The sequence below is a fragment of the Ambystoma mexicanum genome, chromosome 4q, assembly GCF_040938575.1.
Source record: "Ambystoma mexicanum isolate Mex_15411 chromosome 4q, UKY_AmexF1_1, whole genome shotgun sequence".
NCBI lineage: Eukaryota > Metazoa > Chordata > Amphibia > Caudata > Ambystomatidae > Ambystoma > Ambystoma mexicanum.
The window spans coordinates 563,258,688-563,330,776 of record NC_090928.1 but is presented as its reverse complement, the minus strand read 5'-3'; positions in this window follow the sequence as shown (position 1 = coordinate 563,330,776).

The following is a 72,089-nucleotide window of genomic DNA, read 5'->3' as shown; positions in this document are numbered from 1 at the left end:
GGGCCGTGAAATTCGTCAGCATCTCATAGATGCATGCTTCTAGCACTCACGCCTGGTGGCTGATACATGGACACGGGACTCGTGGCACTGTGTGTGTCTGGTACATGCACAATATGGACTGTACGCCTATGATGGCCTAGTACACAAAGATCATTGTCCACACATCTCATTGTTTGATCGTGCATTTTTTATGGCATATGTGATATCATGTTGAACACCCTATCGACCTGCCACCCAAGTGAGCCCAACACACCCCCTCCACCCTCCTACCTCCCCCCCGAACACCAGTGTCCAAAGATGCTCATTGTCAGTGGGCAGTCGCTATTGCAAGCCCCCTCTGCGGGTATCAGGGGCACCCCTGCCTGTGGAGCGCAGGTTCCTCCCAGATCTACGTTGGGGGCTGCCCTGGACGGAACTTGCAACAGATGATGTCTCTGCCTGCTCACGTCCATGCATGTCCCTAAGGGTTTGTGAGAGCTCAGTGAGCACACGGCGCACTGCGGTAAGTTCGGCACATATGTCTTTGGACGTCGCATGCAGTTCCCCCCTCAGGCTCTCGGTGCTTCTCTCCATTTGGACTCTCAGGCTCTCGGTGCTACTCTCCATTTGGACTCTCAGGCTCTCGGTGCTACTCTCCATTTGGACTCTCAGGCTCTCGGTGCTACTCTCCATTTGTGCCCTAAGTGTCTCAGTTGATGTTTCTATGTCTGCCTTAGTGCCCCCACATCCATCGGCATGGTCCTTGAGGAGCGTGGCCAGTTGCTGCTGTTGCACGATTAACTGGTCGAGGGACTGTTGCCGCTGCTGGGCCATGGCCATTTGCGGTGGTGTCACAGAGGGGCTGTTCGCCTCATGTTGCCCTGCCACAGGGCTTGTGGGGGATGGCCAGTCGTCGTCTTGTGGGTGCCCCTGCGTGGTATCCTCATGGTGTACGGGATGGAACAGACAGGGGGATTGGGACAGGTCATGGATGGATCTGACTTCGGCATCCCCGTCTTCTGTGTCGGAGCATGCTGCCATTAATGGGGTGTCACCTATGGTGCTGCTGCCACCAGAGGCAGTACCTTCTGTGGCATCCATTGGGGGGACCTGTGGTGGTGCTGTTGTGGGCATGCTGGCTGCTGGGGTGCCTGTTGATGTTCCCTCCTGTGTGCTGCCACTTGATATGTGCTGCTGCCGTGTCTTGATGCGTGCAGCTGAGGTGGAGGGTCTTTGGCCGTCGGTCTTGGCCCTCTTTGCAGGTGTGCTGGTAGGGGTGTCCTGGAGCTCGTCGTTTGGATCGGACCCTGTGGTGGAGTAAAGGAGGGCGAGCGTTATTAATGGGTCTGTGGGAATTGGAATGGCAATGTATCACATGCATTGGGGTGGTACCTGAGGGTGATTTGGGTCGGGGCCTTGGAGGTGGTTTCATTTGTGTGTGGAGTGAGGGTGCAGTTGTTTGGCAGCCTGCAGTTAGGGTGTGCCTGCTGCACGTGTAGTGGGTGTTTTTGGGGTTTTTACTTATTTATGTATTTATTGTGAGTTTTAAAGTGCGCTATCAGGCCAATGTGTGTGGACGTTCTCCTGGCCATGTGTTGCTGTTGCGCTATGTGGACACATGTGAGTCACATGATTGGACATTGTGGATTTGGCATGGTTTTATTATGTCTGCACTCCTTTCTCCATCCCTCCGACTCCCTCTATGCTCTCCATTCCTATGGTGGAGGCACAGATTTCTTCCCAGGGGGTCAACTTGATGGGTGATTCCGATCCTCCCCCGGTGGCTGTGGCAATGTTGCGGTTGGCAGAAAGTATGCTACGGACGCGTATCCGCAGGTCGTCCCACCGCTTCCTGCATTGCTGTGGGTTGCGGGGTGCGGTCCCCACCGCACTTACCCGCTGTGCCACCAGGGCCCATATGGCCTTCTTGTTCGCAAGTGCCGTCCTGGTCATTTGCGTGGAGAAGACGGCGGCGGCATTCTCCTGGAGGGTCTCTGTAAGCACGGTGAGTTCCTCACGGGAGAAGTGGACCTGCCGCTTGCGGTCGCACGCTTTCTTCGCTACTTTTCCCATTTTTCTTGGTTTCACTAGGGTGGATGACGGGTTGGGATGTGTCTCAGGGTGGTGTTTTTAGTGGTTGTGTGTATTTTGTGGTTTTATAGGTGTACGGGGTGTTGTTTCCCGTTACGGGCCCATGTTTTTACTTCCGTTTCCGTATATTTACGGTTACCGTACTTTCCGGTTGGCGCTCACTGCGGTGTCCGCTATGATGGGTGGCGGTATTGCACCTAGGGCGCCGTACGGCGGCGGTGTGGGCCGTTTTGGGGTCATTTCCGCCATCGCGGACTTTGCACTTCCGCCATGGCGTGGTGCTCGTGCCCGATGGGTCGGAATGGGCCGCACTTTGCTCCATCGTGCAATGGCGGAAACGCTATTTACGCTGTGGCGGTCCGGTCAGTCACTTTCCGCCAGGGTCGTAATGAGGGCCATTGTGTTTATGGAATAAGACAACAATTGGACTACTGTACTGGAATGGTGAAATTCACTATAAACTCACAGGAAGATCCACAAGAATTTCTAATGTACTTACTACAAGTACTGGAAAACAAAAACATACCTATAAATGAAATCTTCCAGATTTCATACATGTGGAAACATACATGCACTCTCTGCAACAATGTGACACAAGAAGAAATCCCCAATGAACGCTTTGTATATATATCAATACCTAATTGTGAAACCATTCCATTTCAGCAGCTTGTACAAAATCCAAACCATGGTAGATTATGTTCTACCTGCAATTCAGATAATCGCTCCACCTTACTAATACAAACACATTGTAAATACGTAATACTAATGCTTCTACGTTACAATTCAGATGGTACCAAAAACAACTGCAAGCTGACTGGATTCACACATGGTCAAATATCACTTGGTAAGAAAACCTTCACAACAATAGGTATAATCTACCACAATTCAGGGCACTACACTGCATATATGAAAAAGAAATGTCGTTGGTTTCAATGTAATGATAATACCATTACTCTAAAGCAGAGATTACCAGCAAATCTTACAAACGCTTATTTAATGTTCTTAAAACCAAAATTTGATAAGTAAACTTGTAGTAAAAAATATAAACTGTTAGAACATTCCAAAAGCTATCTAACTGCCCAAAGATTCTACAACAATTAATCACATAAATGAATACCACTAAATTAGAGCAAAACATAGACAATTAGAATATGCCAATTGGTATCTAACTGTCCCAAAATGAAACAATTAACAATATCCAAACAGATAAATCAATAACACTAAAATATATAAAAAAATAGATAGTTAGAATACGCCAATTGGTATCTAACTGTCCCAAAATTAAACTATATCCAAACAGATAAATCAATACCACTAATATATATAAAAAATAGAAAGTTAGAATACGCCTACTGGTATCTAACTGCTCCAAAATTTCATACTATCCAAACAAATAATACACTCTATGTGGGTGAGCGCCAACCGGAAAGTACGGTGACCGTAAATATACGGAAACGGAAGTAAAAGCATGGTCCCGGAACGGGAAACATCACGCCGTACACCTATAAAACCACAAAATCCACACAACCATTAAAAATACTACCCTGAGACACATCCCAACCCGTCATCCACCCTAGTGAAACCAAGAAAAATGGGAAAAGTAGCGAAGAAAGCGTGCGACCGCAAGCGGCAGGTCCACTTCTCCCGTGAGGAACTCACCGTACTCACAGAGACCCTCCAGGAGAATGCTGCCGTCGTCTTCTCCACGCAAATGACCAGGACGGCACTTGCGAACAAGAAGGCCATATGGGCCCTGGTGGCACAGCGGGTAAGTGCGGTGGGGACCGCACCCCGCAACCCACAGCAATGCAGAAAGCGATGGGACGACCTGCGGATACGCGTCCGTAGCATACTTTCTGCCAACCGCAACATTGCCACAGCCACCGGGGGAGGATCGGAATCACCCATCAAGTTGACCCCCTGGGAAGAAATCTGTGCCTCCACCATAGGAATGGAGAGCATAGAGGGAGTCGGAGGGATGGAGAAAGGAGTGCAGACATCCGAAGAATCAGGTAGGTGGCCCAAATAAAACAATGCCAAAACCACAATGTCCAATCATGTGAAGTACCACGTGCCCACATAGTGCAACAGTAACACATGTCCAGGAGAACGTCCACATACATAGGCCTGATAGCACACTTCAAAACTCACATCAAATACATAAATAATTAAAAATCCTAAAAACACCCTCTACACGTGCAGCAGGCACACCCTAACTGCAGGCTGCCAAACAACTGCACCCTCACTCCACACACAAATGAAACCACCTCCAAGGCCCCGACCCAAATCACCCTCAGGTACCACCCCAATGCATGTGATACATTGCCATTCCAATTCCCACAGACCCATTAATAACGCTCGCCCTCCTTTACTCCACCACAGGGTCCGATCCAAACGACGAGCTCCAGGACACCCCTACCAGCACACCTGCAAAGAGGGCCAAGACCAACGGCCAAAGACCCTCCACCTCAGCTGCACGCATCAAGACACGGCAGCAGCACAAATCAAGTGGCAGCACAGAGGAGGGAACTCCAACAGGCACCCCAGCAGCCAGCATGCCCACACCACCACCACCACAGGTCCCCCCAATGGATGCCACAGTAGGCACTGCTTCTGGTGGCAGCAGCACCATAGGTGACACTGCATTAATGGCAGCATGCTCCGACACAGAAAACAGGGATGTCGAAGTCAGATCCATCCATGACCTGTCCCAATCCCCCTGTCTGTTCCATCCCGTACACCATGAGGATACCACGCAGGGGCACCCACAAGACGACGACTGGCCATCCCCCACAAGCCCTGTGGCAGGGCAACATGAGGCGAACAGCCACTCTGTGACACCACCGCAAATGGCCATGGCCCAGCAGAGGCAACAGTCCCTCGACCAGTTAATCGTGCAACAGCAGCAACTGGCCACGCTCCTCAAGGACCATGCCGATGAATGTGGGGGCACTAAGGCAGACATAGAAACATCAACTGAGACACTTAGGGCAGAAATGGAGAGAAGTACAGAGACACTAAGGGCACAAATGGAGAGTAGCACCGAGTGCCTGAGAGTCCAAATGGAGAGTAGCACCGAGAGCCTGAGAGTACAAATGGAGAGAAGCACCGAGAGCCTGAGGGGGGAACTGCATGCGACGTCCAAAGACGTATGTGCCGAACTTGCCGCAGTGCGCCGTGTGCTCACTGAGCTCTCACAAACCCTTAGGGACATGCATGGACGTGAGCAGGCAGACACGTCATCCGTTGCAAGTTCCGTCCAGGGCAGCCCCCAACGTAGATCTGGGAGGAACCTGCGCTCCACAGGCAGGGGTGCCCCTGATACCCGAAGAGGGGGCTTGCAATAGCGACTGCCCACTGACAATGAGCATCTTTGGACACTGGTGTTCGGGGGGGAGGTAGGAGGGTGGAGGGGGGGTGTTGGGCTCACTTGGGTGGCGGGTCGATAGGGTGTTTAACATGATATCACATATGCCATAAACAATGCACGATCAACCAATGAGATGTGTGGACATTGATCTTTGTGTACGAGGCCATTATAGGCGTACAGTCCATATTGTGCATGTACCAGACACACACAGTGCCACGAGTCCCGTGTCCATGTATCAGCCACCAGGCGTGAGTGCTAGAAGCATGCATCTATGAGATGCTGACGAATGTCACGGCCCTCCTGTGCCTCGCAGACTCCTTGAGGTGCTGCCACATCCCCACCCTCATCATGACCATCTTCAGGTGCTTGCAGGTCTGCGTCAGGGGGCATGGGCACATTTCTACGTACGCACATGTTGTGTAGCATGACACATGCCATCACCATCTTCGCAACCTTCACATGGCGGTACAGGAGTGCCCCGCCAGACCTGCTGAGGCACCGGAAACGAGTCTTCAGTAGGCCGAATGCCTGTTCTATGACTACACGGGTACGTGAGTGGGCATGGTTGTAGTCCTCCTCATGCTGGTCCCGTGGGTTCCGGACTGGTGTGAGGAGCCATCTCTTCAGTGGATATCCGGCATCACCTGTATGTGGACGATAAACGAATTATGTGGAATGCCATTGCTACGTACGCACCCCCACCCCTTCCTGCCAGGTCATTGCCGCATCACATACCCCACATCATCATGCATGAAATGAGACTCACCGAGTAGCCAGGATCTGTTCCCTGCGTGTCGCTCCATGTAGCGTGGTATTGTAGAGTTCCTCAAGACCATAGAATCATGGGTTGATCCAGGGAATCGGGCACAACAATGTGTAATGATCCTGTTGGAGTCACACACCATTTGTACATTCAGAGAATGAAATTGTTTCCGGTTGCGGTACTGGGCCTCCATGGCATGTGGGACGACCAATTCCACATGGGTGCAGTCGATGGCACCAATGCAACCCGGTATGCCGGCAAGTGCATGGAATCCCACTTTTGTGTTGGTAATTTCCTGCTCCGAGCGTGGTAGAGAGATGTAGTCGTCTGCGTGCTGCAGGAGGGCATCGAGCACTTGCAATAGTGTCCGTGAGAACAGTGGCTGTGAAATGCCATGCAACTGTCCGACTGTGTGCTGGTAGGTGCCTGTGGCCAGGAAGTGGAGTACAGACACCACCTTCAGTAGGGGTGGGATGGCGGTTGGGCTATCTATCATGCTGACAAGGTCAGCCTGTGTCATGTCCACAATGGCGGCTATGGTGTCCCGGTCCAAACGGTAGAGGGTGTGGATCTGCTCATCAGTGAGGTTGAACGGATGTGCTCGGAGGCGTGGGATTGCGGGCTGCCTGCGTGGTGGTAGTGGCTGTGCTGGCGGCCCTTGCTGGCCCTGCCTTGCCCTCCTCCTCCTCCTGCGTCTCCTCCGTGCGGCCGGTTGTAGTTGGTGTTCGTCTTCTTCTTGAAGTTGGAGTACTTGCAGTGCTATCAGGTCCCCCAGGGCCAACATAGCTAGTCCTGCCGGTAGCATTTCGGAGTGGGTGTGGTTGTGGGAGGAGACTGGGTGTGCAATTTATGTGTTTTCAGGCTGTATGGCCTCCACCTGTGGTGATTCATTCCACCTGTGCAAGCTGCTCTCCCCTTTGGGCGAGCACGTCCCGCACACAACGCTGCAATTCGACGAATGGCATCTTGCTAGTGCAATCATGTATTTGTACCCGATGGCAGTGTAACATTGGTTGATATGTTCATTCGGCTATGGTCCCATTGTTTCACATACTATCTTTGCAGTCGCGAACAGACTTGTGAAGGGTCAGTGGAACGTAGTACTCGAGTAACGGTGGACCCTCATGCATCACTGTACCGAGGTTCAACGACGGGCGGGGCGTCCCATTTGTGAGTGAAGGCAGTTGCCATTTTCACACACAGCCGCACTAGATGGATTAATTTGTGATTTCAAGCGGCCACAGATGCCTTTTCGACGTGATGTTGCAAATGAGGAATTCGAAGGGCGGCGCTTTCGGTTTTCAGCTAGCGGCGAGGAGATGCCCACAGGTCTGACTGCAAATATAACGTTCTATTGTTCAATGTCCTTGGGACAGGGGCCATGGCGAGGATGCAATGATTGATATGAATAGTTTGGAATGCGCAATGGCGAAGTGGACGATGAGGCCGGACGTTCCCAAATACATGTTACTTCACAACACTGGAATTACGGGCTGGGGCACAGTGGATTTTGCAGGCTGCATAACGCACAGACTCAATGGAAATTTCACATGTTATGTGAGTATGGAAACAGGCGTTTTCATTACGGGATGAGGGAATGATGAATGGATGCATGGACAGATGATTTGATACAGAGTTTGCCATGTACAGGGCTTCTTGGAATCTGTCCGCCTCCCCTGCGCTATGTGATGCAGGGCTGCCATAGTGGGACCATGGTGTATCTGGCCTTGTTGAGCCCTCCCTGTCTCGACGCGCCTTCAGACACTTGTGTCTATGCACGTTACCAATCCCATCTGATGGATTCTGTTTTAACAGACGCATGCACAGGTACACTCATTTGTGATGGTGTTTTCACCTCGATATAGATAGTTATGATTCGCAAGTGGTTTTTGGGTGGTGATGATCCTTTGGAGTGGGCTAGCATGCATATGGCTGTGGATTTGGTGTGATCATTGAAGTGAGTAATTCAAATGTAGTTCTGATGGCCATACTATTCTTTTTCATTTCATTTGGTTGACAGGTATCTCCTCCCCTTTTGCCACTGCCATCTGTATGCCACTCCTGCAGATGGATTTTACTCCCGACACCTGCTGCTTCGTGTTAATCAGTGGAGCAGCATTACGATCTTATGGGACGATCGCCAATGGGCCACATGCCCTTACGCAGTACTAGTGGCTAGGAGCAACATTTCGGCCTTTCAGCTGGACTAGTGCCTCCCTATTGGGACGGCCCTGCGGTTCTAGGCGCTTCCATGTTGCCTTTTCGTACGAGAATGTAGCCCCTGTGTACCATGAAGGAACAGGGCGTCACACAAGAAGTAGCTGGTCATGTATTGCGGATGCAGCCCACAATGGTGAAATGTGTTTTGGAGTTCATGGCCTAATGGCTGTATGGGCTTGGTGAATTTGTTGTGCATTAAATTTCTATTCTGATATGGACCGTGTAGCGTTCTTCTTTGCAAGTGATGTGGCATATTCCTATTTGGGGAGCGATGTATTGTGAAGAGATCTGCATTGGGTTCCAGCTTCGGAGTATAGTTGCGTGGTACTGTGCTGGGCGCGTTTGCCTACGAAGCCCAGTGAGGTCAGGGATAGGGGCTGCCAATATGGCTGTTTTAATGATGTCATGCTCAGGGGCGGGGGATTAGCTTTTGTGTAACAGATGCCGGTCAGCCAGGTGGATTGGTGGAATGATGTGATTTTCGGAATGTTGCTGGTCACAGGTGCCTGTGTTTGCGTGCATTTCTTGGTGGGAGACTGAGGTCATGTCCATTGGGATAGCTTCTGTATTCGTGCCATCTGTGCCCTGCAGCTCCCATTGGCCCCTCTTGAGATTCATTTGTTCGTTGGCAGGCATGGATGACTAGTACATTTCACTGGTTGCATTGTGTGACTTCATTGCACCTACGGGGAGTTGTACAATGTGGCCAGGGAACGGTGTACAGGCACTCAGTGGGGCCGTTTACGGTTGGTTCACGATGCCGTACTTCTCACCATGGCGGAATGGTACTTTCCGCCGTGCTTGATGGCGTTAGGTGCATGTCCGCTAGGGTCAGAATTCGCGTACCGTTGCGCCATGGTGGTAATTACGGTTTGGCATGGCGCGCGCGTACTTGGTGCAGTTAGCGTTGGCGTTCACTACGGTGTCGCTAATGGCATCGTACTTTGCGGTGACGGGTCATAATCGCACCGAGTGCTATTCGATGGCGGTATTGCATTTCCGCCATCGTTTTTCGATTTCCGCCAGGGTCGTAATGAGGCCCATGGTGTTTTCTACTTCTGTCATAGCTAATTCTGCTTCATTTGTTATTAGTGGTTCTCCCAGTGGTTCTTGACTTCCTGTCACAGAATGTTGACTACTGTCAGGAGTGTCCTTATCTAGTTGGGCCTGGAGTTCTTCTTCGTGTTGCTGTTCATTGTGCAACATTGTTTTTTACTGTGTAAAGTTTACATCAGTTATAGTGCTTTAATTTGCTTTGAAAGCGTCTTCATATGAGTCATAGTTATCTAGTGTTTCTTCTTCTTTTCTCCATGGTTTAAATAGTTGTAGCAGGGACATGTAATATAGTTCTTTATGTTGAGGCATCTTTAATGACAATTTGATATGATTAATTAAATTTGATTTGCTGAGTTTTTGTTATGCTCACCTGGTTCCCAGAGGGGTGTCAGGCGGAACTGAACAGCCACGGTCTCCACCAACGTGATGCGTAGTGCAGAGATGGCTGACTGGACTGGCCCACCTAGCTTCATTTGCTTGACCCGTAGAAATAGTCTCCTAAAGGTGGAGAAAGGGAATTAGCCACCCGTGGATTTGAGTAATAGCCCCTCACTGCGTCCCCATTTGTCACCTCTGATATTCCCATTCACACAGCTCACCTTATAGTTTTGAATGATGAGCTCTCCATCCTGCGAGGAACGCAGGGGCGCGTTGATGGCCAGTTACTTCACTGGCTTGAGGATATTGGAAGAGTTCTAAACAAATCTTGGCTCCAAAACTCCTGGCGAAGGACCGTAAGTATATAGTTCTTAAGAGTTCAAAAATGTCTAAATAATCACTCTTGTCCAATTCCTTTGTTTATCTTGCAGCTTAGACCCAAAAGAAGATAGTCCTGTGGCAGCTGAAAGCAGTTAGGTAAGAGTCTGTGCTATCCCACACTGTCCGTTAAATAATGCCAAGTTTTAAATCGCAGCTTTCTCTTTTCTTACAGGTGCGGCCTAAGAAGATTTGGCGTGCTGGTGAATAATACCTCTAGCGGTAAAATCAGGTAAGTATATGGTGGCAAGAGATTGTCCTTGTTTGTTCCTCTCGGCTCACCTTGTTATTTTCTTGTCCCCCTTAGGTGCTGGAATGTGGAAACATAATGATGGAGACAGCGCCGGATCGTAGAGATGCTGCGAGGAACGGTGAGTATGGCGCGGCGCTGCTGCTGGCGATGCAACGTGTTTAAAATAAAGTCTTTTTCTGGTTCAAATGTGCGATGAATCCGGAATCAGGTAAGAAACCCAATAATGTTCTTGTTCTAACCTTTCTTCTTCTTTCCCTTCTTTCTAGGTGCTCTGACTCGAGGCGGGCGTGGCAAGAGGCTGGATGCTGACTGCAGGCACCATGAGCGTTACGCTGCTGGATGCTGAATAACGCAAACCGTGTGCTGCTCTTCGGGCGTGGTTTAAATAGCCTCCAAAGTAGTCCCAGGTAAGTATTCCTCCACAACCACACCTGAGTAACAAAATAGTCCGTAGGTAAAGTAGTCCCTTCCAAGCCTCACATGGGCTTGGATCTCTTGCAGCATGGTCTGCATCAGGTAAGTTTTAACATATGAGCTTGGCGCCTATGGCGCCAGGACTGTTGCCCCATATGAGCCTGGCGCAATAGACTGACTGTACCCATATAGCCCCTAACAGGGGTTGCTGGGCTTTCTCTGGGTAACATGATGCCTGCATCCAGGGTTGATGGACTTGGTCTGGATGCCAGGGGGTAGGCATCATGACAGCTTTACTAAGCTGCCTTCACAATTAGTCACTCTGTATTTACTTTTTTTTTCATCGGGTTTTATATTATTTTTGTATGTGAAGTTTTGGGATATGTGGTATAGACACATGGTTTCCAAAGTATTACTTCTGTTTGGGTAGTATGTGTCCAATAAATTGTTTTTTTTTTAAATGTCTTGGCTGTTGGGATCATGTTTGGCTATTGTTTTTATATCTTTGTATGATTTTAGAACTCTTTTTTTAGATTTAGCAGGAACAAGACTTAGCCATACTATATTTTCAGATTTACCATACAATGCAGTACCAGTTAAACGATCTGCTGCTTCATAGAATCAACATTCTCTATGGGAGAGCATTTTTATGTCCAAGCTGTATAATTTCTGAGACACTGTATTGTCTGATAACAGGTCATTCCAGAGGTCTTAGAGCTCTGTTTTTTCTGCTTTTGTTAAGTATGCTGTAACATATCATGCAACTGCAGTGGAATTGTTTGCAATGTACTGCACATCTATGCTTGCATTCCATAAGTGGGCAATGATTGCATTGTAATCATTGATATATTTTTATTCTTCTGTTCTTTTTATGTGATATGTATTTTTAGGTGATTTACCTTTAACACTATGTCAAACTGAAGACATGAGGTTGTTCACTTGACCTGTATTTGTAACCGGTCTAGGGAAACCAAAGCGGCATTTCGTGTAGTATGTCCCTTTGTTTTTGTATTTGCGACGACAAAATTTGCCACATTTGTGTCTTTGAAATTGTAAAATGTGTACATGAAGATCTCTATTTGTGGCTTCTGATGGAATTTCACAATTGACTTATTTTTCAATATCTGTAAAACTGTGGCATCACTGTCTTGACCAAATTTAGGAGCATCTTTAATCCATAAAAGCATGTGGATATGTGGTGCTCCTCTGGCTTTGTATTCTTTTCTCCCAAAGAAGTGTTGCACTTCTCCAAGGGGAGGAACAGTTATATTACAAATAAAGTGTAGCATAGAAATGAAGCGATGGTGAAAATATCTTGAAACATTAACAGGATCCAGAGAACAAACTTCTCCAGGTGTTAGTATATCCATGTTTGTTTTGTTTTTGTTTGATATGCGTAGGAAATCATGCAAATATTCCCATGCATATTCTGCACAACTTAATGTAACAAACCAAGTGGGTGGGCCAAGGTTTCTGATCATACAACGTACATCTCCATGACATCGAAACCAGTACTCTTTAGTACCACGCATATTTGCTAATAGATTTGTAATATTTGATTGTAAAACCTCATCTCTTTGTTGCACTTTTTGTAATAATTGTGTAGCTGACATATTTTGAAAGTGGGATCCTGATTTTATTGTGTGTACAACTCCGTAACATAAAATTGCTAGCTCACTTTCAAAGAGTAGGTGGAATATGTATTCCACATTTTGTCTAAATCTAGGACCTTCAGACATACATCCGTAATGAGCGGTATTCTGATGCTGATATTTGAATAGGTCTATCATCGTACCTTCCTCCTTTGCTAGTAGGAAAGAGTAGAGGAAAAGCACGTGCTTCTATACTTTTTTCCCATATGCTAATTGGTGATCCTTTTGTTTGACGCATTTGGTACGTTTCTAGTGCATCTTCTATGGTGTCATTAGAGTGCAATGGATGAATTGTATAATGGTCTAAAGTATTTGATATTGTAGCAAGATCTAGGAGCTCAAATTGACTAGCTTCTTGTGTCTCTTGAATTATTTCGGTTGTATCCTTCAAGTTTTCTTCAATATTAATGTCTTTGTAGTATTCATTATTCTCTTTTAGATATTGCAAGGCTTGTCTAACTTTACGTAAATCTACCAGCTGTTGCCATATTTTTTTGTCTTTTTTAGGTACTCCATTTACTAAAATAATTAAAGATTGCTCCATTGGACGTTGTACTCCTAGAGTGTGCACATTTTCTTTTGGATCTAATAGTAAATACACTACTTTTCCATGAATACCTTTCACTAATTCAGAGGGAGGTAATTTTGCTGTTTTTGGTTGAAGGCGTATTATTGCTTGAAATGGGTGCACTGTTTGAATTATGATGCTCTCATATAAATTAAGTTGTTGTAGGGGTTTTGGTAGTTGATATAATTCCAAATGATTTGTGATAGCACGTGAAGGAGTTTGGTTGTCAAGTTTTGTAGTGCAGTAACTGCAAAGTGTTAAGGGGTCAGTTATTTCGTATTTGTTTTCTGCTATAAGGTAGAGAGCTAATTCAAACCATTTAGAATCTTCATTGTCTTCTATTTTGTATCATAGGTCTATAGTTTTTGTGTTACTTTTATTAAAAGTTCTGCGGCAACATACACACACATGGTTTGATACTTCAGCTGATGTACTTTTAAATTTTAGTATTTTTATTTTGTATGTGTGTAGTAAAAGATTGCCATGCATAGAATTGTTGCTAATTTGCTTTAAAGGTATTTCATTCTGTAAGTGGCTTTCACTTCCTAAATATTTTTTCTGGATATAGTCGATTTCTTCAAGTAGGTCTTTTGCTGTACCATGTAGAAGAATGTTATTTAAATTGGATAGTGCTAAAGCAGGACTTTTAGCATAGTACAGTTTATAGACAATATTTCTTATAGTTGAATGATGTGTTGATATCCTTTTGATATCATGAAAGGTGGTTTTGCAAGTAGGTCCTGTAATGCAAGCCAATGAATGTCCTTGTAGTCCTGTGTACTTGCGCACTGGACAAGTATCTACATTTTGCAGTAGTTTAATATTGATTTTGTCTTTGCTTTTCACATATTGATTGAGGAATTGGCGTAAAGACTTTAAATGTTTTTGGGGAATGTTACACATTGACGTGCATGGCCATTTGCATACTAGACGTTCTGATTCAGTTGAATGGAGAGGTAATTCTAAGTTTTCAGGGCATATTTTTGCAAGCAGTATTTCTTGTTCCATTATGGTATTATTAACTTTTTCATAACCTCGACCACTGCTATGTATCGCAATTGTATTTGTTTGCTTTTGTTTGTATGCTTCTTCATTAAAGTATGGTTCTGTGCTCGTAGTGTGACCTCTGCAGATATTTAAGAAGGTCTTTCTGTTGACATTTCGTTTATTGAGAAGTCTTTTTTGTAATTTAGTCATTAGTTTTGTTAGTGGTTTCATTTTGTTTAACACTAAAATAAATAACTTTCTTTTGAGAAGAATTGCACTGTCTATCAACGCTTCTAAGATTAATTTCCTACGATAGGTTTTAAGGGTTGAGCCTGGTTTCTCTCCTGTTTTTATAAGATTTTGAAGGACTCTGTGATGGAACATTTTGGTATGCTTACTTTGCACTATATCAAGATTCATAGAAGCAGTTTTATCTGTAGTGATAGCTGATTTTTTGTTAATTGTTTTCTGGTTCGTTTTACATTTTGATAGAGGAGGCAAAGTTTCTGTACTTGAAACTTCTTTTGTTTCACTAAATGACGGTATTAGCTGTTTTGTTTGAACTTTTTTTTACAAATTGTGCTAGAGATGGATGCTTATGTTGGACACTTCTATTTTCATTTGCTTTACTTCTGCATTGCTTTCTACGGACTTGATTTTTGGTAGGTATTCTTTAGGGTCTGTTGAAAAAAAATAAAGAAGGTATGGGTTGGGGTGGGTGGGGGTGTTCTGCAATGTATGCATGTTGTGTGCTGTGTGCATGAGTGTTTGAGTAAGATGATAATGATGTATATAATGGTGTGTGATTGTGCATTGGGCAACTACAAGTAGTAGGGATGGGTATTCTTGAATTTATGTGCTACTAAACTGGGGTTCAGATGACAGAAAAAGGTAAGCTAGTGGTGTGGAGAAGTACAAATAGTAAATATAATGCTATACAATTAAACCAGTTGTTTGTTCTATAATATCAAAATTCTAGCGGCTGAGTTGAGTCATTTGTGTGTCGAAAATTGGAATTTGTGGGCCATTCTAGCTGTAAATCGCTGTTTAAGAATTGGGGATTTTTGGACAGAATGGTGCAGAATCTCTATTTTTAGGCACAGAAATAGCATGAATTAACATTACAGTGTGTTTGAGTAATAATACAAATATTATGGTGGTATTCAACTTACTTTTTTTCTAAAAGGAGCAGGTTTGTTCGTACTTGTTCTTTTTACTTCAAATTTGGCTGCTTGTTTTCAGGAGAATGGTCTTCACTGCAATTGTAAAAGAAACAAATTAGTCGTTTTGTTTGTATATAACACTGTTTTTAATTTAGACACTGATTTTTTTAATTGACATCCTCAGCGCCTTCCTCAAAACCATCACCTAAGATACGTTGCACCAGTTGAATACATATCATATGTTCTTAATGAATAAACTGTATTATAATGAATAAATGTAGCAAACAAAATATCTTTACTATGCCTTGTGGACTTCATAATGGACCACTGAATACCACTATTCCTGTAACTAAGCTCTTGCAAATAACAGTGCCTCAATGTCATGGGCTGCTTGCGCTATATACATATAAGCAAATAAATAAATAAATAAATACATAAATAAATAAATAAATAAATACATGTTTATGTTATTGTACAAGTATTGTTCTTTGAGATTTGAATATAGTGTGTGCATGCAATTTTGTTTGACTATATGCACTCTATATATTTTATTTAAAATATGTTAGTTCAACATGCTTTGAATATGTATGTGTAAAAAGAAATTAAATAGTATAAAGGTTTGTAAGTGACAGTTGATTTTAGGAGATGGCAAAAAAGACAGTTCATTTGATAGATTATACAAGCTAAAAGTCAGTTAATCTGTTTATATGAAACTAGAAGAATTGCACATGTACTTTAAAGAAAATATGCATACCTGTAGTTTGTGTTCATGCATATGGATATGCATGGAGCTGCAAGTAGAAATCTTGGAGACTTGTACAGTATTTCTTGTAGAAGGTGCTTTCCAATGAAATGACACTTGTACTCAGAGAGATTAACAGTACATTTGCAGTACTGATCTATGATGATGCAGTTAGATGTAGAGGTTGTGTATGTGATTGGTGGATGGTCATGTGACTTCTTAGCTACATCCAATGAGGGAATGGCACAGAGAGTGCAGTGGAAATGGTAGAAGGGCTGTCCATGTTACGATATGTCCACGGACATGGCGGTAGTCCGCGGACATCGGGTGTTGCATCTGGGGATCTTGAGTTGGGGAGCCATGCAAATGAGAATGAGCAGAGCAAGGGATTGGTCAGGAAAGTTTAGTGGGTCTGTTGTGCCAGGAGAGAGTTTCTCAGATACACTTTTTGCTGAGAGAAGAACTGATAGCTATAGCTGTGTGTTTCAGAAAACAGATTGTTTGGATTTTGGGAGACTCGGGGATACAATGGTTGAAGGTGCATGCAGAAAGCTGTGGAGTAGCTGTAAATCTTGGATTCCCACATGTGGAAGTACACTGGCATGGAGTACGTGGAATGAAGTGGTTGGACTTGCTACCTCTCTGTGCTACTTTGGAGACAGAGTAACATCCAGATATAATTATAATTCCTTGTGGAGGGAACAGTTTAGGACATGTGTCTGGAATTTCTTTACAATTTGGAATGAAAGAAGGACTTGGGAAGGTCATGGACATGTTTCCAAATTCTCAAGTAATTTTTTCACGGATTGCGCAGAGACAAATGTGGCTTCGTTCTTCTTCATTTGGTCCACAAATGGAGAAAGCAAGGCACAATATCAATAAGGCTGTTTGTGCCTTTCTAAGAGATTTTGGCATGTCCTCTTTTCACAATGAAAATATTATGTTTCGTAGTACATGCATTTTTCGCAGAGATGGAGTCCATCTTACTTATGCTGGCAATCAGATTTTTCTGAGAAATGTACAAAATGCATTGCAACCTTTTTTAGAATTACAGCATCCATTTTGTAGTAGGTGTTGAACATTTCAAATGTTTTAAACACAAACACCTCCAAAAGGCTCTTTTCAGAGACACCACTTCCTCCCAGATAAAACTGCAATGGTTATGATAGTGCAGCACCCCAAAATTTTAGATGTCCGCGGACTGTCCGCGGACTTCTAAGAAATACACAGGGCCCTGCTTCATTTATTTTCACTTCTATTTTTTAACTGTGAAAGGCGGCTCTGAAAAGAGCCTTTTCTTTTAATTTTGTTGTTTTATATTTCTTTTGGTTTTTATACAAGACACACTAGGAGAGGAGGGGAAAGGAGGGTAAGGGGGGGACACCAACCACAGGGATAAGAAAGGGCGAGCTGAGTGAGGAAGATGTAGAGTGGGTTTTATTTGGGTAGTGAGCAGATCTTCTCGTGCTCTGAGACGATAGTCTCAAAAGCACTTCGAAGTCTCTCCCCCCTGCAGAGTACTGCATCGCAGTACATACACACAACTGTGACCCTCGAAAGTTAAGGGTCATCAGCATTGTATGTGGCCTGTGAGGCAGCTTGAGGAATACGCTGTCCCACAGGAGTGTTCCTTGTGGTGACAGGATCAGAAACGGAGGATGAAGTAGAGGAAGTCAACCTGCTACACTCCTCGCAAGGTATAACCTTGCGAACGGCCCCAGTGTGGACTGACTTTAGGTGTCGCTTCATGGTAGTGGTCCCAAAGCTGTACAAACCAGGTCTCCCGTGACTGAGTACCATTTTGTACTCGATGCAGGTGACTTGGTTCGCACACGCCTTAAGACCATTCCCACAAATGGTAAATAACCGCCACACCCAAGAATCAGGCCGAGTGCGGGTAGTAGGGAATTCAACTACCTCATCCACGTCATCCTCTTCTTCCTCCTCTGCATCCTCACTCCTGTTCCCCTCTTCAGGCCCTTGGTGATGTGGTGGTGGTGGAGGGGGTAGGGGTGGTGCAGAGGCAGATGCAGCACCAGGTGGCAGCAGTGGAGCCATGGATGCCATCAGGTTCTCGATGGAAATCTGCAGTTGGCAGTAAAATTCACTGTGCTCTGTAGTATAGCCAGAAACACAATGAGAATAAGCTCTAGGGCGTAGGGCCTCATTACAACCTGGCAGCTTCGAATCGCTGTGATTCCGTGATGGCGGTAATAAAGTTTCCGTGTCCGCAAGGTTGCGGAAAGACCCTCCGATTACGTGCTGTCGGTCGCATGCACCACACGGACGCAGAAACGTTGTTACCGCCATCACGGAAAAAGCCACGGAAATGGACATAGCGCTGCCACAAGTAGCGCAAAACCCGTGTCCGCCTCCGTTGCCATGGAACCGGAACCGGAAATACCATGATCGCCAAAAACCGGAAACAGAGAGGCGGCCATCATATAAAGCACAATCCAATGCCATCCAGAGTCAGCACAAGCACAATCCATACTGTGAGAAGGCAAAAGGGACCACCAGCATGTCTGCCAGGATTCCAGCGCAGAGGCAGCGCAAACAGCGCTTCAGTGAGGCGGAGCTAACTGTGCTCATGGAGCACATAGTGGAGCATGCAGAGATGCTGTTCAGTGCCGATCATCGGCGTGCCACACAGCAGCGGAGGAAGGAAGTGTGGGCAGAAGCAGCACGCAAGTGCACCGCTGTGGGCGTGACAGTGAGGAGCGTCAAGGACTGCCACAAGTGGTGGGACGACCTCAGGCTGAGGGTTCGTAACCTCATCTCCACACACCGCCAATGCAGCAGTGGGACAGGTGGAGGATCCCCTTCCCCACTGAGGCTGCAAGCATGGGATGAGCGTTGCAGCAGTGTCCTCCACCTTGAGGGCATTCATGGGATCGGGGAGGCTGAGGCAGGAGTGAGCCCACCTGCAGATGCTGGTAAGTGGTCAAACATGAATGCCATATGAGAATATGTTGATGGCATTACAGTGCCAAAGGACCCATTAAACCCCCCCCAGGCAGTGCCTGATTGGCCCAAAGGACCCATTAATAACCTCCCCCCCAGGCAGTGCATGACTGGCCCAAAGGACCCGTTAATAACCCCCCCAGGCAGTGAATGACTGGCCCAAAGGACCCATTAATAACCCCCCCCGGGCAGTGCATGACTGGCCCAAAGGACCCATTAATAACCCCCCCCCAGACAGTGCATGACTGGCCCAAAGGCCCCATCAAGATCCGTATGGCACCCAATATCACAGCAATGCATACCCCCAGCAATCAGATGCATGTAACGAACACTATACAATGACCAACCTGTATGATGCATGTGATGCACCCATCAGTCACCACCACACTAATTGCATGTCCTCTGTATCCCCACAGCCGTATCCAGTGACAGTGACACTGCACAACAGGCCAGGCAATCAGCACCGGCACGTGCCCAAGCCACCGCCCCCACATAAGAGGATGCTGCCAGCAGCTCGGCATCTCATCCCCCACTACCAACTGCAACAGATGTGCCGGCCACCACCACCGACATCCCCACCGTCTCCACGCTGCCTGAGGCAAGACAGGTGCCACGGAAACCCATCAAGCCCACCCAAACCAACACAGAAGGCAGCTGCACTGCAGAGGAGGCGGCCTGTAGTGACAAAAGTGCCCCGGTAGAGCACTCTGATACTGGGCCACAGGGGGAGACGCCCACATTTGATGACCTGGGTTCCTTCCATCAGCTGGAGTTTAGCCCCACTTCACTCAGAAGTCCCATGTGGTCACCCACCCCATCCATGGCAGAGCTGAATTCCTGCATGCAGCGGACAGAGGAGCAGTAGGCAACCCTTACCCAGCTGGTGGAGAGGCAGCTTGAAGAATCTAGGCTGCAGAGGGAGTGCAATGGGACGTCTGTGTGTCGCCTCTCAAGGTCTATTAGACGCTTTGCAAGCACAATAGTCACCCTGGCATGCCACGTGCGGGAGGGTAACGACAACACCTCCAGGCTCATTGAGGCCATGTTGATTGGGCAACAGGCAAATCTTGCACGGATGCCATCCATACCGGATTCTGTGCCATCAAATACCACCACCCCATCAAGCTCCACTGCTGCCAGTCCAAGGAGGCGCTCAAGTCGGCGGAAGTGATGATATGTGAGTGTGGATGATATGTGTGTGGGGCACTGCAGGACACACGTGGACTTGAAGGGTGTGAGGGGTGGGTACGTTTGGGTGGTGGGGGAGGTGGGGGAGGATGTTTTGGGTGTTTGAACATTGGGGCCTGGGTGGGGGTGGGTACGTTTGGGTGGTGGGTGGGCTCGGGTGTACAGCTTCCCTAACCATTTCACCTCCTTCCCTGTTGTGAATTCATCAATATATCATCACTTGAAAGCAAAACATACATGTGTGGACATCTATCATTTCATTTGCAGTACAAAAAATAATTAATTGTCATCACTCTATGCATTGCTGTGAATGTGCTGTGTCTCAAAAGTAAATGCGAATCAGCTCATCCCAAGCTCTTTGGCCATCAAGTGCACCCCCAGGGGGAGGTGGTGCCATCCCATCCCCATCCCCATCCCCATCTCCATCCCCATTCCCATCCCCATCTCTATCCCCATCTTCTTCATCTGCGTTTGGGGGCATTGGGATGTTCCTGCGCAGGCACAGATTGTGCAGCATGGCACATACGAGCGTGATTTTACCCGTCTTCACTGCGCTGTACAGCAGTGATCCCCCAGATCTGCTCAGACATCGGAAACGGGCCTTCAGCAGTCCGAATGTCCTCTCAATCATTCCACGTGTGCGGACATGTGCCCTATTGTATGCCTCTTCATGCCTGTTCCTTGGTCTCCGTACAGGTGTCATCATCCATGGCGTGAGTGCATATCCAGCATCACCTACATGGGATGAAGATGGGGGGACATGTCAGTGTTTGTGGTATCATGTCTTAATCTCATGCTGTGCTATCTTGTATCATTGTTCATTCATGCATATGTGCCATGCAGTGGTTTGAAGTGTTCATTGGGCATCACAGTGGATGTCCCCAACTGGATATTGGCCTACATATTTATGTGCATGTGCACTGTGCCCTGCGGGTGACATTGGATTGTGAGTATGTCATAGTGCAGTGATGTGCACACATGGCAGAGTGACTCCACTGTACTGAAGTAGTCAATGCACGACGTCTCATTTACAGGCATCTCGTGCATTGGGAGGGCAGTGTTCCATTTGTGGGTGGGTGTCTGCAGTGGCACAAGGTGTATGGGACAGTGACAGGATGGCCTGTGGCAGGGTGTGTACAGGCACACTGTGGTGACCTGTCATGGATTCCTTTGTGATGTTTGGTATCCGCTGTCTATTTGGTAGATGGGAGGGGGGTGATGCATGTGCGGTCCAGCAGCACACTCACATTGCTCATTGGCCTGGACACATACATAACGCTTGAACAGGGTCAGAGCATTGTCAGCTGTACTCACCCAATAGCCATGTGCTTTGTCCGGCATAGCGTTCCATGTACCGTGGCAACGTGGAATTCCGCAGTACCATTGAGTCATGGGGTGAGCCTGGGAAACGTGCGCAGCAGTGTGTAATCAGTAGCGTGGCATCACATACCATCTGTACATTCAGTGAGTGATACTGTTTCCTATTGCGGAACACCATCTCAATTGCATGTGGTACTGTCAGCTCAATGTGGGTGCAGTCAAGTGCACCTATGCAATTTGGCATGCCTGCTATGGCATGGAAGGACAACTTTGTGGCAATGACCTCGGGAGGGTACGGGGTAGGACTATGTGTTCCGACACATGGCGCAAAAGGGCATCCAGTACCTGTACCAGGATTTTCGAGAAACAGGGGTGTGATATGCCGTGCAGCTCACCGACCGTGTGTTGATAGGTACCAGTGCCAAGGAAATGCAGCACAGACAGAACCTTCAGGAGGCGGGGATGGCAGTGAGGGTGTCTATGTGGCTGTTGATGTCGTCCGTAATCATGGCAGTGATGTACAGGATTGTTGGGCGGTCCAGCCGGTATAGTGTGTGGATCTGTCCTGGGGTAAGGTTCGAGGGTGAGGCCCTGATGCATGGTATTGCAGGCTGCCTGCGGGGTAGTGGCGGCTGCACAATGGGGTCTGCCATAGGTGCAGGGTTGGCTGGTTGGCGCCTGCGCCTCCTCCGCCTCCACCTCCTCCTCTGCACCATTACTGCCATCATGTGCAGTGCTGTCTGTTGGTTGAGTAGGCCCAGTCCAAGTGCTACTAGAGCTGCTGCCTGCATGGTTCTGTGTTGTGTTGGGCTGGGTGTGGCCCTTTTGTGGGCTCCCAGTGTGCTGTTGGGTCCAGCTGGGCTGATGTGGTGCACCTGTGCCCTGATTCTGTTCAGCAGGCACTGTTTAACGTCATGTTTGTGGTGGCGGCGGTACCGCCACCGTGATCACGGTTTTAACGCCATTTTTCTGGCGGTGTTTCCATGTCCGCGCTAGTTGTGATGCTCGCGGTGTTTCGTGTTGCCGGTAACGTAGGGGTTTCTGTGCAGGTGGACTTTACGGGACCCTTAACTCCGTGGTGGCGGTTTGAGGAGGTGCTATTTCCGGGGCCACGGGTCATGATTGGGCAGACGTGGAAACGGTGCCGGTATGGTTTTACCGCAGGCGTTAACTCCAGACCGGTGTACTTGTAATGAGGCCCGTAGTCTTTAATAAGGGTGCCATCTTTGATGTCGTGGGTGTTAGTCTTAGCAGTGCACGTTGGTTGCGCGAGTTATGGTTTCTTAGCTTACCATAACTGGCGAATTTCAGGGGTTTTTCGGTTTTACTTGGAACCATAGCGTCCCTTTAACAAAGTTTTTTTTTCTCTGAATATATATATATGTATACATATATAGTTAAACTTTCTTTATTGGCATTTTAAACCCAACACAAATGTTCAAGGTACAAACATCCTTGAAATGTCACCTCCCCCTTGCCTCCCACCCCTCATTACCATCAAGATAGCATAGATCATTAGATTGATGCATGTATCAATAATTGGTACATAATAATCAGGGCATTAGTCTGCGCATTTTCTGTACACAATGGGAAACCTGGCTAATATTCCACTGTGTACTGTACTAACCCCTTCCTATTAGGATAACTCAGGATGGGCCACCTTGAGGTTAAGACAGCAGAGAGCGTTCTGCCCATTCCATTCCACAGTTGTTAATGGGAAGTGGGTTGGTTCTAGATCACAACATGTGTGGGGAGGGGAAAGGAGGGTATTCCACATTCTTAGACATATAATTATAATCTGTAATGGGGCCCCAATAATCCAGTTGTCTGATATGGTTTGGAAGGGACAGTGCATACTGGGTTTCTCTTTTTTCACACATGGTCATGCTATTTAGCCATTCTGGAAAACAGGGAGCGCTACGTCTCCCCCATGCCGTGGCTATTAAGGATCTTGCAACCACTGATGACATTCCGATCAATTGTTTCTCAGCTTGAGATCCATCTTCTACCAGGACCAGTTACCACAGTTCTGGGGAGTAATACATGTGGGTACATAGCATCTGGGTAACAGCCACCTCTATGTTACTCCAGAAAGAGTGTATCTGAGGGCAACTCCAGAAGACGTGGAGAAAATCAGCTGAGTCGTCACTGCATCTATTACAGTTGGGGGATTTGTTCGGGTAAAATCTGTGCAGATGTACTGGGGAATAATACACTTGGTTCAAACATGTAAAATATATCAGTCGAAAACAATTATTCAAGAATAGCTCACTGGTTTGTGTGCAGATAATTTTCGATTGTTCAATTGTCATTATCTTCCCCAGTGCCATTTCCCACTTAAATTTGTAATTACATATATGGATATTTCTGTGTGACCGAATGATTTTATATATGGAGGATACCAGCTTCTTAGTGGTTGGTGGAGCTGTGACATACTGTAATATTGGAGGAGTTACAAGTGCATTTGGGAAGTTAGACCATTTGGACCAGAGCACTTCGCGGAACCTGAAGTACAGCAGCATGGTTTTTGCTGTCCACTCTCCTTTCTCTTGTAGGGACTCCCATGTAATGAACCTCCCACTTGGAATAACATCCCCCAGTGTGTGGATCCCCAGTTTTTCGAAATGGTGTTGAAATATTTCCTCTTGCGTAAGTAGCATTCCCATAACCTGGTATACAGCAAACAATGGGGAGTACCATTCCCCTAGTCTGACCAAATGCCCTAATTGATGCCATGCTCTGCACGTATTGCCCTGCTTGTATCTCTGATTTCAACTGCTTCTCCAAGGAGCACCATAGTAGCCCCCTTATGTTATTTGGGTGTGAGGTCACTTTATTGAGGAGGGTGTGTGGAAGTTCAGGCTAGAGGGACCACCACCAGACCGATTACTGTAGCTGCACTGCAAGGAAGTAGGTATATAGATCTGGGTATTCGAGGCCCCCCTGCTCATATGGTAGAATTAACATATCGTACAATCTCCTGGCTTGTCCACGCACCCAGACCAGTTGGACCATCAAGCTCCTAAATCAGGACCAAAAGCCAGACAGGGCCAGGTCGGCACATTGTTTTAAAATATATAGATGTTTCAGGAGTATCAGCATTTTGCCAGTGAAATTCGGGCTGCTTGGGAAACGGGCACAGGGATCCACACATCCACCTTGTGTTCCAGCTTCTCAAGCATTATCACATTGTTTTCCCTTTACAGTGCTGCTAGGGATGATGACACAAGGATACCCAAAATACGTTGAATGCCCTGTGGGCACCATCTGAAGGCTTCGCCTATGTCAAGGCGGTCAACACTAGCAGTCAACGGAAGAACCTCCAATTTAGCCCAGTTTATTTTTAAACCAGAGAGGTCTCCGAATTTGGAGATCTTCTCCACAAGTGATTGTATGTTTTGTTTGGGGTTTTTAACATATAGCAGCATACCGTCTGCATAAAGGGAGATATGGAGAGGTGGGAATGGATTTTTTCCCCATCTGTGTGCATGGTATTCTCATAAGGCGCAGGCAGGGGCTCGACATCTGAAGCAAATAGGATAGGGAGTAGGGGGCAGCCCTATCAGGTATCCTGCATTAGAGGTATATAGTCGAACAGCATTGGATGGGTGTATACTTTCGCCCTAGGTGCAGTATACAGCAGGCGTATCCACTGTAGGTAAGGAGTATCTATACATGACCGTCAAAGGACCTCCAATGGGAACGGCCATTGCACCGAGTCGAAGGCCTTCTCAGCATCCAATGCGGCCACATTTATTGGGGTCTCCCGGTTCAAATTATGCATTAGTGTAATCAGTCTTCTCAGATTATTCTGGGTTGAACGTTTAATGATAATGCCGGCCTGGTCAGGGAGGACCAGGTCAGGCATGAGGGGAAGGAGCCTGTCAGCCCAAATCTTGGCCAGGACTTATTGTCTGTGTTGACTAAAGACAGTGATTTATTTGAGGAAAATGTACATGTCTTTGTTGTGTTTTAACAGCACCGTTACAAGGGCAGTCCCAGTGGATTCAGGAAGCATGCCAGAAGTCACAGCCACTTCATACATGTCACTTAGGTGTGGGATTAGGAGATCAGCATAAGCTTTGTAAAGTTTGACTGTGATACCGTCTAGGCCTGGTGCCTTATCATTAGGGAGGGAAAGGATCACTCTGAGGAACTCCTCATCAAAGTGGGATCATTGAGGGGCATAACATGAGCAGGATCCAACCATCCTTGGGCTACCCTATCCATATATTGTGCTATGGAGTCGTGGCCCACAGTAGTCTGGGTGGTGTACAGCGTTTCGTAGAAGTCACAGAACACAATGTTAATTTTTCCACAGTTTTTGGTGTTGACACCCTCCGAGTTCTCTATTTCATCTATGGTGTCTAGTTGTCGTTAGTGTTTAGCCCAGGCCAGTGTATGACTTGGTCAGTCCCCCTCACCGTATGCTGCAGCTGCAATGGGATCTCCCAGATACTGTTCCTCTCTGGCAGTCAGAATACACATTTCCTCCCTATTTCTGCCGCAATTGCTCCTGGACCTCTGAGGAGTCCAGGAGGCCTTGTTGCAATTCACATTTTTTGATTTCTTGTTCTAGGGTAGACATGGACCCACATATGGACTTCAAGACTCCACCCTCCTTAGCCATGCAGCATCCCCTTATGTATACATTGAAGGTTTCCCATACAACCCTGGGATCGGGTGCTGAGCCCGCATTCATTTGAAAGAAGGTTTGATTGTCTTGTCCTATTTCTTCCCGAAAAACCACATCTTCCAGAGCATGGGCTCTAAAGTGCAAACGCATCTGTCTAGGGGGCCGGCTCAGGCCCAGGATGTGTACCGGTACTCTGGAGTGATCAGATAGGGTTCTGGGAATAATCTGGGCTCTTGAAATATCCTGAGCTACGTCTGAGGATACCATGACATAATCTATTCCAGAGGAGCTACCCTGTAACACAAAGTAATAGGAGTATTCACTTGACGTGGGATGTACGAGATGCCAGGAGTCGTGGAGGTCATGATATTAAGCTATGGCAGCCCATTTCTGGGCTGCTCTTGGGAGGGTGAGTTGGGTGGAGGATCTTTCTAAATCTAGAGAAAGAGCGACATTAATGTGCCCTGCCCACACAGTCTTTTATTTCGGGAAGGTGGATGGAACAGCGCTGGAAGAAGTCTGGGCAGTCATTATGCGGACCATAGGTATTCATAATAAGAACTCGCCACCCCGTGATTTCCCCTGCTAGTAGGAGGTTTCACCCTTCATCATCCCCAATTTGGTTGCAGAGTTTAAACTCTAAGGAGTGGTGGATGAAGGTGGCCACCCCGGGGGAGTGTGTAGAGAAGGAGGAACAGTACCTATGTACACCCCACTCAACAAAATTGGGAAGCCTGCTGTCTCGTGCCAGGTGCATTTCTTGCAGACACAGAATATTTACATTGTGATTCCTTGCATAATTTGTGATCAAGCACACTTTGTTACAATTGGTAAACCCACGTATGTTCCAAATTAACAGTGTGATGTTTGCGTTCGATCCTCTTATCATCTTTAGAGGTGCCAATATTGTGACTTATGAATATTTCCAAGAAAAACTCATACAGTATCCATGGAACCCATTGGCCCTCATTACGACCCTGGCGGAAATCGTGGTGCAATATGCACCATGGAGCACAGCGGAAAGCTGCCGATAGCGCCATGGGGGTTGGCGGATTTACCGCCCCATTCCGACCTTGGCGGGGCGGTAAATCCCCATTCCCCATTTTACCCTTCCCCATTCCCATTTTTGCCCCATAGGGTATAATGGGAGTGGGGAAGGCGTTAATTACGCCACCGTAAAATACGGTGGCGTAATTAACAACAAGGTCCCGTAGCGCCATGGATTTCTCCGCCCGGAAAAACCAGGCGGAAAACGCTCCATGGCGCTACTGGAACTCGTAGTAGGGCGGACGGGTCCGCCGCGAATACCGCTGGCGTAGACCCACTCCGCCAGGGTCGTAATGAGGGCCCTTGACATTTATCTGAGGGGAAGAGGAGCTCCTGTACCCTACAGTAATATATAATACTTGACCATACCACTACTTCACATGACATGACCCCGTAAACCCATATAACATTTCGATACAACTTGTCTTGAACAATGCCTCTGAAACGCACCCCCACCCATGTCAGAAACAAAAACATACTGGCCTCTCAATCCCCTTCCTGACCATAGTCATCTCCAACACATACCCTGAATAATACCTGCTGGATGCTGGGTTAACTCTAAGTGATGGAAGGCTTAATACCACATTTGTTGCTTTGTTACTGCAGGTTGTTGTGGTGCATATGTTAGGGTCTCCCACTATAGGCGATCTTATAGGCATCAAGGGTTAGGTTACCATTTCAATTTGATCATATCCGGAAGGTTGCAGGGAGGATATTAAGGTGATCAACAGGGAGAACCCTTCTGGTCTGGAATGTCCATAGCAAATTGTTCTGCGGCCTCTGGGGATATAAAAAAGGAGACCCTGCCATTGTGTACTACTCTGCTCTTGGCTAGGAATAACATTGAGTAGCGAACCTCCTTTCTACTTATGATATTTTAACTGACTGAAATGTTTTTCTTTAATCTTGGTCTTGAGGACTGAAGTAGGGGAAGAGGCAAATGATCGCTGACCCTCATTGTAGATCCTTCTATTCTCGAGCAGAATGTCTCTGCCTCGATAACTGAACATCCGAGCTACGATGGCCATTTCCAGAGCCTGAGGGAGTAGGGGGTTAGATTCTAGAGATCAATGTGCGTGCTCCCCCATAAACAAGCTTATGACCGTGGGGTTCTCCAGGATTTCCATAATCAGTTTCTCAACAAATGACTCCATGTTGTCAACAGGCGTAGACTCAGGTACTCCTGTTACCCGAATGTTATTCTTTCTAGATTTTCCATCGAGGTCATCATTTTTTGCCACCACCTTCTTGATTGTTTGCTGGAGAATGGCAACCTCATGTTGCAGAACCACCACTTTATCTTCCCCATTTCCGATCCTCTGTTCCGCCTTGGTCATGCGGCCACAGAGCTTGACAATCTGGACTGCTGACATGCCCACTTTGCATGTTAAAGTGTCTATTTTGGCCACAAGGTTGTCAGTGCTGTTCTTACGGGCTTGTAATGTCTGGTTCAGCGCCGAGACTTCTACTTGAGATGGGCCCGGCATTGTTGCAGGCGGGGACGATTCTGGTCTGGCTTGGCGAACTGATCTACTTTAGCTTGTGTTTTGGAGTTACCCATATCATCGTGGCAGTCGATAATGGCTCTTGTGGTGCCTAGATGTTGCTTTTCATCCTGTGGCTATTTCTCGTTATGACTGGCAGCTCACCAGCATCCGTCAGTCCACACTTATCAACAGGAGGGTGGTCACTATAATATTGGGGGTTTTGGGAGAGGTTGCTTCAGTGTCCCCCTCGCCCCATCCACAGATGATTGTGGAGGTGTCCCGCTGTCCCACCTTTGTTAGAGCATTTCAGGGGAGAAGAGCCCGCTAATATGGCACAATGTGTATAGGTCTGCTGCAGAAGGGCCCAGCTCCTGCAGCATGGCAGAGGGCTCCTCCGCCGTCTGATTTTGAGGGGGGGTGTAGCTGTGTTCACAACACTGTTGGGAAATAATGGAAGAGGGAGGTCGCAATCCACCCTGGGGAAGATGACAGATGTCGTGGGGGGCCTGTACCTCCCTCTCACTGTACTCACAGTCTGGTCAGATGGTGGTCCGCTGTTTCATTCAGGCTGGGGCATCTTGCAGGGTCCCGATGTAGATGGAGGTCCAGGGCCAATGCGGTAGAGCACCCTTGGGAGGGTACAGTGCACGAGGCGGCTCAAGATGGACTAGATCAGAGCAGCGGTGCTGGGTTTTCACACAGGTTCCGAGAGGGGCAGGATCTGTGACTATTCCGGCACCCACGGGTGTCAAGGCCAATCGGGTGTTGTGCGCTTAAACCCTGATGGGGTTAGGCACAGGAAAGTTGTTTGGGTGCTCATCCCACACAGTCGGATACACTGGCTTTAGGGTTCTCAGTGCCATGTGCCTCTCAGTCCCGGAGCTGGATCTCGCCGGGGACAATTCCTCCCGTCTTCAAAGTTTGTTCAGGAGTTGCCGCCGCCTTCTGGGACCTGAAACTCGGTTTCTGTGTCATGGGGATCCATGAAAAGCATGATGAATGTGAAGGATGTTGCAGCCTTCATCTGAGCCTTCTCATGCAGCAGCCATTTTCCAGCTGCGCAAAATCATCCCCTCAAGATGTAATATATTTAAAACTGGCTGTTTTGCAATTCCTTAAAAAAAAAGCCATAAAATGTGTTCGACCAGTGGATGGTTTGGGGTGGCAGTTTGCTCATATTCATGGTGCGGGTGGGGGCATGTCTGCCCCCATAGTGAAAATCTAAAGTTGGCACCCATGAACCCAAAGTTTAATATCCTAATGACTGCTGTCAGCACAATAGAAGCATTTATTTGTGATTAAGCAGGTTGACGAGCATATAACAAGTTTATGAATATATCCTGCTATAAAACATAAAGGAAGGGGTACAAAAATCACAGGGTGTTTGTGTGGTAGTCTGACAAAAAAATAAACACATTTTAAAGAAATCTAGTGAACGTAATCTAAGGGCATGTTTCAGTTTGGAAACGTCTTTTTGTTTTTTTCTAGACAAGTGTAAGATACACATTTGGAGAACCATAGTGTGCCCTGCATGTAGGTAGCCTGCTTTTAACAGTGATGGCCACCACCCCCGTGATATTCATTGCCTATTGATTTCCATGGTGTCTGTTTCAAATCAGAAGGAAGAATTCAGTCCAGTCAAAAAGGGCCTGCAAACGCGCAAATGAAGGCTGAGCGCAGGAGCACCTTTAAGTCTCCTGGAAAGAGTTCTTTGTCAGAGGGGGCAGGCCACCAATTAGGTGGGCAAAGCAGCCTATGGGAACAATTGTCCCCATATGCCCTACCTAGGGACGCCTATGGTGGCATAGCCTGTAAGACAATATACACTGCAGTCCAACTGGCCTTTGATCCAGAACAACTATGTCATCCGCATAGCAGGTGCTGTCACATGCCAGTCACATAACACAGCGAGTAAAGCACTCGCTTTGATATCCGTGCAGAGCCTGCCAATGCAGGTTTGAATCCCGGCAGTGCCAAAATCAGCCTTTCATCCTTTCGAGATTGATAAATGAGCACCACATACTGTGGGTAATAATAATCAGCGTTCAGATGCCTGAGGGTACGTAGCACTATATAAATGCAAATAATAATAATAATAATAATTATTATTATTATTATTATTATTATTATTATTATTATAGACTTGCCATGGGACACAGTTGTTACCTAATTTCGGAGGGAAGTTATTTTTTTCGCAATTAGAAGTGGACCTTCTGCACCTGCACTCTCGACTTCCAAGTCTCTCTTCACTTGGCCTTCCCGGGCACTCGCTTAACCCTCTGGCACTTCCCCCTACCCCTGTACCTCTATTACTGCACTTGGATGATACAAATGTCACAATGACTTGTAGGACTGTTCTGTTTTGTCATCCCTATGATCTTCTTGTCTTGTTGCTCCTTGAAACACATTGGGCCTCATTCCGAGATTGGAGGTAGTCATGGCGCTATTTGCGCCATGACTGCCTCCAATAACGGGTCTGGCACTGGTAAGGTTCAATGGGGACTTACCGGTGTAGGCCGACCTTTGCGGGACCGGTAAATCCCCATTGAAAAAGCCATTCCCAATTTCCATTTGAGCCCCCATAGGGCTCAATGGGAATGGGGAAGGCGCTAATAATGGTACCGCAAATTGCGGTACCGTTATTAGCTCTGAAGTCCCTTAACGGGTCCCATCCATAACGCTTGGTCAGACCAGGCGTTAAAGGAGGGACCCGCTAAGGGAACTTGTAGTAGGGTGGTAATGGATTACCGGCACCAATCTCCTTACCGGTGCCCAGTATCCCTTACCGCCCTACTCGTAATGAGGCCCATTGTGTAAAGGCGAATTATAAAAACCTAATAAATCAAATATAATATATAAAGTATTATTTAGCATGTTATGTAACTCTGCAGTAAACAAATTAATAAGATAGGGGGCCAAAACACAGCCATGCTTGAGTCCCTTGATAGTAAATGTGGGATTTGATAGTGTGCCCTTGTTGTCCAGTTTAACTTGAACAGATGTCTCTTTGTACATCTGCACTATTAGGCTCAGCAGACCTTGTGGTATGCCCCAAAGATGTAATTTCTTCCAAAGAAGGGAGCAATTCACAGCGCCAAACAGAGCTGTAAAGTCTATAAACGCCATGTTTAATGACTGACCCATACTTGCTAATGTGGCCCCCATTAACTGCGGGAGCTTAAGAATGTTATTTTCCATATGCGGGTTTAAAGCTCAGTTGGCACTTGCACAGCAGTTGCTTCTGTTCTGCCCAAGCTCTAAGATCTTCTAATAATACGTTTTCAAATATTTTCCCAGGGATATTCAACATCGCCAGAAAATGATAATTTGCTTTCTCTGTACAGGTGACTAAATATGCCTTTTTCCAATATCTAGGTATCTGAATGTTACTAACTACGTTTTTAAATAAAGCCTGTACTAATGTAGCCCAACGTTCTGGGTGGGACTTAAGTAGCTATTTGCTAACCCATCAGGGTCAGGGGCGGGGAAGGTTTGGAGCCCTTGATGATATTTATAAAAAGGATGAATTGGGCTTAATGCTACAGTCTGCACGATCGTAGTACCAAAAAACATTTTGAAATTATATTGGATGCACGTTACTTCAGCTATTGGATTAATGTCATGTTTGTTACTATTCACCATGAAATTGTTATAAAGAGCTCAGAATCTTTTCATGCCATTAGCTCATAAGATGCTGTTCATTAGATTCCAGTGCACAGTATTTCCCGAACACCTATGTCTATGTACCCAGCTACTGTAGGACTTTTTTTACAATCTGTATTTGTCTGTATTTGCTTAGAGGGGACATTTTCGCTTATTTCTTTAAATATCTGACGGACTTTCTCACTGCTCTTTTTTGGTTAGTAATCGCTGCACCATATATAATTGTGTTCTTTTGGTTGTCGATAGCAGTCTTGAAAATAGACATGCTGCCATGCTCCTTCACTATACTAGAATCGAACATAGTTATTTTTCCCAACCTTTTCCATGCCAACCTAAACAAAATCCAACTACTAAGACACTCAGGTACCCCTTTAAAGACACACATCGGTTTTTTTACCCTCATATGTTAATAGCAACATTGGCCAGAGGTCATATCTATAGCATGTCTTGTCTTGTAACTAAGGGACCATCTTCGACAATCTAGTATTAACCCTTGCATTAAATTCATGGGATTCTAGAGGCTCTGAACATAGCATTCACAATGATATTGAAATGTCCTTTGCAACCTAGCACAGAAAGGAATCCGAATGTGCAGTTTTCCAGAGTGTTTTTTTAAAAAATGTTAATTTTTTAAACATTTTATTGGTTTGCATACAAACCTTTAAAATAAGACCATTCATTAGTCCTCATTACATCTCTTTACATCTCTTATAGTGCACCACATTAGTCCATTAAACTCTCTCAAATTATCGCCAAAAAGTTTGTCAGCGGCAGTATCAATTTCAGGTCTATTCCGTTGAACATGTGTTGCCACCACTCATCTGCGTTGAGCGATAAATGACACTCGCTCCAGATACCCAGGAGTCGGGTTCTCTCTGTACGTAAGTTTGTGCAGAATAGCACCAAATGCTTTAGAGTTTCCGGTTCCTGAGCACAGCACCGACACATAGTGTTCAAGTTCGCGTTAGCTGACCATGCTCTCAGGTGTTCTTTAGTTTTAAACATGTTAAGCCAAAAGCACATGAACAACCTCCTTGCGTTTGGATCTGGCAATAATTCAATATATTTTTGCAAACTGTTGAATGCCCGAGCCTCCGGTGGCACTTCGCTCAGTAGCTTCGAGGCCCCTCTTTCGGAGCATGTCGACTCCCTGTCTAGGCGCCACAATTTTAGTTTTGCTGCGTCTGGATTTCCCTGTAGCAGCTCTGGTTTGATGTCATACTCTGACATTAAGCTTTCACATCGTTTCAACCACATTGCCAAAACACCTGGGGCTGACGAGCCAGCATTGTGAAAAATGGCAAATTGCGGAATTTGTTCGCAAGTTTTTGTTTTCCGGTATAAGGATCGCAAACTCCAACATACTCGTGCGTGAATAGAGATTAGTGATAGTTCATACCTGATTGAAGCCGTCGAAGTGCCTTTCGCTATACCCAGAACTTTTGTCCCAAAGGTGTTCTCAAGCGTTGACCACAACACCCATGAACAGCCCAAAGCATTTTCTGCCCCATACGTTAGGGCAGGTATTACTTTTTGTTGATAAAATCGTAGGACTGCTTTAAGGGAAAACCTTCCGAATCTTTTCTTTAGCACAGGGCTTGATTTGCCAGTTTTTTGCATTTGCGTGTTGTCGCTATTGTCCATGGATCGTTGTTAAGACTAGAGCTAATGATCATTCCAAGGTGCTTTATGCTAGATGAGTTCAGGAGTTTTTCTTGTCCCATAAACCAGGATTGGCTCTTTGTCATTCTTCTCTGACCACTTTTAAGATTTTTCAGCACCATGATTTCACATTTCTTTGTGTTAATGAGTAAATGGTTTTCGACCACATATTGCTGTACTGCGTAGATTTTTCTTTGCAGGCCAATTGGGGTAAAATCCAGTAGTATGAGGTTGTCTGCATACAAGAGCCAACTCAGATTGGATCCATGCATCTTTGGCGGGAAGGATCTTACGGCCTCGATAGAATTGCCGATGTCAGATATAAACAAACTGAATATGGCCGCTGCCAGGGGAGAACCCTGTTTGACTCCCTTAAATGTTTCGATCGGTGGTGACGAAGTGCCAGTTTGGTCTAATCTTACTCTGACAGAGGTGCTGGTATGTAGATCTTTTATTGCAGCCAAGAGGTCATCAGGACAACCCCATGTACTCAGTTTTTTCCATAACAGTTCTCGATCTATTGTGCCGAAAGCATAAGAGAAGTCAATGAAGGCAAGGTATACAACTATTTGTGATCTAATTGCCTCCATTTTCAGTACATGCAGCAGCAATAAATTCAGCGAACATCCAACGTGTTTTACAAAGCCGGTCTGTCTGATGTCGACATGATTTGATCGTGTAGCCCACTTGACTAACTTGACTTGTAGCATAGTTGCGTAGATCTTTCCCAAGACGTCGAGTAAGGCGATTGGTCAGTAGTTTTTTGGGCAAGTTCTGTCTCCCTTTTTATACACCGGCACAATCACGGTCGATTTCCATGAGTTTGGCGTCTGACCTTGATTGTTTACTCTCTGAAAAAGGGTCACACAAAGGTCGGCCCATAACTCCGGATGTTGCTTGAGCGTAAAGTTTGTCAGGCCATCTGGCCCCAGTGCACGTGTGTTGTTAGCTTCATTAATTATACTTAAAATGCCGTCTTTGCGAAATGTTAAGGCCCATTTAGTTTTAATTGGAACAGGCAATTCAGTTGTTTTTGAGTTCTTTTGTATAGGTCGTTAACGTGGGCAATCCACACTGGTTCTGGAACCATAGATGCTTGAAGAGCGGCCTGGGGAGCTTGTGTGTCATTGATGATGTTCCAAAAGTCTCTAGTGGTCTTAATTTGGAGACTTTCTAACATACGCTCCGAGTCTCTTTGCAACATTGTGCGTTTATGTGTTTTGATCCAATTTTTATAATGCTGTTTGGCGGCTTTCCTCACTGCTACACAGGAGGCCTTGTCGGCTGTCTGAGCTTGTCGAATAGTGCTCCTCATCAGTTGTTTCTGTTTCAGTATGTCTAGATCAAAACAATGGAGGCGTTTTATGTTCAAGTGTTTTAGGCCACTGTTGTTTGTTTTGAAGTTGACCAGTAGGCATGCATAATCAAGCATGGTTCCTCCCATGCAGTATTGGTTGGATATCTGAGCATCCTCTTCCTCAGCTAACCTTAGCCTCACTCTATTTGATTCTACTTTAATCTTTTGCGGTCATTTGGACCCAACGTTTTGCGCAGAATTTGTGAATTCCATGATTAGCATGTCGTGGTCGCTCCTTTCTTTTGGAGTCACTTTCAATGTTATCACTCATTTGTGAAAATCTGCTGAGACAAATATATAGTCGATTATGGAGCCATGGCTCCTGCTGTTCCATGTCAGGGCCGGCGGTATGTCACCTTGAGTGTGGCCATTCAGCATTTGCATGTTTCTTGCACACAGTTCTTTCGTCCATTTCGACGATACATGTTTTGCCAAAGATATCCTCGCGTGGAAGTGGTCAATGTTCAGGTCCCCGCAGAGTATTATGTTGGAGCCCTTTTGGTCCACAAGTAGGAGGTCTATAATGGTAGAGTTTGCTTCGATAAACTTGTCCTTTCCCGCTCTTCTGTGATTCCAGTATACATTAATGATTGTCATTTGATCAGTTACTGAAGACAGACAATCAGTTCTGATAATTGTTGATTCTTGGATAAACAGAGAGTGGTTTACAGAGTTAGAAATGTTGAAGCCAGATGCACTCCTTACCAATGTTATAAGTCCAGCCATAGGGCGCCCCTTTTCAGGTCGTTTGGCAGGGTTTACAGCAATCTGAAAGCCCATTACAGTCGGGATGTTACTTAGCCAAGTCTCCTGTAAACAGGCAATGAACAAGTCACCCAACCACTCACTGTTAAACAGATTACTGAAGCCTCGCGTGTTCCAGGGGCCTAATGAACATTGCTGAGGGGCAAACTCCTTCTGGCGTTATTGTGGTTGATTACTATTCAGTGTTGCTGTCAGCCATTGCCAGTTTTGTGCTACTTCATGGGGAGGCTACTTGGGTGAGGGTTGACCGTTAAGTCGTCAGATTTCACATGACCTTGTATAGTTATGCTGATCTGCTTACTCGCGTCGCTTTCTTCTGAGCATTGACCTTTGGCAAACGAGACATGTTTCTTTCCATTGGACGAAGGATTTTTGTTTATTGCTTTTGTTTTTAAAGAGCCGTCGCTTGAGGTCTTACAAGATAATGTGGGGCGTCCAATAGGACGATTCAAGGCTACTGCAGGCGATCCCATTGGTAAGTTGTGAGTGATCGAAGCACATTCTGAAAAGTGTAATTGCGCGTCTTGATCATTTGTTGATGCTACCGGCAGGCCATCTTGCATCTTGTAGACATCAAAGCCTAAGGAGAAGAGGGACACGTTTGCATCTAAAATAGAAGAGGCTATTAGGGGAGAGGTCATGTGAAGCACCACTTTGTATTTTCGGCACTCTTCTGGAAATTCAACGATGTGCAAGTCGTCAGAGCTGATCGCGCGTATTCCCGGTACATGGTGTAATAATGTTATGATGTTCCTGCGATTTAAGATCAGGTTGTCGGAGGACTGTAATCGCTCGACCAGTAATCTGACCAAGGGCTGATTAAATGAGCTCCTGGTTGGAGTACTCCTTTTCGGTATGTAGTTTCCTTTCTAAATTCTTGTTGGATAGTCCTTATTTTGTCTCGCTGGCTGCTTTGAGTGCTGAGGTACAGCCCTTTCCTCACATCCTTGAGCTTGGCTCTCTCTCAGGTCTCTGTCTCCTTGATCAAGGTCCATGCATTTTTGCGTTTGATGAATTCTATTTAACTCTTGTCATTTCACCTGCATTGTCAAGAAAATAGGACTCTTTGGCTGCGCCGTCGCGGTCGGCAGAACTCCCTCCTTAGCGTTTCCATGGCTGGGCTGTGCAAGGGAAGACTCAAAAGCCGCCTTAATTGGTGCGACAGTTTCTCGTGTGTGCACATCGTTCCCAATGAGAACAAGTCTTCCCGCCGTGGGTGCTCTTTCAGATTGAGTGTCTGTTTGCCTCTCAATACCAATTTGGGGTTTTTCACGGGACGAGGTGGTGGACTCAATGTCCTCGTGTTCAGTGTCATCGTAAATTGACATGCTTAGCAGTTCAGTTGAAATTTCCTGCTCCGTACTCTCCTTGTCGGCTAAGTTGTCTCCACACTCAGTGACATGCGGAATTACGGAGATTTGATTTTGAGTAGGCCTAGACAGTTGTTTTTTTGTTTTCCATGGCTAGCACGTGTACCACCTTGATGTTGCGAAGGAATTTGCGGGCTCCCTTCTGTTTGTTGCCTTTCTTTGCAGGTAAGTTTTTAGATTTTTTACGTTGGGGTGCGGTCGGTTGTTTACCAACACCCATGCGTAAGGGTGTTTCCGCCTCCTTATTAAAGATAGAGAATAGAGTTGGAACTGTTTGAGATGGAATTGAGCCCAAACAAGTTTAAGCCCTCGGTCTGGGATTGCGTGGTAGATGTCGATTCAGCTTGGAAATCCATTAATGCTAAGTTTGCAGAGCTTTTTGCTTGTTCAAATGCAGTATGAAATGATACATCAGCAATTTCGATAATTGGGATTGCATGTAGGCTTGAAGCTTCCGTACTCAGTGGTATGCTTAGGCTCCTAGTTGACAAGCTGTTTGTCTTATTGTTACTGGCTGATAAGTTTGAGGGTTCCGTGGTTGGTGTCTGAAAATATGACCTCTCATTGGGAGGTTTAGGGGTCGACTGTGGTGAGTTAGACTTTGTTGTTAACAGGCAACCAGATAGATTTGAGGTGTCACCACTGTTGCCCGTTCCATGCATTTCTTCATCTGTCGCCGATCGTGTACAGGCGTTAGGTCCATTCCAATTTGAGAGTGATCTTTTTCGGTCCCATTTAAATAACGCAAGAGCTTCCTTTGCAACTTCAGCAAATCATTTTTTGTCGACCACGTCGTTGCTCCTTTGTTTGTTTATAAACTTATATAGTTCATCTAATTTTGATGTGCCATCAAGCTGCTTCTTGTTTGTGTGACCACATATTTGTTCTAAATTCACTACTTTAGAGTTGAGTAAAGCCACAACAGTAGTCAAGTCTCGGGTAGCCTTGTGTAGATGTTCATACAGCTTTATGAATGGGGCAAGAGAGATAGTTAGTGCAGATAGCAACAGTTCTTGCAAGCCCGTAGACGACATTGCAATGTTTGCTGTGGAGCTGTGAGCCGATGCTTTGAGGCGATGGGACACTCTGTCAATACTGGCTCTATTCCTTCTAATTTTTGGGAATGGACGTTCAATAAAGGAAGAGTCAGTGGTCTCTTCATAATCCGAGTCAGTGTCAGAATTATCACTGCTCAACAACTGTGGCATGTTTGTGTTCGAGATGCTAAAGGTTGGTAGGCACTTTGTTTTAGTGCTTAGCCTTTTCTGGGACAAAGGTGGTAAGCCAGTTAAGTCAGGAGGGAGCACAGTCTGGTCACCTGTTTCAGACATTTTTGCGTGTTTGCAAGGAATTTTCAGCGCTGACTCTTCGCAGGGGTTAGCTATTCTCGTGTTTTTGCGTTTCAATGAGATTTTCTCCCCTTCAATGTTGGTTTCTGATAATATATCAGATTCGTTTGTTTTCTGTGCTTTATTCAGTGTGATTAGCTTATAAAGCATGTTGTTTACAAGAGCCAAAGAGTCTTGATGCGCATTTAGAATGTTAATTGATTCCGACGTCACAGAGCTGACTTGCAAGCCTGTGTGAGGGTCGCTAGACATGTCCGCAACCCGGCCGCCGAATGTCTCTTCAACTGAGTTTGTGTTTGGATTTGGTGTGTTGCAACTTCGAGAGCCTCCAGCGTCTGACTGTGGGTTGTGAGAGGGGATTATGGGCGGGCCATATACCGGCGAACTAGCTCTCAGAGGATGCGAAGCACTGGAGCCCGTATCGATTGTTCAATGCTCGGCTGAACTAGACTGGCACATTCCGCACGGCGGCTCCCCTCGTCGGGTGGAACACACGGACGAGACCTCCAGAGTTTGTGTCGCCAACTCTGAATCGAGCCCCGCCACAAACCGTGAATGCTCGCTTCAACCAACCACAGAGTCACAGCACGCCAGAGGTAACGTTGTGTGGCTTTCTGTACAGTCCGAAGTAGTGCCAGTGTCAGATGCTTCTAGTGCATCATGTACCTCGTGTGCTCTCAATGCTCTTGGTGCTTCAGGTTCAGAGTTTCGTTGCTCTGATTGCTCTGGTGAGTTACCTAAGTGTGAGGTTTGCAATGAGCCTTGCCGCACCCGTGTGTTGGAAGTTAGCTTTTCACAGGACTGGCGTGTTTTTCTGGTGCGGCAATGGCAATGGTGACAGACATTTTCGTGTGAGAAAGCGTGTCAGTGTCTACTGATGAGTAGTAGTTACTTACTTTAGTCTGCCGACTCCGTTGGAGCAATGCTCTGCGGGTCGAAACAGAGTCCTCGCGTTTTTTCTGGGCTCGAGTTTTCGGTGAAGACATCACAGGCAACATACTTAGTTGAGGACTGTCAGACATGGAGTCTGCACCTCGCAACTCGCCAAACAGCTAAACAGCAAAGTCCTCAGCCCTTTGTTCCTCAGGGTTTAGCGCCGCAAGGGTGACAGAGGCGGCCTTTTGTACCAGCTGACCCAGTTGGTAGTTGGTGGTTAAAGGTACAGGCACACGCACCTCCTTCACAGCAGAGTTCCAGGTAGAATCCAGGTAGAATCACTCGCCACAGCTAAACAGCAAAGTCCTCAGCCCTTTGTTCCTCAGTGCTTTGATACACGATATTGCATCAAACCCGCAATACCTAAAGCCGACACAAGTTTCGACCCATTGGGGTCGTTATCCGGGCTAATTAGTCACACTTGAACTAAAAACAATTCAATACAGTTCTGTCTGCGAAACAAGAGACTGAAGAGCCTTCTTAGGTATTGTGAAATGTCCCAGCATCGCTGCAGTTCTTTTGTGTACACATCCACGCACAAGTACGGTAGCTTTGTGTGTGTTCAAATAACTTGTACGTTCGCCGTTTCCGGAAAAGGGAAATAAATGCATCAATGCACGAGCACTGTTCATACACTCGCAAAACCAGACTGTTATTATAGGTTGTTGTTCTTCAATGTAAACAAACAGCATATTTCCTCATTGGATTGTACTGTGCTGCCAAAGGAAATCTAACTTGTATTTTTAAAGTGGAGTATTTGACCTTCAGGCCCAAGGAATGTGCCCCTTTGCCACTGGTGCTCCTGTGCTGATCTCACTAAAATGTGCGGTAGACTCCTCTGTGCAGTGTGGGAGTAGAACACTCGCTGTGGTATTTAAACACCCTCAATATTTTGAATGTAAAATACATAATGCAATGGGCTATTTAAGAAAGTCTGAATGTACACAGTTATGTATCCTTGCAAATCTGATTGTTTGCAACATCCAGTCACATTTGCATTAAAATGTATGCCAAATGGAATTATGAAAGCCTGGAAAGTATGCAGAGTGCCAGGAAAGCACTGTACATTTCTGAATATCAATTGCCCCAGTGTTCTGTATGAGTATGCATCAGTATGGATGAGCAGGGGTAGGAACATGCAAGGCATATTTCCATTTCCATAATCCTCTGCAGGCCAAGCAAATTATATTGCAATGTTTCCCTCCACTTATGAGATAATGGTAGCACTGTTAACATGGGAGAGGCTGAGCATGAACTATGCCTACCCAAAATCTTTACAGCACCAGTAATGTGTTTTTAAGGTTACCCTTGCATAGTCAGGTAATTTAAATAGGGCTAGATGAGAATATCAACACCAGTAATTATAATGTAGCTTTCCTAACAGAGAAAGCAAACCATAGCTATTTACTGTGGTTTTATATTGTAGGAATACTTCAGAAGACAACCTACATGAGACCAGACCCCTCCGTGGAGGCCCTGATTCCCCACAAACAATCTCTACAAAGTATATGGCTGCTTTTAATTCAGTAAGAATGAAAACGTTCCCTTTATGGGATACTTTTTCACAACATGAATTGAATCTCCATAATCCAAAGTTCATCACTCAAGGCCTGCTTTCGTTATTCAGAGTCATAAAGTCTTATTTACCACTCTCTTGGGGTACTTCATTCTTGATGCACTTCACCTGTCCTGGATGTATTTTTCACAGTCTGCTCCTTGTTATGCCCTGAATAATTTGCTGTTTTTCTAGGGCTCTGTCACCCTATGTGGAGCCCTATATACTGGCTGCTTTCAGTGTGGGTGTTTAGTTGCTAGGTTAAAAGGTACATGTTATACTTGACATATCTTAAATCAGATCACCTCTCACTCTGAGGTGTGTTCTTTGTTATAGCCTTTCTAACTTGTACATCTCAATAAAAAGTGTTTTTAGAAAAAAGAGAAGGTGAAAACTGACGGTGTGTGTTGATAATGCTCTTCTGAACAGCACCCAATGACAAGTGGGGTGCACACACATGCACTCAGCCTAAAAGGAGCATCACCCATGAGTATCTTGATTAGGAGGAGTAGGACTAGGACTAATGAGGTTACCTGGTAAGTAACCTTAGCATTATTGCCCTGCCTCTCTTCTCCATCCCAGTATTTACTTTTGAGGAATACAAAATAGAGCAATGACAGGGCATATAAAAATAATTTACAACACCCCATCTCCAACTTTATTAACAACTGACACCCACTTTCCTCAGTGCATACTAGAACCCATAACACAAGTACCAAAGGCACAGGTTGCCTGACTGGCCAGATTCAGTGGATAATGTCCAATGAATGCATTCCGGTCAGCCCATATGGCTACCCTGCAAATACCCTGCAGGAAGACTCCCTTTGCACCCACCTAGGATGACAACATGCCCCAGGTTGACCTCCCGTGAATCTTGTCCATTAGTAGAACCCCTGTCGCCTCATAAGCCATGCAGTTGACCGTCTTAATTCAGCAACTAATGGAAACCATTCAAGCCTTCCTGCTTGCCCCTGTGTCCCCAAATGTGACAAACAAGTTGTCCACTTTCTGACAATATGTAAAAGAACACTGCCCTCCAAACACCCACTCTAAGCCATCATCCCACCTACTCGAGACAGGAAGGGTTTGAATGGAAGGGAAAAGTACAATATCCTGTGACCTGTGGAATTTATAGACCACTTTAGAGAGAAATCCATTATCAAAGTGAAGTGGCACAGCCCCCGGTACAACTTTATTTTAAGAAAGGCTCCTTGCCTAAAATAGTGCCAATCTCACCAACATGTGACAAGTCACGATAGCAACCAAAAGGACTGTCTTCTGAGTCAAAAATGTCAGGTCAATCTCCTCTAGCAGAACAAAATGAGGCCCCTTGAGAAACCTCACCTCTACTGTGGGACATCCATAGGCACAGACCTCCCTAATCTACTGGTCTAGATATTCAAATACCTCAGTAACAGGATTCCCACCAGACACTCCTTTTCAGAGGGTAGAGGATCCCTGAATGCCTTCACAGCAATCCACTATGCCTTCAAAGAAGAAACGGTGAGTGCCGTCTTGCATCCGTCTGGCAGAAATTACAGCACTGCCAGAATGCCAGGTGACAGTGTCTGAATTTCATTCTTCAAATGCCCATTCTAATACTTCAGGTTGACCAGTCTCGTGATGTGTGTCAGCCACTTTTGTTGTAGGTTTAAATGCTGCCATCCTCTCATCTCAAATCACAAATAGACCAATGAACCGTGGAAGCCACAACACCTTCATCGGACACCTGAGCGGTTATGGGTTTCTTGGCAAAATCCACACCAGAGCCACTAAAAGGAGAAACCACAATCTCTTGGGCCAATAGGGCACCGCCAAAATGAACTTTGATCTAATGTCCTTGGGATTGCTCAATACTCAAGGAATCAATGGAATGAGGGGCCACTTTCAGAAAATCTTGTCCTCACATGCTCTCTTGTTCAGGATCCTGGACCAAAACAAGGGGCGCTGGTCATTTTCCAGAGTAGCAAAGAGATCAACACATTTATTTTATTAATTTATGACAACATTTATTAGAAAAAATATATCATGAAACATAAAGGTTAAGCCCTTCCTCAAACGGAATTTGAAGAATAAGAATAAATGTCAAACGAAAGAAACTTCCATAATTTCGGAGCTAGTAATTGAAATAAAAGGTGGTCAGAGTGTGCACAAGGGGTCCGGGGAATGGAAAGAAGAAAGTGAGATGTAAAACGACTATCCTTTTCAGGATGATACAACGAAACCAAGGAACACAAATTCCAAGGCCCCAACTGTGAATGTACTTAAAAACAAAATAAAGAACATTTAATTAAAATGTAGGTTTAATGTGAAGCCAGTGCAATTAAATACAACATGTAGAATCGTTAATGAATATTAAAGTCCAAAAAGTAACCTAACCATAGAATGAAGGACAGAACAAAAAAGATAAAGATCATAACATGAAGGCCCTTGTATTAGGAACAACAGTAGTTAAGCCAAGAGATGACAATAGTTTGTAGAATTAGTTTGGTAGAACCTAAAGTTAGAAGAGGGCATGATGTTAAAGAAGTGGAATCAACAAGACTGAACTATAGTAGAGATGTAAAGTAAATCAGTAATGAAAAATACATTCTAAATTGCGAGAAGAAAGCTCTAGTGATAAGTTAAGTGTAGGAAATAAAATCGAAAGAGGTGAATTCATTGAGGATGATGCAGGAAAGAAAAGAAGTTGCATTTTATTGGGGTTGTGGCATAAAAAATAAGAAGACATCCATGGATTGTCTGCCCGAAGGTAAGCAGATAGCCATTGATGAATAGTGTCTTAAAAAAAGGAAAAGAATGAAACCAAAAAAAAAAACTGCATCTTTTACCAATCTTCCAAAATATTTCTGGATGAAGAAACATTTGCCGGTTAGAGAAAAACATCCATCTGAGTCCATCTGCTGCTGCAGTGTCCAATCCTGATATGCAGAACCTTCATTGATTCCAGGTGTAATGCTTCCCATTCCCAAAAGATCTTGGCCAAGTCCACCACAGATCGAAACCAAGTTCTACCTTGCCAGTTTATCTAGGCTTCTGCAGTTGCATTGACTAGCAGGTATTGTCCCTGCACTTATCCAAAAATACCACTATACCCCTGGCAATTGCTGCCGCTCCTTCTAATTGCAGGAATGCCTCCTTCCTTGCCATGTCCACTTTGTCAGATGAATGAACACCCTCAGGGTTGCTCCGCACCATGATCCACTTACATCTGGTGTAAGAATGATCTGCATCAGCAAGATACATCTCATCAGTTTGCCTAAACCTGGATACCATTAAAAGGTGATCCTCAGCACCAGAGTCAGTTGAAATCGGACCTTGACTGACTATGAAGCTTGAAACCAATTCAGATGAAGGTGAGATACTAGAGCCATTATGTGTGATTGTGCCCAAGGCATCACAAATACACAGGAATCTATATGCCATGCCTAGAGTAGCTTCTAGGCTGAGGTCATCTCCATCCTGCCCAGCCTCCACAACACTTCAAGAAGTTGGATCTCCTAATCCATCGGGAGCAATACCCTTCCCAGGTCTGTCCAAAACTAGGCCACAATGAATGTTAGACCCTGAGATGGCAAAAGTTGAGACTTCCGCGGGTTGATTTAACAAGGAGAGTCAAGTGAGATGTGGAGGATGAATGCGGTTCTCCAGATGAATCTTTGAGGATGCGTTCTCCAGCCTATCAACCAAGTAAGGAAAAGCCTGAACCTGCAAGCGGGTGAAGAGAATTTAAAGTGCATTCTCACTCCGAACCATAAGAACTACTGATGTGATCCCCATTCGGGATATGTAATTATGCATCCTGAAAGTATATGGAGGCCAAGAAGTCTGCTTTTCTCACAAAAGGGACATTTTTCTGCAACATCTCTATTTTGAAAGGAAGTTTGGTCACATATTGGTTGAGATTCCTTAAATCAATAACTAACCTTTAGGAACCATAAGATATTCAAATAGAACCCCTGCCCTCACATGTCTTGAGCACTTTCCTGACGGCCCTCTTGTCAACAACTCCTACACCTCCTTCTGCAGTGTAATATCTTGGGCCTTCCGTTTCCTCAAGAGGTATTGATGTACACAGAGTCTGGGAGGTGTAACCAGGAATTCTAACATGTATCTATCCACTCTACACAATTAGCCATTTATAATATGACCAGTGTTCCCACTCATGGAAAACATATTTTAGTAAACACCCCCACAGACCTCTGCTGACTATCAGGACTTCTGCACTTCATGCAGACAACGGAATTTGGAATAATCAAGCATTTCCCTCACATTTTGCCTGTGCTTTTGTTGAACTGAAGACAGGTCAGTTTTGTGAAAACAGTCTGCTGAGATTGATGGGATGCCCTTACCTTATGCCGTAATTTATCCATATGTTGTTCGCTTTAAAGTCCTTATGCACCTTGTCATCCAACAAGTCCCAAAACAGCCTGGCTCCCTTAACAAGCAAGTTCAAGGCTGTCACTTTCTGGGACCTTTTACAGTGGCAATCCTGGAGTTGCAGATGATGCCTTGCAGAATCCACTGCCCCAATAGCCGTATCAGCAGCTCGATATCCATCACGTCCAGGTCCAACAAGAGTCTGATCTGAAGGCGCACTTCATCGATGATTATAGCACAATAAATCTCATTCATGATTGCCTCATACTGATTAAAATCCCCTATGACAGCGTGGGCAGCATAGGATGCTTACTTATTCTCCCTAAGAGCCAAATGCACCCCAGCATAGAATTTTATAAATGCAGCTTCTGTCTTTCAAATCACTTGATCATGTACAGCCACTTCCTTGCCCACCATTGATGATATAACCTCAAGGCTGGATAATATTAGATCAACCTCCACAGCTTGCAGCAAAGGTGCTTCCTTCCCACTCAAAGAGTATAGTTTGGACATGAAGTGGGGAAGAGAGATCCACCGAGGGTCCCTCCACTCTGATAAAACTCTGTTCTTCAAATCAGGCATCAGAGGCAACACCAGTTTGGAGAACGTCTTGCACTACTGAAATTTTGGGTCCATCAATGTCCCAGACACTTTTTAAGAAGGGAAACCCCTGACATTGGTCACCTGCTGGAGCACCCTTTGCCAGTGTCTCCATATCCAGATACTTCTCCTTGGGAATAACATTCTCTTCTGAGGAACCAGAACAATTGTAGGATAACGACCCAGATGAAGAAGATGAATGAAATGAGAAAGGGGAAATCAACCATATTCTGGTTTTTCTTTGGGTTCCTTTTAGCTTCGTTCAGAGCCTTGATAACCATCTTGTTCACCCTTTTCTGAGAGACAGAAAACCTTCTCCAATGTGTCTTCTACTTCCTTCCTGAGGAGAAAGGGGGATCTCAGAGGAACCACACATTTAGCAGAAGCTGGTTACATATGCTTGCACTTACAGGAGGGCTTCCTCCCGGAATAGGTCATGTCTGAAACCCCAGTCTCCCAGCCAAAGAAAAACTGGATTTAGCAGCAGAATGCCACAGACTGTTCCCCAAACTGTTCTACCATAAACTAGTTGCTCTTCAGTATCCTTTATAACTCAGTGGACCCACAATTGTGAAGCCACGCCAGCAAAACATCCACGACCTGACCCAATCAAAGACCTGGGCAACCCGAGTTCAACAAGCACTGCACCGGAACTCCATAAGAGAGGCATGCTTCCAGGCAAAGAAACCACCCACTGGTCTCTCTGACATATCAAATCTATCATCCTGCATGTTACAACGCAGAGTGGGGAACCATGTTATGCTTAAAAATAGTGTCCAAACTTTTGTATGGCATTGGTACATACTCTCCTAGTATGTTGGATTACTTACCTGTATTGGTGGGACAAATATGGAAGAAGACATGAGATTACCGAAATCCCTCCCAATTGATGCAATTAGATATGAACTGGGGATTGTGTCATTAAGAGTGAGAGCACAGTGGAGACTGTTATAGAAATTTCATAAAATTGTATGCCCACCTGGGAAATCTCTGTATACTAATTTTAACACTATGGGGGTCATTACGAGTATGGTGGTAGGGGGTTAATGGCACCAGTAAGGATGCCGGTGCCGTTAACCCGCTACCACCGCATTCCAAGGTCCCTTAGTGGGTCCCACTACTGGCCGGCTGGTTTTACCAGCCGCCCTTAGTGGGACCCGTTAAGGGACCAGGGAGCTAATAACGAGCCCGCAATGTGTGGGCCCGTTATTAGCTCCTCCCCCATTCCCATTGAGCCCTATGGGGGCTCGATTGGGAATGGGGAATGGTTTTCGAAATGGGGATTTACCGAGTCCGCAAGGGTCGGAATGTCCCGGTAAGTCCCCATTCCAACACCACAGACACCATGACTACCTCCAAACTCGTAATGACCCCCTATATACCTAGAAAGGGCCTAGTGTATGGATTAATGCAATTGAGGAGTTGTGTAATAATATATTGGACATTTTGGAAATCTCCCTTTCTGAATTGGTTTCTGCTCCAGTTCATGCATAAGTATACCTCGTTATACCACCTACGGGTCGAACACAAAAAAAGGGAATATTGGCACTGTACCTTAACATTTATCCAGACAGAATATCCCAATCTATTTTTCTCAGTTTCTGTTGGAATCTGAATTTGTATAAAGAGATTTTGGTTAGGTATGGGCTATTAGTGCACGATCAAATAACCTGCAATTTTTGTAAAACTTTGAGAAGTAGAGAGACACTTAGAAACTGGCCGATTGAATGTGATGACTTAACAGATATAATAACTAAGTATTTAAAAAAAATAAACAATCCTGCTTTTTATCGAGTGACAAAGCCAATCTACTGTGGACTACTTGTCTGGTGGTGCGGACAGCCTCTACTATGGTAGCAGTGGTGGGATTCATCAAAGCTCTGAATTTGAAAGAGTTTGCTACTAAAGGGCAATAGGGCAAGTGGGTATTTGTTCTTCATCATTGTTATTAATGTGATCATTGGCTGCAATTATTGAAGAAATAAGCATGGTTTTATTAATTCATAAATTGGTGAGTTTATTTTTAAATCGTCGAGATGATTTGTCGCAATTTTGTTTGGTGTTTTTTAGAGTACTTTAGAGTATTTTAGAGCATTGAAATTGGATTGTATAATGATTTGCATTGTTTTATTATTGTATTTTATTAAAGGTTGAATTTTTTTCTACTAAATAATGAAGAATAAAATAAAAAATAAATTAAAAAATGATGCAAAAAAAAACACTCCACATAGGACTCCAGCCTCTGTCCTCCCAGAGAAGTGTCCCCTCCATCTCTACACACATTGGCTGCAATTATTGAAGAAATAAGCATGGTTTTATTAATTCATAGATTGGTGAGTTGATTTTTAAATCTTTTAGTTAATTTGTCGTGATGTTGTTTGATGTTTTTAGAGTACTCTAGAGTATTTTAGAGTATTAAAATTGGATTGTATAATCATTTGCATTGTTTTATTATTGTATTTTATTAAAGGTTGAATTATTTTCTACTAAATAATAAAGAATAAAATAAAAAAATAAATTAAAAAATTATGCAAAAAACCACTCCACATAGGACTCCAGCCTCTGTCCTCCCAGAGAAGTGTCCCCTCCATCTCTACACACATTATGGGCAGGAGCACCATATGGAGTCAGTCTGAGCGGAAGTCATCACAGCCCACTTGGCCTGCAGAACAAAACACAGGACACATCAGCAGAAGGCCATTAAGTAATGGACCCTGGGTAGCCCAGACAGCCAGCCTAGCATCCTCACAGTAGCTCACATGCTCCAGGGTGCAGGGTGATTCATTATCCCGGCAATATGAGCGCTGATTGCACTGCTTAGTGCCTGCAATCTTCAAAGGCTGGATGGTGCATTTTATTTCTCAACCAAATTCCCTCGCCTTGCGGGGATCCCAGCAGCACTGCCTTACATGCTGTCCCCTTGCCCAGGTGCAGGGTAGATAATCACAACGTCCCCAACTTTGCTCCTGAAAGCCCAGCAGCGAGTGGTCGTATGTCCCTGTCTAGAGGATAGAACATGTTATATATGAGTTATGGGTGAAGGGAGTTGCTATACCTCCTGGCGGGAGAGGGAGGAACACTAACAGGGTAATTCATAGAATTTCGCAGAAAAGTGTCGCAAGCGGCTGGCGCAGAGTGTCCGCGCGCGATTGTCTGCGCCAGGCGCGTGCGCTAAAACCGATTTCCGCGCACAGCGTATTCATGGATTTTATGCTCCCAAACCAGCCGTGGCGCAGAGTATCGCAGCGACCCTGCAGCAGCGCCAGTAACGCCCCCAAGAACGCCCTCGCGCAAGGAAAAGCCATCAAAATAGCTAAATCATCGCAAAGGGCTGCGCTAACCCTGGACCAGTTTACAGGGCTGCCAAACAAGGAACGCAAAGCGGGTAACGTTTATATCAGGGGTACGTGGGAAGTTTTACACGCGATTAGCCAGGGTACGTGTATTACAGGTGTACGTGGGAAGTTTTACACACGATTGGCCAGGGTACGTGTATTACAGGGGTACGCGTGAAGTTTTACACGCGATTAGCCAGGGTACGTGTATTACAGGGGTACGCGGGAATTATCACACGCCATTTGGCTGGGTACGTGTATTACAGGGGTACGCGGGAAGTTTCACACGCGATTAGCCAGGGTACGTGTATTACAGGGCTACGCGAGAATTATCACACGCGATTTGGCTGGGTACGTGTATTACAGGGGTGCGCGGGAATTATCACACGCGATTTGGCCGGGTACGTGTATTACAGGGGTGCGCGGGAATTATCACACGCGATTTGGCTGGGTACGTGTATTACAGGGGTGCGCGGGAAGTTACACAAGCGATTAGGCTGGGTGGGTCCTCACAGGTGTTCCCTGTACACCCTCCACGGCCCCTGCAGGCAGCCCACAAAACAGGGGACTACCCTGCACACCTGCTCATGTCCCCCAGCACCCCCACCCCCCAGCACTGTGGGCCACCCTCCACCAGGCCCCCACTCATGTCCCCTTGCACCCCCACCCCCCAGCAGTCATGGGCCACCCTCCACCAGGCCCCCACTCATGTCCCCTATCACCCCCACCCCCCAGCCACCAGGGGCAGCCTCCACCAGGCCCCCACTCATGTCCCCTATCACCCCCACCCCCCAGCAGTGCAGGGGCAGCCTCCACCAGGCCCCCACTCATGTCCCCTTGCACCCCCAGCAGTCATGGGGCACCCTCCACCAGGCCCCCACTCATGTCCCTATCACCCCCACCCCCCAGCCACCAGGGGCAGCCTCCACCAGGCACCCACTCATGTCCCCTATCACCCCCACACCCCAGCCACCAGGGGCAGCCTCCACCAGGCACCCACTCATGTCCCCTATCACCCCCACCCCCCAGCAGTGCAGGGGCAGCCTCCACCAGGCCCCCACTCATGTCCCCTTGCACCCCCACCCCCCAGCAGTCATTGGGCACCCTCCACCAGGCCCCCACTCATGTCCCCTATCACCCCCACCCCCCAGCCACCAGGGGCAGCCTCCACCAGGCACCCACTCATGTCCCCTATCACCCCCACCCCCCAGCAGTGCAGGGGCAGCCTCCACCAGGCCCCCACTCATGTATCCCACCCCCACCCCCCCCAGCACTGAGGGGCACCCTCCACCAGGCCCCCACTCATGTCTCCCACCACCCCCACCGCCCAGCAGTGCAGGGGCAGCCACCACCAGGCCCCCACTCATGTCCCCTATCACCCCCACCCCCCAGCCACCAGGGGCAGCCTCCACCAGGCCCCCACTCATGTCTCCCACCACCCCCACCCCCCAGCAGTGCAGAGGCAGCCTCCAACAGGCCCCCACTCATGTCTCCCACCACCCCCACCCCCCAGCAGTGCAGGGGCAGCCTCCACCAGGCCCCCACTCATGTCAACCACCACCCCCACCGCCCAGCAGTGCAGGGGCAGCCACCACCAGGCCCCCACTCATGTCCCCTATCACCCCCACCCCCCAGCACTGTGGGGCAGCCTCCACCAGGCCCCCACTCATGTCTCCCACCACCCCCACCCCCCAGCAGTGCAGGGGCAGCCTCCACCAGGCCCCCACTCATGTCTACAACCCACCCCACCCCCCAGCACTGTGGGGCACCCTCCACCAGGCCCCCACTCATGTCTCCCACCACCCCCACCGCCCAGCAGTGCAGGGGCAGCCTCCACCAGGCCCCCACTCATGTCTACCACCACCCTCACCCCCAGCAGTGCAGGGGCAGCCTCCACCAGGCCCCCACTCATGTCCCCTATCACCCCCACCCCCCAGCCACCAGGGGCAGGCTCCACCAGGCCCCCACTCATGTCCAACTCATGTATCCCACCACCCCCAAACCCCAGCCACCAGGGGCAGCCTCCACCAGGCCCCCACTCATGTCCCCTATCACCCCCACCCCCCAGCAGTGCAGGGGCAGCCTCCACCAGGCCCCCACTCATGTCTACCACCACCCCCACCCCCAGCAGTGCAGGGGCAGCCTCCACCAGGCCCCCACTCATGTCCCCTATCACCCCCAACCCCCAGCCACCAGGGGCAGCCTCCACCAGGCCCCCACTCATGTCCAACTCATGTCTCCCACCACCCCCACCCCCCAGCCACCAGGGGCAGCCTCCACCAGGCCCCCACTCATGTCTCCCACCACCCCACCCCCCAGTAGTGCAGGGGCAGCCTCCACCAGGCCCCCACTCATGTCTCCCACCACCCCCACCCCCCAGCCACCATGGGCAGCCTCCACCAGGCCCCCACCCATGTCTACCACCACCACCACCCCCCAGCAGTGCAGGGGCAGCCTCCACCAAGCCCCCACTCATGTCCCCTATCACCCCTACCCCCCAGCCACCAGGGGAAGCCTCCAACAGGCCCACACTCATGGCTCCCACCACCCCCACCCCCCAGCAGTGCAGGGGCAGCCTCCACCAGGCCCCCACTCATGTCTACCACCACTCCCACCCCCCAGCAGTGCAGGGGCAGCCTCCACTAGGCCCCCACTCATGGCCCCTATCACCCCCACCCCCCAGCCACCAGGGGCAGCCTCCACCAGGCCCCCACTCATGTCCAACTCATGTCTCCCACCACCCCCACCCCCCAGCCACCAGGGGCAGCCTCCACCAGGCCCCCACTCATGTCCCCTATCACCCCCACCCCCCAGCAGTGCAGGGGCAGCCTCCACCAGGCCCCCACTCATTTCTCCCACCACCCCCACCCCCCAGCAGTGCAGGGGCACCCTCCACCAGGCCCCCACCATGTCTCCCACCCACCCCACCCCCCAGCACTGTGGGGCACCCTCCACCAGGCCCCCACCCATGTCTACCACCACCCCCACCCCCCAGCAGTGCAGGGGCAGCCTCCACCAGGCCCCCACTCATGTCTCCCACCACCCCCACCCCGCAGCCACCATGCCACCACCAGGCCCCCACTCATGTCCCCTATCACCCCCACCCCCCAGCCACCAGGGGCAGCCTCCACCAGGCCCCCACTCATGTCCCCTATCACCCCCACCCCAGAGCAGTGCAGGGGCAGCCTCCACCAGGCCCCCACTCATGTCTCCCACCACCCCCACCCCCCAGCAGTGCAGGGGCAGCCTCCACCAGGCCCCCACTCATGTCTACCACCACCCCCACCCCCCAGCAGTGCAGGGGCAGCCTCCACCAGGCCCCCACTCATGTCCCCTATCACCCCCACCCCCCAGCCAACAGGGACAGCCTCCACCAGGCCCCCACTCATGTCCAACTCATGTCTCCCACCACCCCCACCCCCCAGCCACCAGGGGCAGCCTCCACCAGTCCCCCACTCATGTCTCCCACCACCCCCACCCCCAGCAGTGCAGGGGCAGCCTCCACCAGGCCCCCACTCATGTCTCCCACCACCCCCACCCCCCAGCCACCATTGGCAGCCTCCACCAGGCCCCCACCCATGTCTACCACCACCACCACCCCCCAGCAGTGCAGGGGCAGCCTCCACCAGGCCCCCACTCATGTCCCCTATCACCCCCACCCACCAGCCACCAGGGGCAGCCTCCACCAGGCCCCCACTCATGTCTCCCACCACCCCCACCCCCCAGCAGTGCAGGGGCAGCCTCCACCAGGCCCCCACTCATGTCTACCACCACCCCCACCCCCCAGCAGTGCAGGGGCAGCCTCCACCAGGCCCCCACTCATGTCCCCTATCACCCCCACCCCCCAGCCACCAGGGGCAGCCTCCACCAGGCCCCCGCTCATGTCCAACTCATGTCTCCCACCACCCCCACCCCCCAGCCACCAGGGGCAGCCTCCACCAGGCCCCCACTCATGTCTCCCACCACCCCCACCCCCCAGCAGTGCAGGGAAAGCCTCCACCAGGCCCCCACTCATGTCTCCCACCACCCCCATCCCCCAGCCACCAGGGGCAGCCTCCACCAGGACCCCACTCATGTCCCCTACCACCCCCACCCCCCAGCAGTGCAGGGGCAGCCTCCACAAGGCCCCCACTCATGTCCCCTATCACCCCACCCCCCAGCAGTGCAGGGGCAGCCTCCACCAGGCCCCCACTCATGTCTCCCACCACCCCCACTCCCCAGCAGTGCAGGGGCACCCTCCACCAGGCCCCCACTCATGTCTCCCACCCACCACACCCCCCAGCCACCAGGGGCAGCCTCCACCAGGCCCCCACTCATATCCAACTCATGTCTCCCACCACCCCCACCCCCCAGCCACCAGGGGCAGCCTCCACCAGACCCCCACTCATGTCTCCCACCACCCCCACCGCCCAGCAGTGCAGGGGAAGCCTCCACCAGGCCCCCACCCATGTCTACCACCACCCCGACCCCCCAGCAGTGCAGGGGCAGCCTCCACCAGGCCCCCACTCATGTCCAACTCATGTCTCCCACCACCCCCACCCCCCAGCCACCATGGGCAGCCTCCACCAGGCTCCCACCCATGTCTACCACCACCGCCACCCCCCAGCACTGAGGGGCACCCTCCACCAGGCCCCCACTCATGTCCCCTATCACCCCCACCCCCCAGCAGTGCAGGGGCAGCCTCCACCAGGCCCCCACTCATGTCTACCTCCACCCCCACCCCCCAGCAGTGCAGGGGCACCCTCCACCAGGCCCCCACTCATGTCTCCCACCCACCCCACCCCCCAGCCACCAGGGGCAGCCTCCACCAGGCCCCCACTCATGTCCAACTCATGTCTCCCACCACCCCCACCCCCCAGCCACCAGGGGCAGCCTCCACCAGACCCCCACTCATGTCTCCCACCACTCCCACCCCCCAGCAGTGCAGGGGAAGCCTCCACCAGGCCCCCACTCATGTCCCCTATCACCCCCACCCCCCACCCATCAGGGGCAGCCTCCACCAGGCCCCCACTCATGTCCCCTATCACCCCCACCCCCCAGCCACCAGGGGCAGCCTCCACAAGGCACCCACTCATGCCCCCTATCACCCACACCCCCCAGCAGTGCAGGGGCAGCCTCCACCAGGCCCCCACTCATGTCTCCCACCACCCCCACCCCCCAGCCACCATGGGCAGCCTCCACCAGGCTCCCACCCATGTCTACCACCACCCCCACCCCCCAGCAGTGCAGGGGCAGCCTCCACCAGGCCCCCACTCATGTCTCCCACCCCCCACCCCCCCAGCACTGAGGGGCACCCTCCACCAGGCCCCCACCCATGTCTCCCACCACCCCCACCGCCCAGCAGTGCAGGGGCAGCCACCACCAGGCCCCCACTCATGTCCCCTATCACCCCCACCCCCCAGCAGTGCAGGGGCAGCCTCCACCAGGCCCCCACTCATGTCTCCCACCACCCCCACCCCCCAGCCACCATGGGCAGCCTCCACCAGGCCCCCACTCATGTCTCCCACCACCCCCACCCCCCAGCCGTGCAGGGGCAGCCTCCACCAGGCACCCACTCATGTCCCCTATCACCCCCACCCCCCAGCCACCAGGGGCAGCCTCCACCAGGCCCCCACTCATGTCTACCACCACCCCCAACCCCGAGCCACCAGGGGCAGCCTCCACCAGGCCCCCACTCATGTCCCCTATCACCCCCACCCCCCAGCAGTGCAGGGGCAGCCTCCACCAGGCCCCCACTCATGTCTACCACCACCCCCACCCCCCAGCAGGCAGGGGCAGCCTCCACCAGGCCCCCACTCATGTCCCCTATCACCCCTGCCCCCCAGCCACCATGGGCATCCCCCACCAGGCCCCCACTCATGTCCCCTATAACCCCCACCCCCCAGCAGTGCATGGGCAGCCTCCACCAGGCCCCCACTCATGTCTCCCACCACCCCACCCCCCCAGCCACCAGGGACAGCCTCCACCAGGCCCCCACTCATGTCCAACTCATGTCTCCCACCACCCCCACCCCCCAGCCACCAGGGGCAGCCTCCACCAGTCCCCCACTCATGTCTCCCACCACCCCCACCCCCCAGCAGTGCAGGGGCAGCCTCCACCAGGCCCCCACTCATGTCTCCCACCACCCCCACCCCCCAGCCACCATTGGCAGCCTCCACCAGGCCCCCACCCATGTCTACCACCACCACCACCCCCCAGCAGTGCAGGGGCAGCCTCCACCAGGCCCCCACTCATGTCCCCTATCACCCCCACCCACCAGCCACCAGGGGCAGCCTCCACCAGGCCCCCACTCATGTCTCCCACCACCCCCACCCCCCAGCAGTGCAGGGGCAGCCTCCACCAGGCCCCCACTCATGTCTACCACCACCCCCACCCCCCAGCAGTGCAGGGGCAGCCTCCACCAGGCCCCCACTCATGTCCCCTATCACCGCCACCCCCCATCCACCAGGGGCAGCCTCCACCAGGCCCCCGCTCATGTCCAACTCATGTCTCCCACCACCCCCACTCCCCAGCCACCAGGGGCAGCCTCCACCAGGCCCCCACTCATGTCTCCCACCACCCCCACCCCCCAGCAGTGCAGGGAAAGCCTCCACCAGGCCCCCACTCATGTCTCCCACCACCCCCACCCCCCAGCCACCAGGGGCAGCCTCCACCAGGCCCCCACTCATTTCCCCTACCACCCCCACCCCCCAGCAGTGCAGGGGCAGCCTCCACAAGGCCCCCACTCATGTCCCCTATCACCCCACCCCCCAGCAGTGCAGGGGCAGCCTCCACCAGGCCCCCACTCATGTCTCCCACCACCCCCACCCCCCAGCAGTGCAGGGGCACCCTCCACCAGGCCCCCACTTATGTCTCTCACCCACCCCACCCCCCAGCCACCAGGGGCAGCCTCCACCAGGCCCCCACTCATGTCCAACTCATGTCTCCCACCACCCCCACCCCCCAGCCACCAGGGGCAGCCTCCACCAGACCCCCACTCATGTCTCTCACCACCCCCACCCCCCAGCAGTGCAGGGGAAGCCTCCACCAGGCCCCCACTCATGTCTCCCACCACCCCCACCCCCCAGCCACCATGGGCAGCCTCCACCAGACCCCCACCCATGTCTACCACCACCCCGACCCCCCAGCAGTGCAGGGGCAGCCTCCACCAGGCCCCCACTCATGTCCAACTCATGTCTCCCACCACCCCCACCCCCCAGCCACCATGGGCAGCCTCCACCAGGCTCCCACCCATGTCTACCACCACCCCCACCCCCCAGCACTGCAGGGGCAGCCTCCACCAGGCCCCCACTCAGGTCTCCCACACCCCACCCCCCCAGCACTGAGGGGCACCCTCCACCAGGCCCCCACTCATGTCCCCTATCACCCCCACCCCCCAGCAGTGCAGGGGCAGCCTCCACCAGGCCCCCACTCATGTCTACCTCCACCCCCAACCCCCAGCAGTGCAGGGGCACCCTCCACCAGGCCCCCACTCATGTCTCCCACCCACCCCACCCCCCCAGCCACCAGGGGCAGCCTCCACCAGGCCCCCACTCATGTCCAACTCATGTCTCCCACCACCCCCACCCCCCAGCCACCAGGGGCAGCCTCCACCAGACCCCCACTCATGTCTCCCACCACTCCCCCCCCAGCAGTGCAGGGGAAGCCTCCACCAGGCCCCCACTCATGTCCCCTATCACCCCCACCCCCCAGCCATCAGGGGCAGCCTCCACCAGGCCCCCACTCATGTCCCCTATCACCCCCACCCCCCAGCCACCAGGGGCAGCCTCCACCAGGCACCCACTCATGCCCCCTATCACCCCCACCCCCCAGCAGTGCAGGGGCAGCCTCCACCAGGCCCCCACTCATGTCTCCCACCACCCCCACCCCCCAGCCACCATGGGCAGCCTCCACCAGGCTCCCACCCATGTCTACCACCACCCCCACCCCCCAGCAGTGCAGGGGCAGCCTCCACCAGGCCCCCACTCATGTCTCCCACCCCCCACCCCCCCAGCACTGAGGGGCACCCTCCACCAGGCCCCCACTCATGTCTCCCACCACCCCCACCGCCCAGCAGTGCAGGGGCAGCCGCCACCAGGCCCCCACTCATGTCCCCTATCACCCCCACCCCCCAGCAGTGCAGGGGCAGCCTCCACCAGGCCCCCACTCATGTCTCCCACCACCCCCACCCCCCAGCCACCATGGGCAGCCTCCACCAGGCCCCCACTCATGTCTCCCACCACCCCCACCCCCCAGCCGTGCAGGGGCAGCCTCCACCAGGCCCCCACTCATGTCCCCTATCACCCCCACCCCCCAGCCACCAGGGGCAGCCTCCACCAGGCCCCCACTCATGTCTACCACCACCCCCAACCCCCAGCCACCAGGGGCAGCCTCCACCAGGCCCCCACTCATGTCCCCTATTACCCCCACCCCCCAGCAGTGCAGGGGCAGCCTCCACCAGGCCCCCACTCATGTCTACCACCACCCCCACCCCCAGCAGGCAGGGGCAGCCTCCACCAGGCCCCCACTCATGTCCCCTATCACCCCTACCCCCCAGCCACCATGGGCATCCCCCACCAGGCCCCCACTCATGTCCCCTATCACCCCCACCCCCCAGCAGTGCATGGGCAGCCTCCACCAGGCCCCCACTCATGTCTCCCACCACCCCCACCCCCCAGCAGTGCAGGGGCAGCCTCCACCAGGCCCCCACTCATGTCTACCACCACCCCCACCCCCCAGCAGTGCAGGGGCAGCCTCCACCAGGCCCCCACTCATGTCCCCTATCACCCCCACCCCCCAGCCACCAGGGGCAGCCTCCACCAGGCCCCCACTCATGTCCAACTCATGTCTCCCACCACTCCCACCCCCAGCCACCAGGGGCAGCCTCCACCAGGCCCCCACTCATGTCCCCTATCACCCCCCCCGGCAGTGCAGGGGCAGCCTCCACCAGGCCCCCACCCATGTCTACCACCACCCCCACCCCCCAGCAGTGCAGGGGCAGCCTCCACCAGGCCCCCACTCATGTCCCCTTGCACCCCCACCCCCCAGCAGTCATGCGGCACCCTCCACTAGGCCCCCACTCATGTCTCCCACCACCCCCACCCCCCAGCAGTGCAGGGGCAGCCTCCACCAGGCCCCCACTCATGTCCCCTATCACCCCCACCCCCCAGCCACCAGGGGCAGCCTCCACCAGGCCCCCACTCATGTCCCCTATCACCCCCACCGCCCAGCAGTGCAGGGGCAGCCACCTCCAGGCCCCCACTCATGTCCCCTATCACCCCCACTCCCCAGCCACCAGGGGCAGCCTCCACCAGGCCCCCACTCATGTCCCCTATCACCCCCACCCCCCAGCAGTGCAGGGGCAGCCTCCACCAGGCCCCCACTCATGTCTCCCACCACCCCCACCCCCCAGCACTGCAGGGGCAGCCTCCACCAGGCCCCCACTCATGTCTACCACCACGCCCCAGCAGTGCAGGGGCAGCCTCCACCAGGCCCCCACTCATGTCCCCTATCACCCCCACCCCCCCAGCCACCAGGGGCAGCCTCCACCAGGCCCCCACTCATGTCCAACTCATGTCTCCCACCACCCCCACCCCCCAGCCACCAGGGGCAGCCTCCACCAGGCCCCCACTCATGTCCCCTATCACCCCCACCCCCCAACAGTGCAGGGGCAGCCTCCACCAGGCCCCCACTCATGTCTACCACCACCCCCACCCCCCAGCAGTGCAGGGGCAGCCTCCACCAGGCCCCCACTCATGTCCCCTATCACCCCCACCCCCCAGCCACCAGGGGCAGCCTCCACCAGGCCCCCACTCATGTCCAACTCATGTCTCCCACCACTCCCACCCCCAGCCACCAGGGGCAGCCTCCACCAGGCCCCCACTCATGTCCCCTATCACCCCCCCCCGGCAGTGCAGGGGCAGCCTCCACCAGGCCCCCACCCATGTCTACCACCACCCCCACCCCCCAGCAGTGCAGGGGCAGCCTCCACCAGGCCCCCACTCATGTCCCCTTGCACCCCCACCCCCCAGCAGTCATGCGGCACCCTCCACTAGGCCCCCACTCATGTCTCCCACCACCCCCACCCCCCAGCAGTGCAGGGGCAGCCTCCACCAGGCCCCCACTCATGTCCCCTATCACCCCCACCCCCCAGCCACCAGGGGCAGCCTCCACCAGGCCCCCACTCATGTCCCCTATCACCGCCACCCCCCATCCACCAGGGGCAGCCTCCACCAGGCCCCCGCTCATGTCCAACTCATGTCTCCCACCACCCCCACTCCCCAGCCACCAGGGGCAGCCTCCACCAGGCCCCCACTCATGTCTCCCACCACCCCCAACCCCCAGCAGTGCAGGGAAAGCCTCCACCAGGCCCCCACTCATGTCTCCCACCACCCCCACCCCCCAGCCACCAGGGGCAGCCTCCACCAGGCCCCCACTCATTTCCCCTACCACCCCCACCCCCCAGCAGTGCAGGGGCAGCCTCCACAAGGCCCCCACTCATGTCCCCTATCACCCCAGCAGTGCAGGGGCAGCCTCCACCAGGCCCCCACTCATGTCTCCCACCACCCCCACCCCCCAGCAGTGCAGGGGCACCCTCCACCAGGCCCCCACTCATGTCTCTCACCCACCCCACCCCCCAGCCACCAGGGGCAGCCTCCACCAGGCCCCCACTCATGTCCAACTCATGTCTCCCACCACCCCCACCCCCCAGCCACCAGGGGCAGCCTCCACCAGACCCCCACTCATGTCTCCCGCCACCCCCACCCCCCAGCAGTGCAGGGGAAGCCTCCACCAGGCCCCCACTCATGTCTCCCACCACCCCCACCCCCCAGCCACCATGGGCAGCCTCCACCAGACCCCCACCCATGTCTACCACCACCCCGACCCCCCAGCAGTGCAGGGGCAGCCTCCACCAGGCCCCCACTCATGTCCAACTCATGTCTCCCACCACCCCCACCCCCCAGCCACCATGGGCAGCCTCCACCAGGCTCCCACCCATGTCTACCACCACCCCCAACCCCCAGCACTGCAGGGGCAGCCTCCACCAGGCCCACACTCAGGTCTCCCACCCCCCACCCCCCCAGCACTGAGGGGCACCCTCCACCAGGCCCCCACTCATGTCCCCTATCACCCCCACCCCCCAGCAGTGCAGGGGCAGCCTCCACCAGGCCCCCACTCATGTCTACCTCCACCCCCAACCCCCAGCAGTGCAGGGGCACCCTCCACCAGGCCCCCACTCATGTCTCCCACCCACCCCACCCCCCCAGCCACCAGGGGCAGCCTCCACCAGGCCCCCACTCATGTCCAACTCATGTCTCCCACCACCCCCACCCCCCAGCCACCAGGGGCAGCCTCCACCAGACCCCCACTCATGTCTCCCACCACTCCCCCCCAGCAGTGCAGGGGAAGCCTCCACCAGGCCCCCACTCATGTCCCCTATCACCCCCACCCCCCAGCCATCAGGGGCAGCCTCCACCAGGCCCCCACTCATGTCCCCTATCACCCCCACCCCCCAGCCACCAGGGGCAGCCTCCACCAGGCACCCACTCATGCCCCCTATCACCCCCACCCCCCAGCAGTGCAGGGGCAGCCTCCACCAGGCCCCCACTCATGTCTCCCACCACCCCCACCCCCCAGCCACCATGGGCAGCCTCCACCAGGCTCCCACCCATGTCTACCACCACCCCCACCCCCCAGCAGTGCAGGGGCAGCCTCCACCAGGCCCCCACTCATGTCTCCCACCCCCCACCCCCCCCAGCACTGAGGGGCACCCTCCACCAGGCCCCCACTCATGTCTCCCACCACCCCCACCGCCCAGCAGTGCAGGGGCAGCCACCACCAGGCCCCCACTCATGTCCCCTATCACCCCCACCCCCCAGCAGTGCAGGGGCAGCCTCCACCAGGCCCCCACTCATGTCTCCCACCACCCCCACCCCCCAGCCACCATGGGCAGCCTCCACCAGGCCCCCACTCATGTCTCCCACCACCCCCACCCCCCAGCCGTGCAGGGGCAGCCTCCACCAGGCCCCCACTCATGTCCCCTATCACCCCCACCCCCCAGCCACCAGGGGCAGCCTCCACCAGGCCCCCACTCATGTCTACCACCACCCCCAACCCCCAGCCACCAGGGGCAGCCTCCACCAGGCCCCCACTCATGTCCCCTATCACCCCCACCCCCCAGCAGTGCAGGGGCAGCCTCCACCAGGCCCCCACTCATGTCTACCACCACCCCCACCCCCAGCAGGCAGGGGCAGCCTCCACCAGGCCCCCACTCATGTCCCCTATCACCCCTACCCCCCAGCCACCATGGGCATCCCCCACCAGGCCCCCACTCATGTCCCCTATCACCCCCACCCCCCAGCAGTGCATGGGCAGCCTCCACCAGGCCCCCACTCATGTCTCCCACCACCCCCACCCCCCAGCAGTGCAGGGGCAGCCTCCACCAGGCCCCCACTCATGTCTACCACCACCCCCACCACCCAGCAGTGCAGGGGCAGCCTCCACCAGGCCCCCACTCATGTCCCCTATCACCCCCACCCCCCAGCCACCAGGGGCAGCCTCCACCAGGCCCCCACTCATGTCCAACTCATGTCTCCCACCACTCCCACCCCCAGCCACCAGGGGCAGCCTCCACCAGGCCCCCACTCATGTCCCCTATCACCCCCCCCGGCAGTGCAGGGGCAGCCTTCACCAGGCCCCCACCCATGTCTACCACCACCCCCACCCCCCAGCAGTGCAGGGGCAGCCTCCACCAGGCCCCCACTCATGTCCCCTTGCACCCCCACCCCCCAGCAGTCATGCGGCACCCTCCACTAGGCCCCCACTCATGTCTCCCACCACCCCCACCCCCCAGCAGTGCAGGGGCAGCCTCCACCAGGCCCCCACTCATGTCCCCTATCACCCCCACCCCCCAGCCACCAGGGGCAGCCTCCACCAGGCCCCCACACATGTCCCCTATCACCCCCACCGCCCAGCAGTGCAGGGGCAGCCACCTCCAGGCCCCCACTCATGTCCCCTATCACCCCCACTCCCCAGCCACCAGGGGCAGCCTCCACCAGGCCCCCACTCATGTCCCCTATCACCCCCACCCCCCAGCAGTGCAGGGGCAGCCTCCACCAGGCCCCCACTCATGTCTCCCACCACCCCCACCCCCCAGCACTGCAGGGGCAGCCTCCACCAGGCCCCCACTCATGTCTACCACCACGCCCCAGCAGTGCAGGGGCAGCCTCCACCAGGCCCCCACTCATGTCCCCTATCACCCCCACCCCCCAGCCACCAGGGGCAGCCTCCACCAGGCCCCCACTCATGTCCAACTCATGTCTCCCACCACCCCCACCCCCCAGCCACCAGGGGCAGCCTCCACCAGGCCCCCACTCATGTCCCCTATCACCCCCACCCCCCAACAGTGCAGGGGCAGCCTCCACCAGGCCCCCACTCATGTCTACCACCACCCCCACCCCCCAGCAGTGCAGGGGCAGCCTCCACCAGGCCCCCACTCATGTCCCCTATCACCCCCACCCCCCAGCCACCATGGGCATCCCCCACCAGGCCCCTACTCATGTCCACTATAACCCCCACACCCCAGCCACCATGGGCATCCCCCACCAGGCTCCCACCCATGTCCCCCTGTCCACAGGCCCTGACAATCCTCAAGCATGGGCCTCATGGCCAGCCACCACAGCCCAAAGACACAACCAAGTATTACATGCACCCATGATACTACTCCAATGGAAACAATGTAAATCAACACATGTGTCACACACACACACAATGGTTGCAAGTGAACCTGAAAACCCATATCATGACATGCATGAAAACAATGAGATGAAACCACACATTGAAGAATGAAAAAATACAAATAATGTATTAATAGCAACAGTAATGGCAATCAAAATGAAACAAAATACACAAGTAAAAAAAAATAACAAAATCAAGCTGGCTGTCCCTTTTCAAATTAAAATCAATAAATGCTAATCCTAAAAAATTTCTTCAAAAGTTCAAGTCCATAAAAAGGAAATGAAGGGAAAAAAGAAAATGAAAACCATTGCTCCATGGAAAAAAATATCTATAGTAAAAAAAATATCCAAGTCCAACTATGTACAAAGTATTCAGGGTCCATCATCCCAACAGAAGAAATGAAACCTACCAAAAAACCTATCTAAAATGGAAATATATACAAAAGGTGGAGCAGTGTCCATCGACTCCAAATAAAAATAAACTATAAAGGAAACCTATCAATAAATAACTATATACAATGGCGGCAGGCCAGTCCAGCGGCTCACTTAGTGGTGTTCCGGGCCAGGGCATCATCGAACTCCTCGTCTATGTCCCGGAGGCGGTCCTGTTCCATGGCCCCCAGGGTCCGCAGGGAGGCCGACATGTTCACCTCCAACTCCCTGCGGATTGCCTCAAGGCACTCGGCCTGCCTCAGGGCCCTCCACATGGAGTTCTCCGCCCTGACCATCGTGAGCCGCGCCTCTTCCGCCCGCCACAGCTCCGCACCTATCTGCTGGCCCAACCGCTGCCACACGGAAGACACATCCCGTCCAGGGTCCTCCTGCCCTCCGGCCGAAGCCTGCCCCTCCGATGTTGAAGGCCCCAAGCTATCGTGGCTCCTACCTACAGCCTCCTGCTGCTGCAGCTGCTGCTGTCCATGTGCCCTGTACGATGGTGCCTGCACATCCTCCTCCAGTTGGGGTGCAGTCGTTGATGTGGCCACCCCTGCTGGACGTCCGACTCCCGACTGTGGCAGGGATCTGTTGTCCACCAGCCTGGCCGCACGGTCGGAGGCAGCTCCACAGGGCACCCAGGTGACACATGGGTGGGAAGATGGCATGGAGGAAGACTGGGGAATAGGGGGTTCCGTGGAGGAGGGGGTCGGAACAAGGTCCAGGAAACAGGATTCCAGCCCTGGTGAGCTATCCCAGTGGGTCAACGCAGTCAACGAACCATGCAAGAAGACGTGCAGACTCATCATGAAAAGACTGCAGGTCAGCTCGCATGGCCCGTTGACGCAACGCCACCCCACCCTGGACAGGCTCAACCTGGTGCAGGATAGCCACATCCGCACGGAGAGGAAGGCCATGTGTTGTAAGCCAATCCCCTCCCTGAGAACGGGTCTGGAGGTAGGCATCCCCGCTGGTGCAAAATGATGCAGTGACAGGAGCAGGGACAGGATTGCACACAGGCACCTCCGCGGTGGCCTGTGCTGCCTCCTGTCCCAGATCCTGCACTGCACCACTAGCACCAGCGGAAGCCCCACCTCCAGACCCCGCCTCTGTCGCTTGCACGGCCTCCTCCTCCTCCAAACCCCCCACCAACCTGGATGACTCCGTGCCATCTTCCTCCGTTGGGCCCTGTGGGGTCCCAGCTGCCCCTTCTGCTGCCGAAGAGTCCAACTCCAACCTCCACCTCTTGAACCTCATATCGGCAGCTGCGGCCTGGGACACGGCACCGGACTCCTCACTCACCGACGAGATCAGAACCTGGGAGGGGATCCGGGCCTTGCGTCTCTGGCTGGTGGTGTGACCCCTGCCGCTGTGCTCCACAGCACCTTCTCCGCCCTCTTCATCAGTTGACGCTGCAGACAGGGAGAAAGAAAACACAGGCATCAAGGCACTGTCCAATGGACTCATACACACATGACAGTCATACATGAGTGGCATTGGTAAACCTCAGACATGGCATCACAATCCCCAACACACATGTCATTTCAACTTGCACACATGAGCCATACCACAGGCATATTGCAACAGCCAGCACCATCCATTCACATACAACAGCATGAGCAGCCAAATGTCATCCACACATCACATGCAACATAGGGAGTACACTACACATGCACACACACCACCAAACTTGCATGCATGTGTACACCTCCGCCAACTGTCGCAGTGTTCCGATCGACATCCATGTCACACCTGACAATCATTCCTCCACATCCTGTGCCATGCAAGCCCACACACACAAGCACCATCCATGTGTCACACATGAGACCCCTCGCATGTGTCACCCTCACGGCCCTGTACACCCCCCCCTACTTGCCCACATAAAAATATATGTTCAACCTGCACACTCCTGGCACACCACACGCACAGCTTACAATCAGTATGCATGTACACTTACCGCTTGACTCCAGACGGGTCTGCCTCTCAAGGACCTGGACGTGGAGCGCTGGGGATATGCGTTCCAGGACCCTCATCTGATCTTCCGACAAGTGGCCCCGGCGCCCCTTAGCATCCGCTGCCCTCAGGAGGCGCCGGGCCTTGTTGAGGGTCCAGGACCTGCAGTCCTCCCAGCGCTTCCTGACACGTTCGTAGTCGCGGACTGCCACCTCCTCCGCGTTGATGGCAGTCACGATGTCCATCCAGATTCGAGTCCGTCCTTCCTTGTCGGCGCGCAACCTTCCGAAGAGGGCTTCATACTGCCCCAGGACATGCTCCACCACGACACCAACTTCGGTGGCAGTGAAGCTGGTGCCCCTCTGCCTCCTTGGCCGGGGGTTGCCACTGGTGCCAGATGTTGCAGTGCCCGACATGGCAACCCCAGAGGCAGGAGTGGGTGGGCAACTGGGTCCTGGGGCTGGGCTGTGGGGCGATGGAAAAGCAGTCGGGAGTCTTCGGTTCCAGCAGGGGTGGTCACAGCAACAGCACCCCTGGCTGATGTGCAGGCAGCAAATGGCAGGGCACGTGGGCAGCAGGCAGTCAGGCAGTGGCAGATGGCAGGTGGGAGCGTGCTCAGGGCTCGGGGGGGCAGTAATTTGGCCTTCTGGGCAGGAGCGTGGTCTTCCGTGTGTGAACGCGTGGCCAGCTTGATACGGAGTGATTTTGCACGTGAAAATCCTGCATGTCGGCGTGTAATTCGAGAAAAGGCCCTTAGCACGTAAGCGCGTCAGCACACGTCTGTACATTCATTAGCCCAAAGGCCACCAGCGTATGCGGGTCTATGAAGTCACGTGCACGTTGAATATGGCACACGTTTGAAATGTTGCGTGTTAAAAAAATGAAAGACACGTCCCAGTATCAAAGCGTGTAATTGGTGGAAATAGCGCGTGCACGTGGAAGTGACAAAGCGTGTAAATGGTGGAAAAAGCGCGTACCCGCGGAAGTGACAAAGCGTGTAATTGGTGGAAACAGCGCGTACCCGCGGAAGTGACAAAGCGTGTAATTGGTGGAAATAGCGCGTACCCACGGAAGTGACAAAGCGTGTAATTGGTGGATACAGCGGGTACACGCGGAAGTGACAAAGCTGTAATTGGTGGAAATGGCCCTAGCGCGTACACGCGGAAGTGACGCTGGACGTGTGGGCCTGCATAAAAGGTACGTGTAGAACAGCATTTCCTTGTATGTGCTTTTCGTGGAGAGCGAGTGGGTGAATTCTGTACTTCTTGTCGTTTCACACGCGATTTACTTCACGGCGTTTCAAGTTCGTACTCCCTGTTACCTCTGACAGCTTTTTCTCTTTTTTCTCTTTTTCTGGTTTTGCTGGGCCTGTTCCCTCAAACAGTGTTCCCTTCTACTGTTGTCCTGTCTCCTCAGACAGCGTACAAATCTTCTTTTGACGGGGGTGTTGCCAACCAAACGCGCTTCTTTTTCACGCTCTTTTTCCTGGCAGACGGTGAGTCACGCACGTATCTAACATCTGTGCTTGCCCCGTGTGTAGCCTACCCCTTCAGAGGTCATTCTAGGCTGTGTGTGACACGCATACGTTCATTCTTGTGTTACTGGGTGCCACAGCGTAGTGCAGGTTTTTTTTTCCGCACACGTGGTCTAGGAGGGGTTGCGTGCACGTCATCTCCCTTTTTTGGGTTTCCTGTGCGTTGCGTGACCCGTCATCTTTCCCCAGGGGTCACATTCAGCCTTGCTAGAGCACTAGGGTACAATTACCATCTGGTACCCAACCCCTTTTACCCCCAATTGCCCAGGACAATAGTTTACAGCCACTCCCATACGCACATTAACATCAGTGCCATGGTTGGGAGGCGAGGATTCCGTAAGGGTGGCAAAGGTGGACGAGCCACAAGTGGTGGCCATGGTGGATCCGGTAGGGGACGTGGTCGTTACTTGCAGGGTGACCCTGTCCCCCCATGTGTGGAGGACCAGTCAAGGGCACCCATAATCCCCCCCCCCCTGGTTGAGGCTGATGTGGCTGACACCATCCATGCTCAGCCCTTGTTGGACCAGCCCATTGTGGCACCAGACCTGGCTGACTCCATGGCTGACTTCCAGGTCAGCAGGCCTATGACACGTGCGCTGGTGCACGTTGATGTCATCAGGCCACGTGGATCAGGGGCAGCAAGGTCATCTGCTGCCCCAAGTAGGAAGGGTGGAGAGGCTGCAGGGGCAGCTGCGGCTCCATCCACCCCAGCTCTCACACACCCAGCCAGGACAGTGTCGGTCCTAGTCCATCCTGCTACATTCCCCCTGACACCATTACACTTGAGCCAATGCCTGCACCAACTCCCATGCTGAGTGTGCAATCCCACACTCCTGATACAGAGTCCACCAGGGCTCCTGCCCCTAGTGTCCAGAGCGGCGCAGGACACTCAGGATCACCACCACCTTCTAAGCGGAAGAGGAAGAGTGCTCGTCCGGCACAGGCTGATGCCCCAGACACGGCTACACAGTCCGGCCCGTCGAGGAAGCCCAGCTTCACGGATGCCGAACTGAATGCACTTGTCGAGTATGTGTCCGCACATGATAACGAGATGGTCATTGTTGCAGGATCCAAGACCACACCTGCACAACGCCAGGCACACTGGCAGACCGTTGCGGACATCGTATGTGCCCTTGGAATCGTGAGGCGCACAGCCAATGATTGCTATAAGCGCTGGAATGACCTAAAGCGCAGGGCAAAGAATAAGATGGCCTCAAATCATGCCGCAACTCTAGTGACTGGAGGTGGGTCTCCAGTAGAAGACATGGAACTCACTCCACATGAGTCAGTCGCTGGGACCTACGTCACGGAGGAACAGATCCAAGGCGTAGGAGATCTGCCTGATTATGAGGCATTGTCCGGTGAGTGCACATGCATGTGTGTGTCATCCATGTGCATGGTGTGTGTGTGAGGGCTTCTGTTTGTGTGCCAGGTGAGGGTGTGTGCGCCTGAGTCGTTTGGGTCACCCATGTGCTTCATGCAATACATTCTGCGCAGCAGCATTTGGCCATAGCAGTATCCCTTCTGCCAACAGTAGACATCTAGCCCAACAGCACGCCAGTTGCCCTTGAAGTGTCACCTTGCCACAACATTGTTGCTTATTTTTCTCTGTTCATTCAGGCAGATTGTTTGCATTCCACCACTTTTACTAGGCATTTCTCAGTCCTCTAGTCACATGTCTGACATGGCTATGGTAAAGTGGAGTGACTTTGTTACCTGGATATCATTTGTTCACACATGTCCCTGTGCAATCGGACCATTTTGGATTGGCAGCTCCAGGTGAAAAATCAGACCTGTTTGAATTAGAAAAGCTATTACATGCGGGAACTGGACTGAATGAATAAGTGCTGCCCTCCTCTCCATCTTCACTCAATAGCAATGGTACATGCCATCTGTGTGATGGCATGTGTATTTCACCTGGCAATCACAGGCCAATGTGTGATGCCACTGCCAGGCAGCATGCAGAAAATGTGTTCATCTTCCATCTTGGTGTCATCAGTGTGTGCCATTTGCCTGCCCTTCATACGCAGTGAGGGTGCATGCATGGGAGGGTTTTAGTCATGTGGGACATGTGTCAATCAAGTACTGGTTCTGTTGCTTCTCAGCCCTCATTGTGTGCCATGGTGCTAATGCCTGTTTCCATTTGTTTGCTTTTATGTCTTTGCAGGGGAAGACGCACCTGATACTGCTGGGGTTGTGGAGATGGTGCAGACCCAGGAGGGGTCCGAGGGCCGACCGACCACCAGTGAGGGACGTGGTGTGGTGGTGGGTGAGAACCCACAAGTGCTGCAGGTCGTGCTCTCAAGGGGTGTCTCTGGCTGCACCTCCCCCGAGCTGTACTCAGGTGTTGATTCGGATAATGAGACCTACGTGCCGTCGCAGGTGAGTGTTCCTGGGAGGTATTCTGTTCTGTTTCACCCACCTGCACCAGGGTCAGAACCCTCAATGGGGATGTCAGTGTTGGCAGCTACGCCTTTGGTGGTTACGGATGCAGGGTCACACTCCGCGACATCTGATCCTGTTCCTGGGCCAGCAGATCAGAGGGGGAATGCAGTCCTGCAGCCTCAGGCAGTGCCGGCACAGCAAGGCGCAGTTCGCCTTGCCCCAGACAGGTGTGGTGCCCGCCGACGTGGTGGCCGTACGCCACCTGGCAATACCGCATGGGAGCAATCCATTTACGGTATGGCAACCCAACAGGCAGCATCATCAGAGATGATGGCTCAGGCCATGGATAGGGTGGCCACTTCCATTGTCCCCCCCGAAAGGCTGATCGAGCGACTACAGTAGGCAACCGATTCCATCTGCCAGTCACACAGGGAGGACATGTTGGCGTCCAACAGGGACAGGCGGGCGGCACTGGCGACTCTGCAGGAAGCCATTTCCAGAGAGTCCCAGGGCCACAGGGAAGCCCTGAGGCTGGAGCACCTTCACCTCAGGACGACTCTTGATGAGTTTGAGGCTTCAACAAACCGAAGGACAGAACAGCAGCTGGAGCGTCTCACCCGTACGCTCTCAGCTGAGATGCAGGCAACTAGGGCGGAGGTCCGGGCATCCCGTGAGTTGTTGCATGGGGACCTCCGCACACTCATCCTCCAGAACGAGACCTACCACACCCGCATGCTTGCAGCCATGGAGGAACAGACTAGGGCCTTGCGTGGGCTGCCTCCCATAGTGCAACCACCTCCGGATGCAGCTGCACAGGGTGATAATAGCGACAGCAGTGATACTCCCACAATAGGGTAGCCGTGTGGGCCATGAGCCCATGGAGGTGTTTTCTTTTTCGCAAGATCCACACAGGTGGGTTTTGGTGTGCACCCTGTCCTCGGACCTCCTGGGTAGCCTCCCCAACCCCCCCGGGCCCATTAATGGCCATTTTTGATTTTTATTTATTTTTATTTTTTTATTTTTTTTTAAAAAAAATTTTTTTGGGACAATGTGTTGCCTTCTGTGGCTCCTGTGGGCATACGCTGCATTGTGGCTGGGCACATGCAGGCTTGTCATGTATTTGGTTCAGACGCTTGGGTTTTTGTCACACACACCCCTCCTGCTTCCCGTTTCCATGGGCTTGCAAAGGGTGTGCCCAAGTGACATTGACGTACATGGTGACATTGGACTCCCACTACATGTGTGGGTAGTCTAGTCAATACTGTGTATACATTCCTAGTGCATATTGCTGTTGTGTTGTACACTGCATGTTGCATTGATGTGTAACTCATCATCCGTGTCTACCTCCTAATTTGCAGGTCCTTTCCTCATGTCTACACAAGGCCCAGTACTTTGGAGATGGGGTCCATGTTGGCAGCAGTGCACCTACAACTCTACATGGCGGCAACACTGTACAGTTGGAAGTGGTGGGAGTGCAGGCATTTCGAGGTGGTGAGACTACTAATTCCTTACATTCGTAATGTCATGTTAATGGTAGTTTAGAGGGTCAGTGGCTGATAAGTGTTATTGCTAAATACCTGCTCAAGTGTGTTGTTGGTCCTGCATTACTGTGAGCATTTCAGGTGTCGCGAGTTTCAATTAGGGACACTGTACATTGTGACAATTGTGTCATGTTGTGGGGATTACTTTGTTTACCTGCACATAGCATGACATGGCACAGTGTGCCGTGTGGCGGTGCTGGGGATGGGTTGGGTGACATGGCACTGTCCTCATGTTGCATTTTGCAAGTGGGTATTCATTTTAGCTTCATGAATGTGTTTTTTCACGAAACTGCATTGGTGGTGTCTGCGTAGGTAGGGATGCACACATTGTAACACTTCCAGGTGAAAAATCTCAGGCTGATATGGTTTGGACGGTTGATTCTCCAGACATTCAGGATCAGTGTCAGGTTGAGTCATCATTGATTGTCAGATGGTATGTGCCAGGGCAGTGTGCACTCCACAGGGGTGTGATTTCTATGTGAAGTAATTAGCCACTAGCTGTGTACGGGCTGCCTCCCCCCGTGCCCTTTCCCCTCCCATGCGCAGCGGCCGTGCATGTGGTTGGGGATGTGGGGCCACCACCATGTCCACGGCCAGGCCCCGGCGTGTTGCAACGTTGTGCAGGACACATGCTGCCACTATGATCCTGCACACTACTGGGGGAGCGTATAACAGCTCCCCGCCAGAACGGTCAAGGGAGCGAAAGCGTGACTTAAGCACTCCGAATGTGCGCTCCACTATGCCCCGGGTTGCAATGTGGGCTGTGTTATATCTTACCTCGGGTGGCGTGGTGGGGTTCCGAATTGGCATCATCATGTGAGAGGGTAGGCACTGTCCCCTGTGGAGGTGGTGATTGGTATCATGGGTGGGGTTGTGACCTTGCTCAGTATCTGACATGCAT